Genomic DNA, 57,064 nt, shown 5'->3' with positions numbered 1-57,064 from the left:
CCTGTAGCACTCACACCCATCGTCATGAAGTGCTTTGAGCGGCTGGTCCTGGAACACCTAAAGACTCTCTACCATCCACATTGGACTCACACCAGTTTGCCTACCGTAGCAATAGGAGCACAGAGGACGCAGTTTCCATGGCACTGCACTCTGTGCTCACTCACCTGGACAATAAGAACACTTATGCACGTATGCTGTTTGTTGACTTCAGCTCAGCATTCAACACTGTCATCCCAACCAAGTTAATAGCCAAACTTGGAGACCTGGGCATCAATACCTCAATGTGTAACTGGATTTTGGACTTCCTGACCAACAGACCCCAGAATGTTCGATCAGGATTCACCTGCTCCACATCCATCACACTTAACACTGGTGTACCACAGGGCTGTGTGCTAAGCCCGTTTCTCTACTCCCTCTTCACCTCTGACTGCAAGCCTGTGTATGGATCTAATTCCATCGTCAAGTTTGCAGACGACACCACGGTGATTGGCCTCATCAGTAACAACGATGAGACTGCCTATAGGGAGGAGATCCAGCACCTGGCCACATGGTGCACTGAAAATAACCTGCTCCTCAACACCACCAAAACGAAGGAGCTCATCGTGGACTTCAGGAAGGAGTCAAGAGACACACACGACACCATCCACATCAATGGAATGGCTGTTGAGCGTGTCTCCAGTTTCAAGTTCCTGGGGATCCACATCTCGGCGGACATGTTGTGGAAAACCAACACCTCCAGCCTGGTCAAGAAGGCTCACCAGCGCCTCTTCTTTCTGAGGACACTGAGGAAGAATCAGCTCTCCTCAGCTATCCTGGTGAACTTCTATCGCTGCGCAATAGAAAGCATCCTGACCAACTGTGTCACAGTATGGTATGGGAGCTGCTCTGTTGCGGAGCGCAAGGCACTGCAACGGGTGGTGAAAACTGCCCAGCGCATCACAGGGACTCCACTACCTGCCATTGAACACATCCAGAGGAAACGCTGTCTGCATCGAGCTCGCAGCATCCTTAAGGACTCCTCTCACCCAGCCCACAGACTGTTTTCTCTCCTGCCCTCCGGCAGGCGTTTCAGGTGCCTCCGGACCAGGACCAGCAGACTAAAGAACAGTTTCTTCCCCAGAGCTGTCTCTTTACTGAACTCTAACCCCCGTTGATCCACTTCCTCATATATTATTAACTCTTCTCTCCTACCTCACATCTGCCTTATTTGCACTACTGAATGTAAATTTTATTACAGTAACAACTGTTTACTTTTGTATCTTGCACTACCATACCTAAATTGGACTATGCTCATTTGCACTGCCGACTGTTGTTACATTATCAATGCTTACATTAATATTTTGTACAGTTAATCACTTCCACTGCACTTTTACACCTTGTTTATAGTAACAGTCATCTGTATATATATTATATTGATAGTACATATCACCTGTAAATTCTGCCTATAGTAATAGCCATCTGTATATTTATTCACTATACACATTCACCTGTAAATTCTGTATATTTATTCACTATACATATTCACTTGTAATTTCTGTATATTTATTCACTATACATATTCACCTGTAAATTCTGTACATTTATTCACTATACACATTCACCTGTAAATTCTGTATATTTATTCACTATACATATTCACCTGCAAATTCTGTTTATATTAATAACCATCTTTCTATATATATTTATACATATACTCAGTACATATCCTTGTCCTGCACTTATTCAACCATTGTATATACTGCACTTGCTACTATTGCACTTCTGGTTAGACCTAAACTGCATTTCGTTGCCCTGTACCTGTACTTGTGTAATGACAATAAAGTTGAATCTAATCTAATCTAATCTAAATATACAGGTGCTGGTCATATAATTACAATATCGTCAAAAACTTGATTTATTTCACTAATTCCACTCAAAAAGAGAAACTTGTATATTACATTCATTCATTACACACAGACTGATATATTTCAAATGTTTATCTCTTTTAATTTTGATGATTAGAGCTTACAGCTCATGAAAGTCAAAAATCAGCATCTCAAAATATTACAATATTTATATTTGAGTTTCAATAAATTACCATCCCTACAGTATAAATTCCGGGTATCTCTTGTTCTTTGAAACCATAATAATGGAGAAGACTGCTGACTTGGCAATGATCCAGAAGATGAACATTGACACCCTCCACAAAGAGGGTAAGTCACAGAAGGTCATTACTGAAAGGTGTGGCTGTTTACAGAGTGCTGTATCAAAGCATATTAAATGCAAAGTTGACTGGAAGGAAGAATTTAGGTAGGAAAAGGTGCACAAGCAACAGGGATGACCGCAAGCTTGAGAATACAGTCAAGCAAAGCCGATTCAAACACTTGGGAGAGCTTCACAAGGAGTGAACTGAAGCTGGAGTCAGTGCATCAAGAGTCACCACGCTCAGACGTCTTCAGGAAAAGGGCTACCAAGCCACTTCTGAACCAGAGACAACATCAGAAGCATCTTACCTGGGCTGTGGAGAAAAAGAACTGGACTGTTGCTCAGTGGTCCAAAGTCCTCTTTTCAGATGAAAGTAAATTTTGCATTTCATTTGGAAATCAAGGTCCCAGAGTCTGAAGGAAGAGTGGAGAGGCACAGAATCCATGTTGCTTGAAGTCCAGTGTGAAGTTTCCACAGTCAGTGATGATTTGGGCTGCCATGTCATCTGCTGGTGTTGGTCCACTGTGTTTTCTGAAGTCCACAGTCAACGCAGCCATCTACCAGGAAATTTTAGAGCACTTCATGCTTCCTTCTGTTGACAGCTTTATGGAGATGCTGATTTCATTTTCCAGCAGGACTTGGCACCTGCCCACACTGCCAAAGCAACCAATATCTGGTTTAAGGACCATGCATCCCTGTTCTTAATTGGCCAGCAAACTCGCCTGACCTTAACCCCATAGAAAATCTGTGGGGTATTGTGAAGAGGAAGATGCGATATGCCAGACCCAACGATGCAGATGAGTTGGAGGCCACTATCAGAGCAACCTGGGCTCTCATAACACCTGAACAGTGCCACAGACTGATCGACTCCATGCCACGCCGCATTGCTGCAGTAATTCAGGCAAAAGGAGCCCCAACTAAGTATTGAGTGCTGTACATGCTCATACTTTTCATGTTCATACTTTTCAGTTGGCCAAGATTTCTAAAAATCCTTTCTTTGTATTGGTCTTAAGTAATACTCTAATTTTCTGAGATACTGAATTTGGGATTTTGCTTAGTTGTCAGTTATAATCATCAAAATTAAAAGAAATAAACATTTGAAATATATCAGTCTGTGTGTAATGAATGAATATAATATACAAGTTTCACTTTTTGAATGGAATTAGTGAAATAAATCAACTTTTTGATGATATTCTAATTATATGACCAGCACCTGTATATACGTATGAAGAGTTCATTTGCAAAAACAGATAACTCATTGTGCATTCCAATTAATCTCAATCAATCTGCAGTTGGGTTGGTTTGATTAGGTTAAAAAAAAAAGAACTAAAAAATACAGCTAACTAAAACAATGAAACACAATAAAAGCATAACATAATTTAAAAAAAAAAAGATTTTTGTATCTATGTATATATATATATATATATATATTGAAAATATTTACATGTATATACATTTATATATTTATATTCTTATAATTTATATTATACATAAATATATTTAATATATAAACATATTTTTCTTAAATATATACATGCATGTGTTTGTATTTATATATACCAAATAAATACACACAGTATACGCACATTGTTACATGTATGACCTGTTTTAGTTTAGTTTTCTATGTCTCCGTCTGCCTGCCTAGTTTGTTTCCATGGTTTTTGATTAATTAGTTCCGCACCTGTTTTCTGTTCCTCCCTGATTGCGTTCAGTGTATTATCATTCCTACTTTGTCTGCTATCGGTTTGGGTTTATGTTTGGTTGTGCCCTTCCCAGTCTGTGAAATATTAAAAATAACTCTTGATTGTACTCCTTTGTGCGTGTTACTTTACACACCAGACAACATTTACACACATATATTATGTAAACAAAAACTTATTTTGAATGCGATTAATCGTTTGACCACACTAATTCATTTATTTGTATGTTTGTTTATTTAATGGGTCACACTGTGCAGTGTGAGGACCAAACCAAATCTCCGTGTTCTCTTATGAGAACCAGGCTGAAAAACTAACGTGCACCTCTGTCTATAACACATGCACAAAGGAGCCACATGTTCGACATTTTCATTGAACACAAAGAAATGAAGTTTATTGAATGTTAATTTGATGCTGATTGCCACATTTAACACCAGAGATTAACTCACATCTACATCCAACTTCACTCGCATCTAGTAGTTTTTCTGATGTAAATTGTGTAAATTACTTTTTTTTTTCTGATGCAAAAATACAGATTGTAAATGACTATTTTTACTAAATTACTATAAATTACTACTAAATTAGTTTTCTTATGTACTGCAGTGTTGAATTGATTGCCACACCACTTTATTTATTTATAGTTGTTGAAAATACCTTATTTTTATGTATTATTTATTTGTGCATGCATATTTATTTATTGTTGAATAATATCAGAGTATTTCTATAATCTTTGATGACATGCAAATGTTTAGTTGATGATTTGTGTACAATTTATAAAGAAATGAGTCCTGCACCTTTTAATGGATTTACTATTAAAGAGACGTAGCTTTGTTTAACAAACCAGTTGTTCCAATATGATGTGTATTGTAAACCTTAAATAAAAGTTGAGAAGTGAATATTTTATGTTATTTGTAATGTTTTCAGCTTCTGTACTCTGCTAGTACTAGTCTTTAGTTGTTCACAGCAGTCACGATTCCTTCAGTGGCTTTACTGGAAAGTCGGCCATTGTTCATCCTTTTATATTTCTGTTCTGGATCAGACACTGTATTTTTCTGTTGCCACACAGGAAAGAAAATGTGCAATAAGCCGAGCATTTCATCATAAGCAGCCCAAAGCTGTCCTGTCGTGTCTTCATGACAGTGAAGTGTGAAATCACTAGTCTAGTGCATTGACCGCAGGTGGTTTTCACACTAGTGCGCCTGCACCTGAGCGTACACACACTCCTCCTGTGTTTTACTCGGCTGCTGTTGAACCTTTCTGTCGGTGAACGTCACTTCTCCATAATGAAGCTCCTGCTCCTTCTTCTCATTCCTGTTTGTCTGAGGACCCGTCGAGGCAGCTTCCGCATCTGCAGAAACAGAAGGACATAAACAGATGGGATTATAACTATATTATAAACATGATGATTTCTGTTGCATTAATCTTGATAGTAAATTAAGTATTGCATGTGTTTACAGATTTACAAAAAAGGTGAGAATCAGCGGTGACCTACGACCACGGTTTAAAATCCGCCTGAACTGGGGATAAACTGATTTACTATGATAAATATTTCTTATATAAGAGAAAAACTTATTGTGAATTATTCCATTGGTTTTTTTTTTTTTTTTTTTTTTGCCCCTGTGACAAAGATACGTATGTGTTTTTTCTTGCATATTTATTTAAACTTTATTTTTATTTGTATATTTTCATATGTATTTTACACTTTATTTAAACTGTATAAGCATATTTGCTTTTACTCTATGTATTTATATATTCATATTTATTTACATATTTATTTATACTTTTTATACATATATATTTATTCTATATGCAATTTTTATATGCTCATTTATACACTTTATTTATTTATACTCTATTTTATTTATTTTATACACATTAATTTATACTCTTTATTTAGTTATATTTTATTATTCTGTTCATTTATATGCATATTTCATTTATACTATTTACTTTTGTATGCATTATGTATTTCTTTATTTTATTTTCACTCTCACAAACACATCAAGATTCATCATGACTTTAATATTTTTATTTTAGTGACTCAGTGTCAGCACTGTGGTGACACATGGTGTTACGAAAGCAGATAAACGCTTCGGTTTCCTTTCTAGTCTTGCTGTTGGTACATTTTTTGCTGTGCTTGAGGCAGCACCAGGGCAGGGTGTTTTTACTAAAACCACAGATGCTTTTCTATCAGTTTTTCTCTCACTAATGTCTCATGTTTCTATACTTAAGACTGTGACGTACCGCTGTAGTCAGTAACCCAGGTGAAAAACAAGTGCACTTCCATAAAGTGCTCTATTTTCACGCACTAATTTTGTACTTAATATACTAAAAATGATCCTTTAGTACTTCTTAAGATAAACGTAAGATCATCTAAGCTAAATACATTTTTTTAAATGCAAAGATAGTATGTTAAAAGTGCATTTTAGTTCATATTCATGGTGTCTCAAAATAGCACAGTTGATCTTAAGTTTATCTTAAGAAGTACTAAAGGATCATTTTTAGTAAATTAAGTACAAAATTAGTGTGTGAAAATAGAGCACTTTAAGTACAGAAGAAGTGTATTTGTTTTTCACCTGGGAAGTTTAGGTAGGTTATAAAAGACCATAACCTCCCAAATGTGTCAAACTCCTATTTTTTTCAATAAAAGTTTATAGAAATCTTGACAGTCGCTGATTTTTTTTCTATAGCAGAGCATTTGCATCTCTGACATGATTCACTATCATCATTTAGGCAGGGCAAGATTTTCATTTTTACATCTGAATCATGATCTGTGCTATCAATCACTTAAAACCAACTAATTAATAGTATTATTAAATAGTAATATTAAATAAACATGTAAGATGATATAGTTGGTGTTTTCTGTGCATTATTGTAAATTCTGTCATTATTTACTCCATGGAAAAAAAACAACATACAGGTTTGGAAATACATAATGATAGTTTTTGGAATTATTCCTTCAGTAACCGAAGCAGTTTGTCTATTAACATAATATTATATTTACATATATTCATTTATAGGATGCTTTAATCCAATCTAATTTACAAATGAGGTCAAGCATAAGTGAATAAAGTGATGAAGGCAGTAATATAATACTGTAGGTTTATGAACTCAAGACTCACTTGTGGCTTTGAGCTGATTCCTCTTCTTGTAAACGTAATATGCAATGATGACCAGAACAATAAGAATTACAGCAAGACATCCCAAAACGATCAGAGCCACTGGAGGATCTGTGGAAGGAAAAACACAAGACAAAAGCTAAACAGAAAAACAGCGTCTAAATGTTCATTCATTACAACAGCTAAATGATAGAAACCATTTTTAAATGTGAAATATAAATATATAAAATTATATTTTATCAATATTCTGATGACAGAGTTTCTGTGTGAACATATGTAGCTGTTTCTGTGCTGTCTTTTTATCGTTCGTTATCATTCATTGGTTCTTTGTTTTTATAAGTCATTTGCATGAGAGTGAGATCTTTGGAGAACATGAGATTGTAATGAGTCTGATGAGAGAGTTTCTGTACCTTCAACAATCACTTGAAGATCTCTAGATGTTTCTCTGCCGTCTGAGTGATCGAGTGTTAATCTGTAAATCCCTGAATCTGCTCTGATCACACGGTTTATTATCAGAATCCCATTAATGACTGTCACGTTAGGTCTGTTATTATAAAGATCACATTCACTCATCCTCATCCTGCCATTCTTTACTCTACAAACTGGATCATGTTGTGTGTTGTTTATTCTCTTTTGTATCTTCAGGTCATATTCACTCGCGTCCCGCACCATCTGCAGATTGAGTTTGTGTCCCAGAGCTGCGTAACAGGGATCAGACTGATCAAACCTGCAGAACCGATCCAGACCTGAAGAACAAAACACACACACACACACTGAAATCTACCAAAATCAACTCTAAAACATTTTTATCTGTAAAATTATCTTTTTTTTTTTTCTTTTCTTTTACAATTTTTAAGAATCCCAAAATTATAACATACAAAAAGACCATTTCAGCATGAACTGAAATCCGAAAAATGGATTATAGACAAGTATTTTCATATATTTTCACAAAAGTAATTCTACTATCACAGACTTTTTCATTAAATGTTCGCTCCTGCTGGAATGACCTGCCCAACTCAATCCCAGCAGCTGAGTCCTTAACCATCTTCAAGAATCGGCTAAAAACACATCTCTTCCATCTTTATTTGACCCTCTAACTCTAGCAATCTCTATTCTAATTCTATTTTATCTATCTGTCTTCTTTGTATCTATCTGACCCTCTAACACTAGCTTTTCTTAAAAAAAATTTTTTTTTCTATTCTACTTGTTTTCTTTCATAAATAAATAATAAATAAAAAACCTTGCTACGTGTACTGTATTAAGCTAACTGAGACTTGTTATAGCACTTGCATACCATTGCTCTTTTGTTGATTTCGATTGCTTCCATTGTCCTCATTTGTAAGTCGCTTTGGATAAGTGTCTGCTAAATGACTAAAATGTAAATGTACAATCGAAAAAACGGTTCAGATGACCTGATGCCACTGAAACATCTGAACTCCGCTCATCAACCTCAGTTAAGATGATCAATCCATTAGTCTGATTTACACACTTTCACATATTTATATCCCGATAAAAAATTATGAGACAGAAAATGCTAGGTTCAGCCAAATTCACATACACTTATGCACTATTCTGTATTCTATTTTGTAGCATAAATAGTGTTAGTAGTGTGTTTACACTGAAAATACAAAAGGAAAAAGTGAACTTTAAACAACTCAATGATGCAACATCGACACAGTTGAGCTGAACTGAATCAACATTGTACTGAATCGATTTGAATAATGTCACTATTCTCTTTTAAACTCACTTTACAGTTGAATTTGAATTCGTTGAAGTTGCTTTTAAAGGTGAATTGACTTGGGAACTACCAGAAAAATGTAATGTTACAACACAAAGGGTTTCTTTGGTTTCTTTAATGCACTTAACCTCTCCACAACCTTAAACCAAAGCACTACATACATACTGTACATTCATAACATTTCACTTCTTTCTGTTTTTCATCTAGCTTGTTTCCTATCTAGCCTATTAAACCTCACAGTGTATACTCTGAACACGGTTGACTCTGTGACTATTTGCTAGCTATGATCCTCATTTGTAAGTTGCTTTGAATAACAGCATCTGCTAAATGAATACATGTAAATGTAATTTTATATCTCATATGGAAAGTCTGAGCCAAGGGTAAAATACAATCACAAGTTGACTCACATGCAGCAGTTTGCAGCAGCAGCATCAGTCCAAAGATGAGCATCATTTCTCTAAAGTCCAGTTTCCAGAAGAGCTCGATCCCAGCAGAAGAGAGTCAGATCGAGTCTCACTGACAGACAACAGCTCTACTGACACATCAGGAAATTACACGACTTTAACAGAGAAAGAAGAAAGAGGAAGTTTCCTCATAGAAGGGGAAGACAGGCACTGCCGGTCAGCAGTTCACACTTTTCAGTGATAGAGACTAACAAAACAATAAACACACGACTCTTAGAATTAGTTTAGTATAATACAAGAATATAATTTTTTATGTTGAGAGACAGTTTTTAGTCTAAATCAAATTAACTTTCCTTATCTGTTAAATCATTTGGACATTAGCAGGTTTTAATTACAGAAAAGACAAACTATTTCCATCACTGATAAAGTAGAAAAGCAGAAGCACACACCCAGACATACGTCTGCAAGATGTCTGTTAAACATCTCTTGATCTGGAAAGCATCTGCTGTCTACAAACGTCTGACAGACGTCTTTCAGATGTCAGTTTTACCTACAGCCCAGATAGCACACGTACGTCTGCGAGATGTCTGTTAAAGATCTCTTGATCTGGAAAGCATCTGCAGTCTACAAACGTCTGACAGACGTCTTTCAGATGTCAGTTTTACATACATTCTAAATCATAAACATCTTAAAGACATCTAATAGACGTCTATTTGACATCTAAAAGGAGACGTCCAATAGACGTATTGCAGATGAGCAAACACCCTAAAAAATACGTCTTGCAGATGTAAATGCAGACATCAAATAGACGTCTCCGAGATGTACGTGTGCTATCAGGGAGTACATTCTAAATCATAAACATCTTAAAGACATCTAACAGACGTCTATTTGACATCTAAAAGGAGACGTCCAATAGACGTATTGCAGATGAGCAAACACCCTAAAAAATACGTCTTGCAGATGTAAATGCAGACATCAAATAGACGTCTCCGAGATGTACGTGTGCTAACAGATTGATTAAAAACATGCATGCTGCCAGCGTTCAGTGTAAAACCACAGAACCCAAATTACAAAACTTAAAATAAAACAGATGAAGCAACAGACCAAAATGATTTCATCAGGTGCCTTACGTACAAAAATATGCGTACAAATAAAATTGGCATCACATTTTTTCCCACCCGCACCAGGCATAAACAATCTATCTCAATTGCAGTTAGGTTACATCGAAAGTGTTCTAGATATAAACAAGTATGAGATATAATATAAAAATATCTTCTTGTGAATATCATATTTTCAGTCGCTGAAACTGAAGCTGTGGTTTTCAGACTGGAAGTGGGCAGCGGAGAGTGTGAGAATGGTGGTGCGTTCATGCCATGAAAGAGAAGCCATTTACTTAACGACTTTATTGATTGGCATGAATTGCATACATCTCTTACACCATGTGGCCAAGTGTTTCCTGCACTGCTCACATATAGTGGAAAAACAAACTTACGGTACAGCACGACCTGCATACGTAGGCCAATTTGTGAACAAATGTGAGTGGGTTCTTTAAATTAATTCACCAACTTGCCGATTTGAATAAGTCTGGCAAATCCTTCAGTGAATCGAAATCAGAATCGCATTGTTTTTATAAGGCAGAAATAATGAAAGAATGCAGTTCTAAATTAAGCCTCTGCTGCTATTGAATCAATATGGCTAAAATTACATGTTAATATTCATCATTGAAAGTAACTTTACACCCAGCTAACAGGGAAAGTTCTCATAACATTGTGGCAAGGTTCTCTCAAAGTTATAAACAAACATTCTTTCAGTAACGTTAATAGAACATTGTTCAAAGCTATCTGGGCTTTAAGGAGATAGTTCAGCCAAAAATAGAAATTCTGCCATCATTTACTCACCTGGTAGCCATTGACTTTCATAGCATGGCAAAAAAACTAAAAGTCAATGGCTACCAGCAATTTGGTTACCAAAATTCATGACAATATTCTTTGATGTTTAGAAGAAAATGCATTCTTTCATGTGAACTAGCCCTTTAATAATGTTCTCAAAATGTTATTTATAGCCTACATCATGGACCGTTTTCTGAAACATTTTAGTTGGACGTTCACCTTATATATTCAAACATTACCACTTACTAGGCCTACACTGTAAAAAAAAAAAAAAAAAGTTGAGCCAACTTAAAACTTTAAGGCAACCAGCTTCAGCAGATTTTTGAGTTTGCTCAACTTATTTTTGTGGGAGATTATCAAATTTTTGTTGTATAAACAAAACCCAAATTTAACCCAAATTTTAAGGTGGTTGCCTTACAAATTTAAGTTGTATTTTTTTTTTTTTTTTTACAGTGTACTTGTTCCAGAACATTCAGAGAAAATGTAAAATGTAATCATAATGTTATCAAAAAGAAGAAAAAAGAAACATTCCTCTAACGTTTTCTCTAACGTTCAAGACATTTTTAAAGTGTTTAAAACACTGGACATTCAGAGAACACTTGGAAATAATGTTTTCATAACTTTATGGGGACATTGGCAAAACATATTTGATTGCTGAAATTTGTATTGTTTCTAAACACCTGAAACTTCTTGTTGCGTCTTCTGAATTCTTTTTCAATGCTGTTTACACTCAGTCACAGATCTCAATACGTTGTTTAAGTATTTTTAAGTATTTAATAAGTTTGGGACCGTGTTTATTAATGTTTTCAGATTATCTGTATGGAGTCGATGGTTAGACTGAGCAGTAAATAGAAACTGATGTCCGCACCGTCGGGCTGGAAGAGAGACTTTTATTTTGAAATTATCATCAGCTTCCAGGCGGAAGTTCACCTCTCGATGATCGTCCCGGTGTTTTTCAGTCTGTGCTTTAGTCTCTGAACATCTGAAGGGTTTATTTTTATTTTACAGCCGTTAACGGGAGCAGATGTCGGCTCAGGGCGACTGTGAGTTCCTGGTGAAGCGCGCGCGGGAGCTCGTGCCGCAGGACCCGTATGCAGCTAAAGCCTGGCTGATCACCGCGCGCACCCTCTACCCCACAGACTTCAACATACAGGTGACAAAACAACAACATTATACACTATTCTGTCATCCAACAATAAACATAATGATTTTAAACCCACTGCACATCCTTCAGGACTCTGATACAGTGGGCTTCATTCTTTTAGATGCCACTGACTCCCAAATATGACCATTCAAAATTAAAAATACACCTATAATTCGTCATTAAATTCCCACCATTTAATTATGTCCATGCTCCTGCAAGGGACCTCTATCCTAACATTTAAAAGACTATAGATTTAGTGCATAATTTATTGTATGCTTTGATGTGTAAAGACTCAAATTGTACTGTGATTATAAATCATTATAAAATTATGTAAAATATTATTTGGAGAATATTTGTTTTCTTTGACGTTAGATTGTTACTGTACTATTAGATGTGTTCAATTTGTATTATTTTTTATTTTTAGTGTTTAACTATTTTTTCAGGTTTATATGTATTTATTTTTATCAAATTTAATCAGTCATATTTGTATTATTTATTTATTTATTTTTTTCTAAACATTTTTATTATTTTAATTTAAACCCTTGTATTTTTTCTAAACATTTTCTTAATTTTATTCTATTATTTATTTATTTAGATTTTTATTGTCACTTACTTTATTTCAATGACTTTAATTTATTCATATTTTTATTATTTCTTTGTTTTTTTTTTTCTAAACATCTAATTATTTAATTACATTTTTATTTATTTATTTATTTAACTCGGATTTACTTAATCATATTTTTTTATTTATTTTTTTTTTTTTTTGTCTAAACATTTCCTCAGACAACTTCCACAGACAGTGCATGAACTGATAAAATGTTTATGCAATGCATGTTATTTTAGAAGAAAGGCCTCCACTTTGTCTAATATTCTATTATTATATGTCTTGTATTTGTATTAATGCAGTGGAAGCTTCATGTAATCAGGGAAATTCCTAGTGTTTACAAGCAACTCTTTCTGATTCTGATAAATGTGCATATTAATCGGTGTGCATATGCATGGTGTCTGCATCATGCACAGGTCTGTGGTCATTAGTTCTGTGCATATGTGTGTGTTGGTTTAGTGTGTTGTGTTTGTGTGTGCAGTATGAGATGTACAGTATCGAGCGTAACGCTGAGAGGACGGCCTCCGCCGGCAGACTCCTGTATGACATGTGAGTCACAGTGCATTCACTCTGGATGCGTTCGCTGCACATGACGGCCGTCGTTTAATGTTCTGTATCACTGTTTCTTGATGCACAGATTCGTGAATTTCCCCGAGCAGCCGGTGGTCTGGCGTGAGATCGCAGTGATCACTGCTGCGTTACGAAACGACAGCCAGGAAAAACACGCTCAGTTTCTCAAAGGTGTGTGACCTACGTCAGCTGTGTGTGTGTGCCAGTGTTATATAGTATTAGTTCAGAATATTAGAGTTTTTAGTAATATTTTGAAATAGCTTTATTTTTATATTTTCATTTAAAATTTTTGTTAAATCTGACAGGCAGTGTTAAGTATTATTTTAAAATGTTTTATTTTATTAATTAATTTATTGTTTTATTTTTATGTACATTTTTAGTAATTGTTTAATGTGTTTTTGCAATTTTTATTAGTTTTAGGATTTTTTATTTTTTATTTATTTATATGTCAGTTTTGGGTTCAGTTCAGTTTTAGTTTTTATTTATTTTGAACTTTTTTACGTTATTTGCCAAGGCAACATTTCTAATGGTCATTGTTTTTTTTTTCATTTTCCAATAATTATATTTTATTTTATTTACTTAAATAAAATTACTTTTAATTACTTAACTTAAACTTATTTTAGCTTGTTTTATAATTTTACCTTTATTTTCATATTCTTATATTTAATTTAATTTAATTTGAGCTTTATTTATTTTACAAATATGGTTTAATAGTTTTATTTTTAGGTTTCTTATATTTTGTTTTATTTCATTTCTGCTATATTTTAGCTAACAAAAAGTTTTAGTTCAGTTTTAGTTTTTATTAATTTCCAGCTTATTTTACTGCTTCAACTTAGTTTTTCATCATCTAATTAATATTTATATAAATAGTTTTTCATTTTAGCTTTATTTTGATTAACAAAAATGTTTAAATAGTTTATTTTTAGTTAACAATAATAACACTGATGTGTGTTTATCAGCTGCTGTACTGTAGTTGAATCACATGTATGTGACAGTTGTATTTTGTGTGTGTGTGTGTGTGTGTGTGTGTGTGTGTGTGTGTGTGCACAGGTGTTTTTGAGACTCTTCCAGGTCCGGTTCAGTGTAAGATGCTCCTGAAGGCCACAGAACAGTGTTTTAACACGCTGGAGAAAGCAGAGATGCTGCTGCTGCTGCTCAAGAGATTCCCGGAGTCTGTGGTTCAGCATGGAGTAAGTCGAATCATCTCTCACACACACTGTTTATTTTATTTTATTTTATTTTATTTTATTTTTTTATTTTATTTTATTTTATTTTATTTTATTTTATTTTATTTTATTTTATTTTATTTTATTTTATTTTATTTTATTTTATTTTATTTTATTTTATTTTATTTTATTTTATTTTATTTTATTTTTCAAAGGCACCCTGAAATGAAAATAATACAAATTTTCAAAAATATCATGTATAAAATAATGCATTTTAAAATGATTCTTTATCACCTCAGCATTCGATTTGATTCTGATTCAGTGAGTCACTGTGTGATTCCAAAAAGATGCATTTCAGTTTTTCAGCATGTTGAAGTTTCTTTTGCATGTTATGATTATTTTATTATTCTTTTAAAATCCTTTTTATATAAAACACTTTGAATTAGCATTCTATGAAATGCATATGAAATATTTCATGTACTGTATGTATTGTATGAAATCTACATCAATAAACTTGAGCCTTGCCTTGAGGACTGTCACATATGTTTACACAATGCAAGTGCACACTAATAATAAGAATTTTACTTTTATTTATGGGTCATTGCATAATCTTTGAGAAATGATGATTTTTTTCAACCCAGCTTGACCTCTGACCCTTGACCTCTCTCTCAGGTCAGTTTAGGAGAGTCGTTATTGGAGGCGGAGACAGTAGAGAATCTGGACACGCCTGTCAACTGCTTCAGGAAGCTTTTCGGTACAAATTCATCCTCTCTTTATTGTTTTATTTTTGTTTTATATGCTTTCTCCCTGAGCAAAGTGTGAGAATCCTGTATTTGTTGTTCATCTGATTGTCTGTTTTCGTCTCTTTCAGTGTGTGACGTCCTGCCGCTGATCCTGAATAATCCAGAGATGCGTCTTCCTGTCAGTCTGATGTATAAATACATGCACAAAGCAGCAGAGTTTTACATATGTTACATCACACGGGAGCCGTCATCAGACGGACAGATACAGGGTAAAAGCTTATTTGTTGTTTTTGCTTTTTTGCAATTAAATTGTGGATGAATTTTGGCACAAGTATGTCATTTAGGTATTTCATGCATACCGAAAATGTGCATATTGTGCCCACTACACATGTTTTGTACAAATATACATTTATATATATAGCGTTTTTAAACAAGACTATGAACTTGTTTCTGCCACTGGATAAAAAAATAAAAAAGGTAATTGTGACTTTTTTCTTGTAAATCTAAACGTCAGAATTGTGAGATTAAAAAGTTGCAACTACATTTTTTATATTTTATTTTTTGAGGGAAACAAAATAAAACAACTGCAACTAATTGAGGCTGTTTCTCTCACAATTCTGACTTTTTCTCACAGTTCTGAGATGACAAAAAAGTCAGATTTGTGAGAGAAAAAGTCACAATTGCCTGTTTTTATTTTTTATTCTGTGGCGAAAACAAAAGATTGAAATGCAAGATGTAAACTCAGAATTGCAAGAAAAATGTCAGACTTTATATCTCACAATTTTGAATTTAATTAAAGGCTGAATTGTGTGATAAAAAAAAAATACATTATATAATTTATATTACATTTATAATATTTTATATTGTTTATGTTTTTTCATCCAGTGGTGGAAGAAACTTTCATACAATACAGATTGTTTCAAAGCAGCTTTACAAAAGTAAACAGGAAAATAACAGTGTTAATGTTCCAAAATTGATCACTTATGAAACTAATTGAGTTTGAGCTGTGAAGCAGCTCTGCAGCAGACTGTGGTTGTTCTGATGGTAATGGTGAGTGATTCCTCAGGCTCTCAGGAAGTGGGCGGGCTCAAGTCTCCAGGCCGGGGGCGGAGTCAGCGGTATGTGATTGACGGGCTGTCGGAGAAGTCGTCGGTGGTGACGGAGCCCTGGGATAGGCTGCTGGAGATGGTGGGCGTGGTCGGCTCGCTCTGTAATTGGCAGGGAGAAAAAGCAAGCCGGTGAGCATCTGAGAAACAGTGTCTTAAAGGGATAGTTCGCCCAAAAATGAAAATTCTGTTATTAATTACTCACTCTCATGTCGTTCCTCACCCGTAAGACCTTCGTTCATCTTCGGAGCACAAATTAAGATCTTTTTGATGAAATCCGAGAGCTCTCTAACCCTCCCATATAGACAGCAAGGATCCTAACACGATCAAGGCTCAGAAACGTAGTAAGGACATCGTTAAAATAATCCATGTGACATCAGGGGCTCAACCATAATTCTGCGAAGCTACAAGAATACTTTTTGTGAGCAAAGAAAACAAAAATAATGCGTCCTCATACTCTCTCCATAATAGTGGCGTGCCACAGCAATGGGGTGAGGAGGAGAAGAGTTGTTGAATAAAGTCATTATTTTTGTTTTCTTTGGGCACAAAAAGTATTCTCATAGCTTTGTAAAATTACGGTTGAACCACTGATGTCACATGGATTATTTTAACGATGTCCTTACTACGTTTCTGGACCTGGGAAGATTGCAGTTGCATTGCTGTCTATGGAGGGTCAGAGAGCTCTCGCATTTCATCAAAAATATCTTAATTTGTGTTCTGAAGATGAGCGAAGCTCTTACGGGTTTGAAACGACATGAAGGTGAGTAATTAATGACAGAATTTTCATTTTTGGGCAAACTATCCCTTTAATTACTGATGCGTACGATCAGCTCTCACTCTGTGTGTGTGTGTGTGTGTGTGTGTTGTAGGTCGTACTCGGAGCTCCTGCAGCGTGTTTCAGAGTTGTGTCGGTACATGTCTGCCACGGACGGTGAGGGTTTTGCCCGCTGCTGCGCTCAGATCGTCACCTGCTGCACGCTGGTCCTGTTTCACAGCGCATTTCACTACGTCTCTGCTGTGCAGCCGTCACTCTTCCAGGGTCAGTTCACACATCTGTGTGTGTGTGTGTGTGTTTGTGCCTAGTTAACTACATTTGTACACAGAAGTGAAATAATTGACAAAATCTCCCAAGACATCCTTTTGGTGACATCCTCATTTGAAAAATGAATATAAAAATAAAACAAAAAAGTGTTTTATTTTTGTATTATAAAAATGAAAAAAGTTGTTAGTGTTACAGTATTTATAACCAGCTGTATTTAAACACTATTAAAGTCTATGCAATAAACAAATCTAGACACAAAGTGATTGACAGGCATCTATTTTTTGTTACATTTTGTTGCAATGTCATAATTTAATATTCATTTATTTTAATTTTAATTTAAAATAAATTAAATTGATTTTTATTTATTTAAAGGAGGAAAAGTAACATCTACTTTTCAGCTAATTATGTACATTTTTGCTATTTGTTATTTTATATTACTATTTAGTGATTGAATGAGACATTTATATAGCGCTTTGTGTAATTTTAGTACTTCATTATTTAATATTCATTTATATAAATTAAATTGATTTTTATTTATTTAAAGGTGGAAAAGTATGTGTTAAATAATGTGTAATCTTATAAAGGGCATCTAGTTTTCAGCTAATTATGTACATTTTCCCCTAATTTTATACAGTTCTTTTGCCTTACTGTGGTAGCAGACACATATATGATATTTTAGTAATATCTGTCAAAATATAGACATTTTCCATGTGTTCTTTTACAAAACAATTGCATGCAGCACCGTTAAGGGCACATTCAACATTATATTAAAAATCCGCTAGACAGCGTGCAAAAGAAAGGGACAAAACAAATACCTTGAAATACAGTTTTTATCTTCAAAATGGCATGTTAATAAGGACTATAACCATGACACTAGGGCCTAAAATTAATTAAATGGAATTATGAAAATGCAACGTGCCAATTATCTTCCCAAAGTTTGTAATGAGAATTTGTTTATTAAAAACAAAAGAGAAACATTTAAAAAAAAAAAGTTTACCTGCAGTTTTCTGCCAAAGTAAAAGTTCTACTAAAAGTTCTAAAAGTTTTAAAAAAGCAAAGAAAAAAAACAAAAAAACATGAATATATGTATTGTAATTGTACTGTTGTTGTATAAATAATAATAAGATTATTATTATTATTATTATTATGAAATACTGTATTGTTACTATCACTATATATTATAGTGATATATCTTTATTGATTAATTGAAGTTGTGTGTGTGTGTTGTCAGGTCACACGTCTCTGAGCTCGTGTCCGTTGGTTCTGCTGGAGGATCTGTCCAGTGTTTACACTGATGTAGAAGTGGAGCGAAAACACACACACAAGAAACGCAAGCTGGCCGACGGACGGGAGAAAACCATGGTCAGGCTCATATGTCATTCTTATTATCAGCATATGCAAATGCATGTGGTGAACCTGACTGTGTGTGTGTGTGTGTGTGTAGAGCTCTGATGATGAGGACGTGTTGGCTAAAGGCAGAGGGCGACACATTGTGTTGAATAAAGCAGAGATGCTGGGTTGGGCCGAGACTTTAGAGCACTTCCGTACGGCCAGAGAGAGCTGGGACCTGCTGCACTCGCACCAGAGCCTGGAGACGGGTCTGTCTCTGTCTGTAGAGTCCACAGGTTATGATTAGTTTTAAAGTGTAAATGTTGAACTCCTGTGTTACTGTTTTATTACAGAGTTCGCTAAGATCTGCTCAGCGTGGAAAACTGAGATGTGGATGTGGTTTCGCATTTTCCTTACAGATATGATCATTTATCAGGTACGATTTTAGTTTAATTTAATGATTTTATTTTTTTTTTTTACTTGATTGATGGATAATATAGGTCATATACGAAGTCATACCTGTAAATATACCTGTTTCTAGTTTAAGATTTTCACCAGACTGAAAGAAATAGCTGCTCGCGAACCACAGTGACGTCTGATCCGTGAGCAAGTCGGTGCTGTTCGGTCAAACTGACTCACGAATCAATCTAAATGGTTCTTCAGTGAATCAGACGGAGTCTGAATAGTTATTTTTTTCCTGTAAAGACCTCTTCACACGACAAACAAAAGCAAATATATTGACCAGTTATCATCCCTGACCAGAACAGTCAGTTTTAGAATATAATAATTTATCACAGTATAATTATATCAGTGGTGCCATAGCATTACAATTATAGTTTTTATTAATATTTTGAATATACTTTTATTTTCATATTGGATATTTGTATTCATTTCAATTTAATAAAAAAAAAAAATACAAATTTTGTAATTCTGTAATGTGCTTTTGTTATTTTTATTAATATTTGTTATTTTATATTACTATTTAAATTAAATTATCTTTATTTCAGTTTTAGTTTTTGTTTATTTCCTGTTAGTAATTTTATTACTTCAACCTAAACTTCAGTTAGCTGTAAGGCAACATTTCTAATTTACTTATTAGTTTTTCATCTAATATTTATTTGTATTTCATGTCAGCTTTATTTCATTTAACAAGAACGATTTTTAATACTTTTAGTTAACAACAATTCCATGAAATCAAGTTAAAATATATATCAGAATATAATTTTAATATGTCAGTCTCCATAGAGGTGGTATTTTAGTATTATTTGTATGAATTCTATACTTTTATTAAAATTTAAATTTGCTTTTTTTGGTACTTTTGTTATAAGATTTTGACATTTTATTATTTTTTATTACTTTTTAGATTAAATTATTTTTTGTTTGTTTTATATTTATAAATATATTTAAATAAAAAAATAATATATATTTTTTTAGTTTTGGTTTATTTCCAGTTAATCATTTTAGAGATTTTACTTAAACTAAAGTTTGCCAACAAACTGAAATAGGTTTAAGTTTTTCATCTAATATTCATTTTTATTTTATTCCAGCTTTATTTCAAATTGACAAAAATGTTTTCGATGGTTTTATTTGCGGCAGATATTGCAGCCGTGTTCAATCTTTACCCGTCTGTGTGTTGTTCAGGGTCAGTACCGGAAGGCTCTGTCCAGTCTGGGTCTGATGTCGTCGCTCCAGCTCCAGCAGAACCAGAACCAGAACCAGAACTCGCTCTCCAGCTCCTCGAGTCTGGAGACGCAGCGGGCGATCATCCAGCAGGCCTCCTGTCATTACGCACTGGGAGAGTACAGGGTAACACGCACACACACACACACACACTGCATTAGACCTGCTGTGTTTAGCGCATCTCATGGCGTTCACGCTGTGGTTTGTCAGATGGCGTGTGAGAAGCTTCTGGAGGTGGTCTCTGGTCTGATGCCCCAGAATCATGAAGCTGTGAAGAGCAGTGAGGAGCAGCGCAAACCCCGCAGCAAAATTAGGAAAGGTGTGTGTATAGCACATACATAAACTAACCCTTGTTGATTTCTTTTATTTCTTTCTTTTTTTTTTTGGCTGTGTAAATGCTTAGAAAATACCTTAATTAGATGTTACACTGTGGACCTTAAAAAAAAAAAAAACATTACAACGTCAATATTTATTCTCAGTGCTATTAAAGCATATGATCATGCATTCTTTGTTCATTCTGTTGGCAAGGCTTCAAAATGTTTGCTATTTTTAACATTTTTACTATTTTCCACCCAATGTTGTTGCTAATCATGGACTTATTCAAGATTCAAGACAGATTTTTAAAAAGTCTGCGTAGCATTTATTATAATAAGTTAACCAACTGACAATTAAACGGTAAAAATCCAGAAAATGAATGCATTTTTGGTGGTTATGATCAGAACTGATGTTCATAAAAATCTGTCATATATATATATATATATATTATTTATTTAAAAAATATTATTATTATAATGTATATTATTTTTATTTCCATTGTTTGTAACTTAATAATTATTAATAAGTTATATTTGTTTCACAGTAGTGACACTTTTGTGTACCAAAATTAAAAATTGTAACCGTAAGGTCCCATTTATAAACATTTGATGACATGAACCAACAACGAGCAATATATTTTTAGAGCATATATTAGTCTTTGTTAATGTTAGTTAATAAAAAATGCAGTTCTTCATTGTTCATGTTAGTTCAGAGTGACTTAACTAATGTTATCAGATACAACTTTTGATTTTAAAAATGTATTAATAAATGTTAAAATTAACATTTAAGTAATATTAACAACTGATGTCGAAGTGTTGTTCATTGTTTGTTTATATTTACTAGTCAATCAAATGTTTTTTTTTTTATTATTATTTCAGCTAGTTGCCAATATAGTATTTCTCATTTTAATTGTTTAACTTGATGTACTAAAGTAACTAAAATTAAAAAAAAAAAAAATGAATGGCTGTATATTATCATTTTTGTTTGTTTTTTAAATAGCTTTGTTTTTTGTTTTTGGGGCTGAAAAACAACTTTTGAATGTCTAAAAACTTTTGAATGTCACTTTCAAAAGTTCAAAACTTTATAATTTTAACTTTTAAATTTTAAATGTCACTCTAATCTAATTAATATTCATGAGCTAGGTTTTTACCATAATAGGAATATCTCTCTCCTCTGTTGCTAGGTAACGATCTGAGGCTCCTCCCCTGCACCAGTAAATCCATCCTTCCGTTCTGTCTTCAGCTCATGCTGGCCTGTTTTAAGGTACCAGATCTGAACCTCTCACCCGCTCAAAGCTCACAGCTCAGATTCGGTTTTTAACTCGTTTCCACTCTTTCTAAGCTGAGGGCCTTCACAGACAACAGAGACGACCTGGCTCTGGGTCATGTGGTCGTTCTCCTGCAGTATGATTGGCCGCAGGGTGAGAATCTCTTCCTGAAGGCGGTGGATAAGATCTGCCAGCAGGGTAGCTTCCAATACGAGAACTTCTTCAACTACGTCACCAGTATCCTTCAGAAGAGAGATCGACCAGTTCTCCAGTGTTATGATTAATCTAAAACCTTTACTTCAAGCCTTTATGTATAAAGCATAATAAAAGTAGTTTTAATGCATTAATTATGCCTTATAATGCACTTCTAATGCATTGTACAATCAAGAATAATTGTAACCACAGTTAATACATTATAACACTTATCAATTCATTGTTACACTATGCATTTTAAATTTGGTTATAATTATGACAATACTTCATGTATTACAATGCATATTAGGAATCATTATAATGTATTATAGCCTCTAATAACCCTTTATAATGCATTATACATAAAGGCTTTAAGTAAAGCGTTACCAAACCTTTTTTTTAAACAATTATTCTAATTCTTGTCTAATGCATACAGATTTTATGATCTCATATTAATTTTTAAAGTCCTAGAAAACCTGACATATGAAATAATAGTCAGTAAAATCTATTTTATGAGTTCATTGAACGTTTACACAAAATGTTTTGTCATATTTCGTCCATCAGGCTTTTATGGCTCATATAATCTAAAAAATGCCTCAATTTTATTAAGAAATCCTAAACCGAGCAAAACTATGCAATTTGGGGCAGACATTGATGTTTATATGGACATAAATTGGATTAAATATGATGCAGTAGCTTTATAGAGTTAATTTTTCACACTGCAGGATCCTTTAAAATGTTTAACATGGTGAAAACCTTTTGATCAGACACTAATTCCAATCATAATTCAAATGGATGTATTTTTATATGAATATCTGTCCTTGACCAGCTTTCTCTCTGAGACATTGACATGTTAGAAGAGTTTGCTTACCTTCGCACGACAGAAGGAGGGCGGGTCCAGCTGGAGCTGCTGCCCAATCAGGGGATGCTCATCAAGTAAGTCCCGCCCACATCACACACATCAGCCAATGGAACTGGAGATGATGAGAAGTGATCACCGAAGGTCTCTCCCTCCTTCCTGTTTCCTTTCTCCTTTTGTTTTGGACATAGGCTGCGGTTAAGACTAACAGCGTGACAGGAAGAAGGCGGTTTGCTTAGCGTGTTTTCTTTACCCTGCTTTAGTGCTGATGTCCTCTAGCTGCTTTTTGAAGCCTTTTTGATTAGTTGTATGGTCTTAGTCTGACATTGTGTAGGGTTTTAAACGGGTTGCAACTTGCAAGTTTAGGTCTGTTTAGGGTTGAGAATCGAGAACATAGTTTTAAAAATATTGGATGAATGACAGAGCTAGATCATAATGAACCAGTAAACGTAAAGGTTCTTTATTGGCATTGATGGTTCCATTTAAGAACCTTTATCATCCATGGAAACACTAAAGGTTCTTTATAGTGTAAAAAGTTACTTGAGATTATGAAAATGTTCTTTACACTAAGAAAAAAATGGGTTTCAAATAATTTCGTGTCAACTCAGCCAGAGGTCCACAGCCAAAACATTTTTTTATTTTATTTTTTTTATTTATTTTTTTTTTTAAGCGGAAGAAGTACTTAAATTAGTTTGTTCTTCAGACATTCTTCTTAAAATACAATAAGTATCAGCTGTTTGCAAAGTGACCCACATTTGGTTTTCGACCACTGAAAATGGGTAAAATTCAGCAATTTGGACATAGTCAAACTGAGATCCCCATATCTTTTGGATTGAACTATACAGGGCCTTAAAAATAAAGATTATTAAAGAAAAGTTTATTAAGAACCAAAATCTGAAAGGATTTTAAGATATTTGTAATACTCCTTGAGTTACAGACATGCAAACGTTCGAAAAAAGTATATTTATGCCACTCAGACAGGTATATTTTATGGTACATTTAGATCCCCATATATCTGGGATTGAACTATATAGGGCCTTAAAAATGAAGATACTAAAATAAAAGTTTAAGAACCAAAATCTAAAAGGATATTAAGATATCTTTAATACCCCTCGAGTTAAAGGCCTGCAAACCTTAGAGCACAAAAAGTGCTTTTTCCCATTTTTTAAAAGTCACCACTGGCATATAATACAACACAGATTGCTAAAGTCAACAGATTTTACTAATAGACCTGCTAATCTCTGTATAACAATAAAATGATGATGCTTCAATCTTTCTAAAGACATTTTTAACCCCCCTGTAATTTGGCTCTGAATCTCATTTTGACACTCCTCTATGAAATATTGGATTACTCAGTAAATATACATTCGTTAAATTTAATATTTTGGCTTTTAGCACTATTTATGTTTGTATTTCTCCAGAAAAAATTTAAGATGGGCAGGTTTCTGAAATTTGGTTGATTTGACCCGAAATGACCCTTCTTCTGTGGCATCACTGCAAAAACTTCCTTTAGAAACATTTATTTATAATATAAATTATCTAAAAAAAAATATTGCATTCATATCTGAATTGATATAAAGCAAGAGCTGTTACTTTATATTACATTGTAAATCAGTAGAAAATGACTGTTTTGTCACAATAGTATTTTAGATGAAAAATAGAGTGGAAAAAATGTTATTTTAAGCTTTTTAATGGTAGTTTTAGGATGTGCCGCTAGCTCCTTATGGGTTGTTTGTAGGGTTGTGGGAGGAAATCAGCTGTGATCATGCTGTCGTAGTGCTGGCGGTGCGTTTATGAGTGTTTGCTGTCCGTAGGAACCCCAGCCCCGCCCTGGGGGTGGAGTTAAACACCCTGCTGCTTCCAGGGGCTCAGAAGGCTGACAGGTACCCCGCCCCCTTCACCAAAACCCCGCCCCCAACCCTCCCAGACTCCTCCCAGCCTGATCATGTGTTCACATTCTCCTCCTATTATTTCTCTTCATTCCGCTCAAGCATTTTCATTTTGCAAGATCGTTCCCGTTCTCATACGGCTCCTTTTCCGTTGTGTTTTACGCAAGTTGTTGTGAAGTCTTCAAAGAATGTTTTTTGTTCGTTTTATATTACATTGTGTCTGTAGTTTTCATTGAATTGCAGCGTTTTGCATTCATGAGTGAATCTCACAGGTGATGTCAAGAAATGTCTGAGTTGTATCGCACCTGGGAATCAAAATAAAAAAATAGAAAATTATATTTTGCATAGATAAAATTTGCTCTTTTTTTTTTTTTGCAAAAATCACATTTACAGTAATGATAATGTGGAAAATGTCTCATTCTCTTTGTATGTAAAAAATAAGGTATTTTAAATAGTGACGAGCAAGTGTAAGTATACACAATGTATCTACTCCTCTAATTGTACTAATGTCTGCTTGTTTTAAATTGAAAAAATGTTTTTTAGAGATTTTAATGTGCTTAAAAATTGTACTATGCCCAAAACAAAACAAACAAAGTACCATCATCCAAAATAGGCTGTTTTCTTGAATACAAAAAAATATTTATTTATTTATTTATAATTACAAATTTTATTTTACTTTTATTTACACTTATTTAGTTTATTTGTTTACAATTATTAATATTTATTTGTATTTTATTTTTAGCTATTTATTTAGTTTATTTATAATTATGAATCTTTATTTATTTTACTTTATTTTTATTTATTCATTTAATTTTTGAATTTGGGATGCAATATGAGCCAGACGTTTCTTTGTGAGCTTCACCCTTATGTGTATTTTTCTGCCACAGTATTCGTGTGTGTGTGTGTGTGTGTGTGTGTGTGTTTAGTGTTTGATTGGAAGAGCGTTGCTTTTATATCAGTGTGAATGTGGAGAAACTACTGTTTCGAAATGGTTTTGTTTCTTGTTTGGGTTCTGCATAAAGTTCACGTTCACATTGGTTCAGTACTCGGTTCTTTCTGTATTTGGTGGCCCGTATTGGCTCAATGTGTTCTCACACGCCGTGTGTCTGTTTTCATAGACATCACACTGTGACTCGAGGAATCACCAAAGGCGTGAAGGAGGATTTTCGGCTGGCGATGGAGCGTCAGGTGTCACGGTGCGGAGAAAACCTGCTCACGGTGCTTCACCGCTTCTGCATTAATGAAAAGATCATCCTCGTCCAGTCATTACCCTGAGCGACCTCTGACCTTTAACCTATGTATCAGTCCAGTTTTGTCACTTTTCAGACATTTTTGAAACGTGATCAATTTTTTGCATCATATATGAAGCTTCGGACATGTTTAGAGTCACGATGCACTGGTCATCAAGCAGATCTCATTTAGGTCATGGTTTTATTTTAGGTATTAATTGACAAACTTTCAAAAATATTCAGCATTTTATTATTTGTCTGTAAAATGCAGAATTCACTGTTAAAGCAAATGCAATATGTTCACATTGTATTGTTGTAAAATACTTAATGAACTAGACTGTTATTGTGTAAGATAATGTTGTGCCGGCAGCTCATAATAAATAAAACATTGGTGAATACTGAGTTTAATTTTCATGCTGTACTTTTGTTTATGTACCAGTCTTTGTAATTAATAACTTTAAATCAGCAGCTCTCAACCTTTTTGACTCAAAGTCCACATTAAATTTCTGAATGTTCTTCAGGTTTCCCAATCTTTTAAAGTAATGAATCTACATGCTTTTTCAGTCATTTGTGATAGAGCTTGGAAAATATTTTTAGAATATAATCAGAAAAATTTATATTTATTACAAAAATGCCCAAGATTTTGTTAATTTACATGATTTTCTTGTACGGAGTGATGCAACAGACTAAAGTGAATAAATATATAAGATATATAATATGTAATATATAATAAAATGAATATTTGCTTCATGGGATGTTGCAATAAATAAATGTGCAAAGAAATGTAAGCATGAACAGGCATGATAATTTAATCTAGTTTATGTTTTAAACAATTATAAAATGAAAAAAAAAAACATTTATGCTTCCATTTTATTGTAGTTTCATTTAATTATTGCATCATTCCATGAAGTATTTAATAATTCCATTTTATATATATATATATATATATTCATTTATTTAATTTAGTATGTGAAATCTCTCCATAGTCCAGCAAGAAATTGTTCATGGTTAAACAAAAGCAGGTTTGGAGTTTTTAGCAATGATAGATTTTAAATACCTGATATAGTTTTATCATAACATTGACTCACCATGAAATAGCCATATAAAGCTGGCATTGTGTTAAAAAAAAAGAATAAACTCCATTTTCCAGGTCCAAAAGCCACCTCTTATATCCGAGTTGGGGTAAATTAAAATTATAAGTATCTTAATTTTAGGCATGTTTTGTCTTATTTCAAATCATTTTAAGCCATCTTGAGGCCCCTGTGGAAGTTTGCTAAAGTCATCTGGTTGAGAACCACTGCTTTAAATAAATATCTGCTCAACAATCTCTAAGAAATGATTAGAGAAAATTCCTCTCTTCACTATTCTCTCTCTGACGGACTGGGAAGGTCGGCCTGCAGAGCTGCTCTGAGATTTGCCCAGAAGAGTTTCTGCTTGGCTCCCTCCGGTGGCCACTCCAGATATGTGCGTCTGGACATCATAGACTTGAGCTGGTAGTACTTGGAGGGAATGAGATACATCGGCAGAGGTTCCAGCAGAATGAGAATAATGCTGTCCATCCCTCGCGTCACCCGCTGGTGATTGGCGAAGTAGAGTTCGTAGTGGCACCATTCGCTCTGGACGAAATGAGAGGAGAGCACAAAGACGCACCTTCGGCTCTGCTCGATGCATCGGAGAATGTTCTGGACGATCGTCTTTCCCGGGATGAAGTCGCGCTCGTGGTGACACACTCGCAAGCTATAGTCGCCTTCGAGCTTGGGAAGAAATTGAGATTTGACCCAGTCGGCGTTCTTTTGGCTGTACGATACGAATGCATGGAAGCACAACCCTTCCAAGTCTTCTGATTTCCTGTGGGAAGTTATTGCGTTGTGCTTGGCTCGCGTCCATTTCCAGATCATCTTGAGGTACCATGGCACGTCCAGACGATTGCAAAGAAGGCTAACGGCGACTATTAAAGTGATTGTCGGGATCAGAATAGTAATAGCTAGGATCCAAGCGTTGCAGGAGATCTCAGGAAGGTAGAAGTCTTCTAGTAAGGAGTTGCTCCAGGATTCTGGGTAACTGCATCGGTATCCTTCCGGCCAGTGGCCAAGAGTCAAACCAAGAGTTTCTCCTCTCGGACGTGTCGCTCGGTCTTTGATGAGAGCAGAGAATTCACGCAAAGCACATGTACAGATGAAAGGGTTGCGACTCAAGTCCAGATCTTGAAGATGCGGACAAGTCTTAAGGGCTTCAGGTAAAGGCGAATGAACGGAGTTGGATCTTATAGAGAGCTTCTGCAGGTTTGGGAACGCTTGGCAGGTGGGAAGGTCTAGAAGACGGTTGTCCATAAGGTCAAGGACCGTCAAGTCATCCAAAACCTGAAGATCTGAAGGTACTGAGGTCACTCGGTTATTCCGAAGGTTTAGGATCCGTATGGAATCGGGCAAACACTTGAAGACGCTCTGATCGAACCCATTCGAAGACAAATCCAGTTGGACAACTTTGGGAGGCCAAACACACTTGCCTTGTTCCTCCGAATAGGTAAGTGTGTTCTGACTGAGGTCGATGTATTGAAGCGAATCCATGAGATGGATTCTTGAGGTCAGCGGTCTAAGGAGTTTCAAATTGTTCCCCTTCAGAACCAACTTTACTAGGTTTGTCAATGTACTGCATTCAGTATCCGGATCAATCGAGAAGACGTTTTCCGTAAGAGCACAATCAGACAAGTCCAACACCTCGATCTGGCTAACAGTCAAAGGACAGGTCATGAAGATGATTGGCGTTTGGGTTAAACTGATGTTTCTTGCAGGCATATTTATGAAGAAGTCATAGAGCTCTTTCTGATTGAAGATGAATTCGGTTACGGATGCTCGAGTCGTAGAGAAGGAATCCAATATGCGGCTTGTGGGCAACGGTATGCCGTCATCCATTTTCGTCATTGTAAGGTCTGAGAAAGAAAGCTGTCGGATTGTAGACTGCAATATTGTCTTTACACAGCTTGTTAGAACTTCCCAGGTGGTTTTCACTTTGGATATTTCCAAGCTAACGGTGCGTAGGATTCCTCTGCGGCGTATCTGCTGGATGACCTTCATCCCGCTGTCCACCAAAGTGAATTCAACTTCTTTAAATGCAGCAAAAACATCAACAGCGATTGCAATGTCAAGGTCGCTTTTGGACAAGGCGATGATGGCTTTCTCGGAGCGTACTTCTGTAAGACTGTTCTCCTCATACGTCTGTAGGCCGTTTGCATTAATAAAGAGTGTCTTGAGAGTAATATTGGCGATGTAAGTGAAGTCTTGGTTGCTGATTGATTTGGCGCTCAGACCCAACCATTGCAGGTGTTTCAAGGTGGAAAATTGTCTTCCTAGTGCCATGATGGAAAACAAGTTGGATGACAAGTCTAAGAGCTGCAGACGTCCCGTTTTAAACAGGAATGGTTGGTCCGAGAGGTTCTGGAGTCTATTGTGCGATAGATCCAAGATCTCCAAAGCTGGTGTGGCGTTAAACGTATTCATGTCTATGTTCTCCAGTATATTCCAGGACAGATTGAGAAAGTGGAGTCGTGGTGTTGTGATAAAGTCTTTGGCTGTCAGTGCCTGGATGCGATTCAGCGACAGATCCAAGTCCTCTGTTGACGGTTTGAGGCCGGGGGGAACCGAGGACAGGTTCTGAGATGAGTAATTCACTATGATCCGCTTAATGGCCAGAATGAGACACGGGTGGAAACACGTGACATAAACAGACAGCAGCCACCAGCCTGACGGCTTCATCTTTCTGAAGGAGAAAAACACTTGATTTCATTTCCTATTTTAAGTCAACCGCATTTTTAGCTCATCACTTTTTTCACTTTTACTCAAGTCTCTAGCATTAGTTTGCATTGTGGTTGCATAGGAGTATTTTAAATTTGCTAAAATAAAATGAAATAAATTAATAAATGCAAATGAAGGCATTTATTCATTTAGACTATGTTTACTGTAAATCAAAAGACATTACAGAGTGAAAGTTATTAAATATCATGGTATAATATGGTGAATATGGTAATGTTGGCATTTACTTTTACTGTACATCAGTTGTACAGTCGTGGCCAAAAGTTTTGAGAATGTCATAAATATTAATTTCTTGATATTAATATAGAGGTCTTGCAGAGGTCTTGAAAAAGAAAGGTCAACACTGCAAATATTGAGTCTTTGCATAAACTTAATGTAATTGTCTATAAAAGCCATTGACACTTATGAAATGCTTGTAATTATAGTAACATCTGACAAAAAGATCTAAAAACACTGAAGCAGCAGACTTTGTGAAAATGAATATTAGTGTCATTCTCAAAACTTTTGGCCACGGCTGTATATTTAAAACTCCTGTTTATTTAGCATTTAAATTATCTTTATCTGCATTGTTTTTAACTGATCAAATTTATTTTGGTTCAGCATACTCTACAACCAAATGCTCCTATTGGCATCAGATTGGATAGATAGATAGATAGATAGATAGATAGATAGATAGATAGATAGATAGATAGATAGATAGATAGATAGATAGATAGATAGATAGATAGATATCATTATTTCTCTTACCCGTCTGCTGCAGATGAGGTTGTCTTATGAGACTGTAGATCACATTTAAATTATGTTACTCAACTTCTGCTTTTTCTGATGTTTCACTTCCCCAAACTACAGTCATTTACTGATAGTGACCAAGTTATTTACTCTCAGAGATGGAGCCTCATATGGAAGTAATACTTTTACTTTGTTGCAAGCTTCTTAAAGTTTCTCAATCAGAGAAACCATTCATGTCGCAATACACGGATGCTACATTTTTTATTTTGTTTTGAATATGTATTGCATAGCCTAACTCTAACACATCTGATTTATAATATTTACATATATTAATATGTGACCCTGGAGCACAAAACCAGTCATAAGTAGCACAAGTATATTTGTAGCAATAGCCAACAATACATTGTATGGGTCAAAATTATAGATCCAAAAATCATTAGGATATTAAGTAAAGATCATGTTCCATGAAGATATTTTGTAAATGTCCTACCGCAAATATATAAAAACTTAATTTTTGATTAGTAATATGCATTGCTAAGAACTTAATTTGGACGACTTTAAAGACGATTTTCTCAATATTTAGATTTTTTTGCACCCTCAGATTCCAGATTTTCAAATAGTTGTATCTCAGCCAAATATTGTTCTATCCTAACAAACCATACATCAATGGAAAGCTTATTTATTCAGCTTTCAGATGATGCATAAATCTCAATTTCAGAAAATTGTCCCTTATGACTGGTTTTGTGGTCCAGGGTCACATATGTCAAAATAGGATGTTTAACAAAAATCATTGTTTAAAAATTGAGCAGCTTTGTTTGACTGGTTTTGGCAGAATATGCAGTACCATATTTGACCAGCAGATGATTTAGTTGCTCTTTCCGCTGATTTAACGATCCTTTAGAGTTACGGAAACACTGGTAGATTACAGATAACATGCTTAGCACTTTATCTTTCCTGAGAGATATCCATCTTTGAACAAACTTTAGCGTGCAGTCTGTATTTTTCCGGAGGACTGATAATGTTGCTGTGAGGAGCCGAAATATGAAGCGCTTTATTTGCCTCAGACGCAGTTAATGCTGTTAACCATTAGGCCTACACTATCCAGGGCTCTCTCAAATGTGTGTGACTAAGCAACCATAATGTTTTATTTGAGCTTTAGGTGCTTTATCAAAGTATCTTGAGTATTTTAAAGCACCAGGCGGCGTGCTCCTGACGCGAAGGATGAAGGTAATTATGTGTAATTATGGCCACTAGTTTTGAGCAAATTAAGGCTGCATTTCAATATGAAAATGTAACATAGCCTATGACAGTATATTGCCCTATATCAAGAGTGTTATTGCCATACATGTTACTTACAAGGCGATATATAGCATCATTTTCACCTACACTTATGGATGAAGGTATAACTGATAAAATAGGCTATATAAAATCCCCCTATTAAAATGTGTATGTACATACAGTATGTTAATAATATATATCTAATAATATTTTTTTGTATTTTATTGCAACCATATGTCAGAAATATTTAATTTATATATGCAACTTCATTAAAACATATAGGTATGTATATATATATATGCACACACACACACACACACACACACACACATCTGTGTTTATAAATGCTTTTGTCATTAAACAATTATATAATATCAACATGTATTGTCAGGTTTTAAAAATGTATTACACATACAGTTGTGCTCAAAATTATTAATACACATGGTAAATATGATCAAAGGCGGCTGTGAAAATAATTCTGTATCATTCATCCTTTTGATCTTTTATTTTTTAAATTTACAAAAATCTAACCTTTCATTTGAGAAGAAGAATTTAAAATGGGAGAGAAATCTCATTATGAAATAAATGTTTTTCTCTAATGCACATTGGCCACAATTAATCATACCCTTTTATTTAATACTTTTTGCAACCTCCTTTTGCCAAGATAACAGCTCTGAATCCTCACCTATAATGCCTGATGAGGTTAGAGACACCTGACGAGAGATCAGAGACCATTCCTTCATCCAGAATCACTCCAGACCCTTTAGATTCACAGCTCCATGTTGCTGCTGCTTCTCTTCAGTGCACCCCACTCATGGCAGAAGCTTGGTTTTGTTCTCAGTGACCCATTTTTGTGTTGGTTTTGATGTTTGTTTGTGGATCATTGTCCTGTTGGAAGACCGAACCACGCCTTTGGCCTTTGTGTTCCTCATATTTATAATCCTGTGAAACAGGAAACCAAGAGTGGACAACTTCATGTTCCTAGTCACCCTGGAGTGATAAAAAATACAAATATGAATGGGAATATACTTCATATTAGATATTTTAATCATAAGAATTTCTAGAGGTACCAATAATTGTGGCCATTGTGTACTAGAGAAAAATATTTATTTCCTAATGTGATTTCCTAAAATTTTTTTTTTTTTTTACTTCAATTAATGGTTAGACTTTTAAAAAAAAAGTTAAATGAAAGATCAAATGGATAAACAATGCAGACTTATTTTCACAGCCTTCTTTGATTCATACCAAGGGTGTGAATAATTTTGAGCACAACTGTACATACACATACAAATGAATATTTTACTTCAATTAAAATTGTTTAGGACGATTAAAAAGTTAAACTATTAATAAGATCATAATCACAGTAAAACAATGCTCATCATTACCATGGATATGGTTTATAAAATTTAAAAAAAATAATAATAAACTATAGAATTTATAATAAATAAAAAATATTTTTTGAAAACATTATGAAAACAACCTCTATGAAAGTGATTTATACTCCACAATATTTAATATAAGTAATAACCGCAACATTGTATGTATAACACAAAATTCTGAGTCAAATCTGATATTTGCACTTTTATGGTTATTAGAGTAATATGAAGGTAAAATGACGTCAAAAAGATTTGCACATAAGAAGTGTACATAAGATAGCAAGCGTAAATTAATTTTGCATTCGCAAGAAAAGATTTGTAAAAGTGCAAATTGCATTTCAAGCGTAAGAAAAAAAGATTTGTAGCCTTTTACTGTTTTTTTGTGAGTGTAATTTGTGTATTGTGAAACTGCAACTTCATGCTAAGGCAAAATAAATATGATCTGTATTCTTCTGACTTTCATTTTTCCGCGCTTACACTTCTGGCACTGTTGTTTCGCCCAAATACAGCCAAAAGTATTGCAAGCCTGTGCACAGCATTTTGCAAGTGAAAACAACCGTATCAAGAACTGCAAAACGGATTGACCGCCTAAAACCAATATATGTGTGTAGAAAAAAAAATCGTTGCAACTGTCTAAATGACTTCTTGAGCAAAATGTTCCCCAAATAACCCGCTATGTACGTCTGCGTCTCTGCGCTTGCAGTTTTGGCACGATTCTCTCACTGATTTCAGATTTGCAAGTGCTTGTGGAAGGCGGGACCTTCTTCTTGCAGCCAATCAAATGAGGCTTTCGCTGACTCTCGATTTACTCTTATCTGATTGGTTAGACGTGAGAACACATCTTTATCTTAATTTGACTCAGCGTCATTCTTATTGTGGGGATGGTGTTTTTAATGCACAGATACATATAAAAAAATCTATTAATAATACAATAAAATAAAATAATAAAACAAAAAAAAGCATGATCCTTTATAAGCTGTGTAGGCTACCATTAGACTGACTACCATGTGCTCATTCTGAATTTCGAGCTAATATTAGGAAACGACATTTCTGTGTATTCACTCTATTTATCCTAATCATCCTCCTCCTCTTCAGCAGACCATATGATATTAGTTTGTAATCTTGATGCTACTGAAAGTATCTGCACTACTATGCATAATTTCACCATGTCTCCTGATCAGGGTTGATGGCAGATTTTTGTTTTTCCTTTAACATGTATTTAAAGGAGATTTTACTGTACTAAATATTTACCCCTAAATTATGCATTTACCATCTGTAATGCCATGTGAAACCACTAGATGGATGTATAACCATATAAAAATATCAACATTACTGTGTATTTCATGGTTTCTGGAAATATTTGATTCAGACATAGTTACTTTGCATTTAGTTTTTCATTTAGATGCATATATTTAGACATTATTAAAGACTATATTTTGTTAAAGTGGTTTGAAGTGTCCGTGTTTGCATTACAGTCAAATCTGGAGACAAAGCGCTATTGAACATTTTGATTGCAAAGTTTAACATCATTTCAGTGGTGTAAGCAGATTATCTAAAATCTTAAATTTCAATGCAATGTCGAACCAATCCAATAATGTTCACTCTAGCTTGAAGATCAGTATATGAGCACATGGTAGTCAGCCTAATGGTACACAGCTTCTAAGGATCATGCTTTTTGTTTTATTATTTTATTTTATTGTATTTATTTATTTTTAATATATATATATGTGTGCATTAAAAATACCATCCCCGCAATAAGAATGACGCTGAGTCAAATTAAGATAAAGATGTGTTCTCACGTCTGGAGTGTTTATTGAACCAATCAGATAAGAGTAAATCGAGAGTCAGCGAAAGCCTCATTTGATTGGCTGCAAGAAGAAGGCCCCGCCTTCCACAAGCGCTTGCAAATCTGAAATCAGTGAGAGAATCGTGCCAAAACTGCAAGCGCAGAGACGCAGACGTACATAGTGGGTTATTTGAGGAACATTTTGCTCTATGCATACAAGAAGTCATTTAGACAGTTGCAACGATTTTTTTTTTCTACACACATATATTGGTTTTACGCAGTCAATCCGTTTTGCAGTTCTTGATACGGTTGTTTTCGCTTGCAAAACGCTGTGCACAGGCTTGCAATACTTTTGTTGGAAGGATACAGATCATATTTATTTTGCCTTAGCATGAAGTTGCAGTTTCACAATACATGAATTACACTTACAAAAAAACAGTAAAAGGCTGCAAATCTTTTTTTCTTACGTTTGAAACGCGATTTACACTTATACAAGTCTTTTCTTGCGCATGCAAAATTAATTTATGCTTGCTATCTTATGTACACTCATGCAAATCTTTTTGACGTCATTTTACCTTCATAGAGTAAGTTTAGCAGTATGACAAACAGGGAACGTTCTCAGAATGTTCTGACAAGATTTGTTCAAGTTATGAACAAATGTTCTTCCAGTAACATTAATAGAATATTCATTCAAAGTTATCTGATCTTTAACAGCGTTCTCAAAACTTTACCACAAAAACACGATTTATACGTTTATGGAGAGTTCTGAAACAGTTGGATGTTCATCTGGTTTAGACTTTAGAGAACATTCAAAATTAACATTCCCATAATGTTTGCAAAACAAAACGTTCCCTTTAATGCTGCCTTTAATGTTCACATAACCAAGAAAAAAAACAAGTTTTTTGAACATTTAAAAAGCTGGATGAATTGAACGTTTAGAAAACATTCAGAAATTGTGTAATGTTAGGAAAATATTTTCAGATCAAAGTTTAGTTAGCTGTGTGTGCGTCGAGATGTTTGGTATAAGTTCACTCACTAAAGCTGTTGTATTTCAGATAGGATGCTGTATTTGAAGGGATCTGAAGACAGAACATCAGGTTTTCTGTGTTTGTGTCTCTTGTGTTGTGTTACACGTGTTGTTTTCCAGTAATCGAGCTGATTTTTGTCCAGCATCCACTTTGAACAGTCATCTGATCTAATCAACGCTCCCCAACTGTGTCTCCAAACACAATCACATGCACCGCTGAGGCTATAAAACTACAATCACATGTCCTACAACTCTAATCCACTCCAATTGAGTTTGATCTTCAACCCTGAATGTAAAGCAAAGGTTTATTGTTGTTTTGATTGCAGTTGTTTGCTGGTCTTCCGGCCTGATGTTGGAGGCTCGTGACGTGAAACAGCGGCGTAATGTCTTTAGAGGGATATTGAAGCTGTTCTTCAGGAGTGACAAGATGAAAGAGAGGTCAGATGATGTTCTTCAGTGATGAACTATTTGCTAAGAATAACACTCAAATCTCTGCAACACGTGCATTTTCATATCTAGGTGTTTCTTTAAACATATACACTTTTATGTCACTTATTTTATCATGATTTGTATTAAAACTACCAGATTTCCACCTTTTTCTTTGTAATATGAAGGTTACATTAAAAGAGTTTTGCATTCATTCATTACATCATTTATTTTCAAATGCCTTGAATGTAGGCTTATAGATTTTTTTTAACAATCCCAGACCTAAACTTTGAATCTTAAATATTTAAAAAATCCTAAAAATATGAATTATTGCATTATATTATTTTTATTTTATTGTATTATTTTATATTATTATAATTACTTATTTTAACTATGAGTGAAATATACAAGCTATTTGAATATTACATGTGTGAAAATGATTTGTCATTATTGTCAAAATTATGTCTCAGCTCCAGTGTTGGGTGTAATTAGTTACTAAGTAATTAGTTATTGTAATTTAATTACTTTTCCATTGAAAAAGTAAAGTAAGGGATTACTTTTATTTTTTCTGTAATTTAATCACAGTTACTTCTTATGTAATTGAACTTAATACTGTGTATAGACTCTAGAACATTTATACACAATACAATAGATTTAACATCAAAATGTAAAGTCTAACCTTAAAATGCATGCTTTTATGCACCCTTCTCACTTTAAATACTTTGGTGAGTTGATAAGAATATTGGTAATAATTTAGTGTCCAGTTCTCACTATTAACTTAGCATGCATATTACTGGGATATTGGCTTTATAATACTTTACTAAATATTGATAAGCAGTAATTAGGAGTATATTGAGGTAAAGGTCATAGTTAATACTTAGGTAATAGTGAGAATTTGACCCTAATATAAAGTGTGACCAGAATAATTGATGTAGTTATCTATTATTTATTTGAAAGAATTAAAAGAACCGTTTCATGTCTATCCTTGTATCATTTACTTGTCGAGGTTGATATAGGATTTAGAAAGTAATTAGTAATAAGTGATTAAATACTTTTTAGAGAGAGTAATTTGTACAGTAATCTAATTAAACTGTTGAAGATGTAATTAGTAACTAGTAATTAATTACTTTTTATAGTAACTTACCCAAAACTGCTCAGCTGTGATGTCATTTCCTATTTTCCCTTTAATTTACTTTTTTACTGTACTCTCTCTAGACAACCGTGTTGATAAAGAGCTTGAGATGAAATATGAGACGTGATGTGAGGAGAAAACTGAAAAATAAAGGTAAATATCTCTTTATTTATTGTTTGTTATTATTTATTTTTTGTGCACAATTTATAGGCTGTATTTTTTTCAAGTTATGCAAAACATGCAAATATTGTGTGCACTTACGATGCATAACAAAAAGTAATAGATATGAAATTAATAAGTTTTAAATAAAACAGATTATTGGAGTATATTACTACTTTTCTACTTAATATTTTCAGATGTAATTCAATGTGTTACTTGCCATTTCTTTTTTAAATATTTGTGAAATTTAGTAACAATTTCTAAAACAGTTTTTATCTGATATTGAAATGAAAAATCTTATATCATGTTTGTTATATTGATGAGAGTTGGGTGTCAGTTGTTGTTTTTCACTACTATTGTATGTTACTGCTATTTGTCTCATTGATCTTGCCATGGAAAAAGCCACAGATGCTGGTATGGCAATAAAAACATTTATTTATTTCATATTTAATTAATTTATTTGGTGCAAAGTAACAGTGTAGCAAGAAGACCAGTGAGTCTTTAAAATGTTGTTTCCACTAGTCAAGTGAAGTCAAGTCATCATTATTTATATAGTGCTTTTTACAATGCAAATTGTGTCAAAGCAGCTTTACACTATTAAACGGGGAAATAGTGTGTCGAAATAGTGTGTCTTTCTCCTCTGGCCAGACAAAACCTTGGGGTTTAGTACTGAGCCTTGGGGTACTCCATACTGCACTTTTGAAAATGTTAATGATAATTCTGAAAATACTATTTTATTTTATTTTATTTTACTTTTAATTTGCTTATTTGTTGTTTGTTTGTTTCTGTTCATTTATTTCTTTATTATTATTATTATTATTATTATAAAAATGATATTTTGCATCCTATAGAAAACCAAGCCTATTTTGAGGACTTTTTAAAAATTAAATATAATATTTATTTATTATTAAATATATTTAATCATAATACAAGTATTTAGACTGATGAATATTGTATATTAGATATTGGATATTGTGAATACCGATATAAATTAAACCGAGTATGAAAGGTGTGATCTGAGATAGTTTACAGTGCCCACAGAGACATCAGCGTGTGTTTCAGAAAAAGCCAAATTAAATTTGCTCCTTTGATCTGGCAGATAAAACATCTTTCATTCTCTCTGCTTCTTTCTTCTTCTTCTTTCTCTCCATCCATCATCACTCTCTCTCTCTTTCTCTCTCTCGTTCTCAGACGCTGTAAGTCATGAGAGGATCAGAGTTCATGTTAATCATTGATCAGAGCTTCATTTTCCTGCACTCTCAGATCTTCAGTGTTTATGTGCGTCGCTCTCTCTTTCTCCTTCTCTCTCTCTCGCTATGAGCTTCTCGTTTGCTTTTATTAATAATGTTTTGGTTTTCCAGTGGAGGACGATGAGTGGATTTGTGCTCCTGTAGGTGGGTCACGATGTTTGCTGTCTCGTCTGTGTGCGTCTCTTTAGTGCTGATTTTATGGGGAACGTCTGAGAATGTCCAGGGAAAAGAATCTAAGCTGTGGCTTCAGCCGCTAAATGAGACGTTCCTGCAGAGCGGAGTGTTTCCCGGCGGGTTTCTGTGGGGCGTTGGGTCCGCGGCGTTCCCGACTGAAGGATCCTGGGATGCGGATGGTAAGGGCGAGTCGGTTTGGGATCGCTTTACTCGTCATACGGATCCGTCCAGCGACAGCTACATCCAATGGGAGGAGGATCTGAAGTCAGTTCAGTATCTAGGTGTGAACTTCTATGCTTTTTCTTTATCCTGGACACGGATTTTCCCGGATGGAAACGCAGCAGCGAATCCCAACCCGGCCGGAGTAAAGCATTACCGGCGTTTGATTGGGAAGTTAAAGGAACTTCATGTGGAGCCGGTCGTGACTCTGTTTCACTGGGATTTTCCGCAGGTCTTGCAGGAGCGGTTTGGAGGATGGCTCAACCGAAGCATGGCGGACGTTTTCACCGATTACGCCACGTTTTGTTTCCGAACGTTCGGTGCCGAGGTTCGCTACTGGATTACGATGCATAACCCGTTTCTCCTGGCCATCCAGGGCTATGGGACCGGCGCTCACGCTCCCGGAGTGACCGGAGACCCTGCTGACCCCTTCATCGCCGCACACAACCTCCTCAGGGTGAGTCTGGGGTCAGAAGTCAAAGGTCGGGCTCGTTTTTCAGCTCAGCTGTGAAGAGAGTAAATGCAGAAATAATGCAGCGGCGTGACTGTGATCATCACTGGGAAATTTATTAAGGGATTCATGAGCTTCCAATAACCACAAATGTGAGATAAATTAAAATACAGTTACAAAAGTGTAAATAGTTTTGTTAAAAATTTCACCTTTTACACAAAAATCAACAGATTGTTTTAAGATAAAGCATATGTTAAATTTACATTATTTCCATGACAATTATGCACATTTTACATCATTTCCAAAATAAAAATCGTAATTGTTATTATTGTAAACAGATTTTTTTAAGGAAGGTTTTTAAAAAATGTTTTAATAGTGATTCTAGTTATACTTATAAATGCGTTTTAATTACAGTGTAATGCAATTATTTCATAAATTTTTTTGTAAATACAAAGAATTGTATTTTTATTTGTTATATGATTTGATATCTATTTACATTTATTTAATTAATATTTAATTTTTATTACTATTTATTTAAATCCTACAGAGGCCATGCATTATTTTTGTCTTTTTCTTGTAATTATGACATATTAGTAATATAATATAATATATTATAAAAACAAGTCAACAATATCAGTTATTCATGTTTTATCTGAAAAAGTTTTAGAAACAAATATCAGTAATGCGTCTATAAAAATTTGAAATGAAAAATATAATTTATGTGTGTGTGTGTGTACATATAAAATATAATTGAGCATGGCACAATTAATATGTATGGGGCGATTCTGCTCATATCTGACCAATAGAAATACATTTTACTCCACAAGACCATGAATTATTAAGAATTTTATTATTTTATTATTATTTATTTTATTTATTTTTTTTTTGCATAAAGAAGAGAAAGCCTATTTTTAAAGCCATTAGGTTTTATATATTTTAATTTACATTGACTTTATTTTAATGACAATATGCACATTTTACTTCCTTTCTAAATTACTGATGTTTTATTTGTTTCTATTTGTTATTTTTAAAGTAATTTTAATGACATTATAAAGTTTAATTTTTGTTTTACTGTAATATGAATATTTAATAAATTATATTTAGAATTAACAGAAAACAACAGCAATGCTTCCAGACAAATTACAACATATATAAGTTTATTTCTTCAAAATGAAAGTACAAAATGTGATAAACAGCCTAATAAAGGCATGCATTGTTCTGCATTACGTCTGTATCTACATACAGGTGCATCTCAATAAATTAGAATGTCATGGAAAAGTTCATTTATTTCAGTAATTGAACTAAAATTGTGAAACTTGTGGATTAAATAAATTCAATGCACACAGACTGAAGTAGTTTAAGTCTTTGGTTCTTTTAATTGTGATGATTTTGGCTCACATTTAACAAAAACCCACCAATTCACTCTCAACAAATTAGAATACTTCATAAGACCAGTGTTGGGCACGTTACTTTAAAAAAGTACTTAGTTATAGTTACTAGTTACTTCTCACAAATAGTAGCTGAGTTAGTAACTGAGTTACGTCATTATAAAAGTAACTAATTACCAGGGAAAGTAACTATTGCGTTACTTTTAAAAAAATATTCAAATGACAAATAACTTTGGATGCCCCGAATATTAAATATGTTAATTTAATGAAATGGACACTAAAAAGAATAAATTATTATTATAAAACATTGTACATTAATCTACACTATGTATCTACTGACACTTAGTATCAGTCAGTCAAGCATTATAATATAATATAATGATAATTTAATATTATATGATGATAGAACTTTAGTAATTAGAATAACCAAGTTTGAATGCATATTTGTCATCAATATAAAACGCACTAAGGATTAATGAGCTGCTGGGTTCATGAATATTAATCCGTTGTCTGCTTTCGCTCGAATTGATTTGCTGAAATCAAAACAGGGAAGATAATAGGTGAGAGCCAGCCAATGAGATTGTTGTTTGCGCATTAGTTCCGCCCACTACCAGAGAAACCGGCAGTTCTTAAAAGCTGAAGAATTCCAAAGGAACTCTGTTATTTTGACAGGAAAATACAACAAAGAATATCGTTTACATATAGCGCGTCAATTCTGCATGTTATGTAAGACTCTCTTGCTCTGTATCTTTATTTGCGTGCGTGTCTGTGAGAGAAAGCGACGGCGAGTCGTGCGCTTCACACTAGAGTTTACGGTACGTCAAATACAGTTACACTGCGCATCCATTCAGATGAACTGAAAAATAAAATTCTAATAATATAATATAGTAACGCCACATTTCATTGTCAATAACAGTAACGGTGTTGTAACGGGGGAAACAGTAATTCGTTTGATTACTCGTTACTGAAAAAAATAACGCCGTTAGTAACGCCGTTTATTTATAACGCCATTATTCCCATCACTGCATAAAACCAATAAAAAAACATTTTTAGTGCATTGTTGGCCTTCTGGAAAGTATGTTAATTTACTGTATATGTACTCAATACTTGGTAGGGGCTCCTTTTGCTTTAATTACTGCCTCAATTCGGCGTGGCATGGAGGTGATCAGTTTGTGGCACTGCTGAGGTGGTATGGAAGCCCAGGTTTCTTTGACAGTGGCCTTCAGCTCATCTGCATTTTTTGGTCTCTTGTTTCTCATCTTCCTCTTGACAATATCCCATAGATTCTCTCTGGGGTTCAGGTCTGGTGAGTTTGCTGGCCAGTCAAGCACACCAACACCGTGGTCATTTAACCAACTTTTGGTGCTTTTGGCAGTGTGGGCAGGTGCCAAATCCTGCTGGAAAATGAAATCAGCATCTTTAAAAAGCTGGTCAGCAGAAGGAAGCATGAAGTGCTACAAAATTTCTTGGTAAACGGGTGCAGTGACTTTGGTTTTCAAAAAACATAATGGACCAACACCAGCAGATGACATTGCACCCCAAATCATCACAGACTGTGGAAACTTAACACTGGACTTCAAGCAACTTGGGCTATGAGCTTCTCCACCCTTCCTCCAGACTCTAGGACCTTGGTTTCCAAATGAAATACAGAACTTGCTCTCATCTGAAAAGAGGGCTTTGGACCACTGGGCAACAGTCCAGTTCTTCTTCTCCTTAGCCCAGGTAAGACACCTCTGACGTTGTCTGTGGTTCAGGAGTGCCTTAACAAGAGGAATACGACAACTGTAGCCAAATTCCTCGACACGTCTGTGTGTGGTGGCTCTTGATGCCTTGACCCCAGCCTCAGTCCATTCCTTGTGAAGTTCACCCAAATTCTTGAATGGATTTTGCTTGACAATCCTCATAAGGCTGCGGTTCTCTCGGTTGGTTGTGCATCTTCTTCTTCCACACTTTTTCCTTCCACTCAACTTTCTGTTAACATGCTCGGATACAGCACTCTGTGAACAGCCAGCTTCTTTGGTAATGAATGTTTGTGGCTTACCCTCCTTGTGAAGGGTGTCAATGATTGTCTTCTGGACAACTGTCAGATCAGCAGTCTTCCCCATGATTGTGTAGCCTAGTGAACCAAACTGAGAGACCATTTTGAAGACTCAAGAAACCTTTGCAGGTGTTTTGAGTTGATTAGCTGATTGGCATGTCACCATATTCTAATTTGTTGAGATGTGAATTGGTGGGTTTTTGTTAAATGTGAGCCAAAATCATCACAATTAAAAGAACCAAAGACTTAAACTACTTCAGTCTGTGTACACTGAATTTATTTAATATGAGTTTCACAATTTGAGTTGAATTACTGAAATAAATGAACTTTTACACGACATTCTAATTTATTGAGATGCACCTGTATAATGACAATATACAGGGTGATTCTGCATAAATCTGACCAATACAAATATGTTTTGCTCCACAAAATCATCTCTGCTTCTGCCTCCGAAAGCCAAACGCAGCATCAGTGGTGATTTCTGGTTTGCTCTGGTGTCTCCGCAGGCTCATGCGAAAGCGTGGCACGTTTACGATAAACACTTCCGCCGCCATCAGCACGGTAACGTCTCCATCACGCTCGGCTCTCATTGGGTGGAGCCTCCTTCTGGCCATGCCACACCCACCAATCTAGAGCTCTGTCAGAAGGCCATGGAGGCTGTGATTGGCTGGTTCGCCGAGCCCATCTACGGAAGTGGAGATTACCCCGAGTCACTGAAGGCTTCGCACCGCGGTGTAATCCCAGAGTTCAGTGCTCAGGAGCAGCTCTGGATCAAGGGCACTGCAGACTTCTTCTCTCTGGCCTTCGAGCACGAGACACTGAAGGTGGGCCAAGGCCTGGCACAGTTTGGGCAGACGGTGAAGCTGGACCTGAGGAGTGTTCTGGTCTGGGTCCAGCAGACCTACGGAGATCCACAGCTGCTGCTGGCAGAGAGCAGCTGGTTCTCTGACGCTTCGGTCGGAGTCGAGGACACTAAGGCCATTTATATGATGAAGTGGTTCATCATGCAAGTCATGCAAGGTGAGTGTGTCTTTTAAACCTGTTTACACCTGCTGTTATATGCATCTCATGTGAAAATGTAAAATTTTATATTGTATTTGCACAAAAACAGCATTTATTTATTTATTCATTAATAAATAATATTTAACAATAAAAAGTAATATATATGAATATATTTTATAATAAATACACAATATTTATTTATATATTTATACATGCATTTTAGCAAATACATGTATTTTATCACAAATCAACAATATAAATGTATTATTTTTAATAAATACATATAAAATATTCATTTGTTACTTTGTTTCTAAATAAATATATTTCAGTTCATATATAGTATTTATTAATACATTCTTCATAAAAATATTTTTAGCTAAACAATATTAATAAATAAACAATATTTATTTATTTATACATTTATTTTAGTAAATACATTTAATTTATTTATACATTTATTTTGGTGAATACAATTTATTTATTCATTTATTTCTATATAAATGTATTTTCAATTAATCAGTATTTATTCATTAATACATTTATTTTTAATAAATACATTTATAATTTTTATAGATGTATTTTAAATAAATATAACATTTTAAATTTAATAAATTCATTAATTAAAAATATTAATTTTGTCTAAATAAAGTATGAATAAATAATATTTTAATATTTCTTACAAATACATCCATTTATTTATTTATTTGTACATTTAGTTTAATACATACATTAAGTTTCTATTTCTAAATACTTATTTTTAATTATGTAAAAATATTTATTTATTTAACTGTATCTATTTGTTGATAATATTATTATAATTTATAATATTAATATTATTTATTTATTTTTAATGGATAATGAACTTATTTTTAATTAATACATGTATTTGTGATAAAAATTGAGTAATGTTTTTATTAAAAATATTTATTTAGAAATTCTTCACAGCACTATTTCTAGATCACTAATTATTACTAATGTTTTTGTGTTGTATGTGCACCTGACAGCCTAGAGTGACTGAATGGCAATGAAATGTCTGCCAAATGCATAAATGAATCACAATACTAATGATAAAATATAGATGCATTTCTCTAAATTGTGTATAATCAGCACTGTAAGATTGTGAAAGTGATAAACTCTGAATGAATTGAATGACATATGAAAGATAGTTTGGCAGTAATGTCTATGCATCTGTGTTCTCTCAGCTGTTTCTGTAGACGGAGTGCGTGTGTTTGGATACACGGCCTGGACTCTGCTGGATGGGTTCGAGTGGAATCACGGTTACAGCATACGGAGAGGATTATTCTACATAGACTTCAGCGAACCTGAGCGCCGCAGACTCCCGAAAACCAGCGCTCACTTCTACAGACGACTGGTCAGAGACAACGGCTTCCCCCCTGAAAACATGCCGCACATCGAGGGCCGATTCCCCTGTGACTTCCAGTTCGGTGTGTCCGAGTCAGTGTTACAGGTGAGGGAAGAGAAAAACACTTCATCTGTTAGTGAAGACTGTGCTTTCTTGTAAAAAAAAATGATAGTTCATAATGGTTATTCGTAATAATTTATAATTTGTCTTATAGCTATGTAAATAAGAATAATTATGAATAAAAAAAATAAGAAATAAAATTAATTAACTAATTAATATTGCATTAAGAAATGTATATGTATATGTGTATCAATTTTGATCTCAATATAAATTCAATTTCATTTAATATATCCTATATTTAGGGTATATAGTATATAAGAGTATGTTTTATCTTATTATATCTTATTATATATATATATATATATATATATATATATATATGTATATGTATATGTGTGTGTGTGTGTGTGTGTGTATTATCAAATGTGATCCCATTCTTAATTTAATTAATTTTGTTATTTATATATATATATATAGAGAGAGAGAGAGAGAGAATATTTTATAGCTACTTACATAGGTTCAACATTGATTGAATAAAAAATGAAATATTTTAATATATAATTTAAAATATATGAATTATATCTAGAACTTTTTATTTTTATTTTTACATTTTTAATCAAATGTGTTCCTATTATGTTTTTAAAGCGTATGTATGTATGTGTATATATAAATAAAAAAAATATATATAAAAATTTATAATAATTTTATTTTATGGCTATGTAAACATAAAAAAAAAAAATGATAATACAATATCTTAAAAAGGTTCTCCTAAGATATCAGGCTGTAAATTGATTTGGCTACACTTAATCTCATACTGTAGTTTTTGGTGCATTTGAAATCTCTTACTTATACGGTTTGTGAGCGTTTCTTGTTAATTTCTCTTCATGTTCTCCAGGTGCATCTGCGTCCGTTCTCTCCACAATTCATCGATCCGCAGCTATACCGCTGGAACCTGTCGGGTGACGGCGCTCTCTCGCCCGTGGCGGGCGTCCTGCTCCACACGCGGCCGGCACAGTGCACCGACTTCCTGTTCATCCAGCGGCACCTCTTCCTGCTGGGGGTCACGGGGTCAGCGCACTACCGCTTCGCCCTGGACTGGACGCAGCTCTCGCCCGGCGGTGACCCGGAGAAGGTCCGCTTCTACCGCTGTGTGCTGATGGAGCTCCAGCGCAGAGGGATCCGGCCGGTTGTGACGCTCTATCATCCCAGCTACCGCTCGCCCTCGCTGGGTTTGCCCGAAGCTCTGCATGCTAACGGCGGATGGAGGAACGCTAGCACTGTGGAGGCGTTCATCAGCTACGCTGCATTCTGCTTTCATGAATTTGGAGCCTTGGTGTCGAAGTGGATCACCGTTAACGAGCCGAACCGGTTAATGGAAGCGTACACAGAAGACCGGAAAACTGTTGTGCGTCACTTGCTATTAGCGCATGCGAAAGCGTGGCATATTTACGACGAACGGTTTCGACGGAAACAGGGCGGGGCTGTTAGTTTGGCTCTCCATGCTGATTGGGTGGAACCGGCCAATCCGTTTTTAGAATCTCACAAATCCGCCCAGCAACAGTTTTTGGATTTCGAAGTGGGGCGTTTTCTTGACCCTCTGATTGGAGGAGGGAATGAGGGGCATGGCAGCGCTCTGATTGGCTTCTCTGATGATGAGAGGGCGGAGCTTAAAGGGGCGCTGGATTTCGTGGCTCTCAATCACTTCACAACGCGTTTGGTGTTGCCATGGGAAAACGCAAAGCCGCACGGAAAACGCAAAGAGCACGGCTGTGCGCTGATGACGGACATCACCTGGCCTGTGTCGCACCTGAGTCAGGCGCTCGTGCCCTGGGGCCTCCGCAGGATGCTGGGATGGGTGAGGGATCGCTATGGCGACCGCCTCCCCATCATCGTTACGGCGACAGGAGTGGTCGATCAAGCGGTTCATGATGACCAGCTGAGACAGAGATATATCACGAGCTACCTGCAGGAGGCGCTGAAAGGTGAGTGGAGTCTGGATATATATTTATTAGGGCTGTGTATCACCAGCAAAGTCACGATACGAAACGTATCCTGATTACTGGACTGCACTGAATTTCACCTCAGTAGAATTTAGTAAAACAGCTGTTTATTAAACACTGCATACTATAGGGCCGTTGCTAACTATTGGCAGAGCAGGCAGTTGACCTCTGCTTTATGAAGGGACTCCATAATTGTATCACAATACAATATAGGTAATGGCATATATTTCATGTTTACATTGTGCACTCCCCACCGGATACATTCTGATTGCTTCCATCTTGTTTTTAAGCCCATAAATAATAATGTACTCTTTCTAATAAATTTTTATTGTAATGTACTCATATATATATTAAAAATCATCTTAACATTGCTGGTAGGTTATCATTGCACAAATGAACACACTCTCTACGTTAAAAAAAAATAAATAAAAATTATGCACTAAACTAATGCACTGTTATCACTGAATCGAACTTTTTAGCGCTGCCTCGCAATTTTATCCAAAAAATAGCTTAATCGCTCAAGAGCTACATTATCTTTCTCAACATGGAGCTGTGTTTTATTTCTCTGAGAATTGGCTGTGTGTGTGTCTGAGAGTTATGTGCTGAGTTGAGGGATCGTCTCCCCGAATTTGAAAAAGCAACACACGCCGAGCATCTTCCCTTGTAATGACTAGTAATAAGAAGTGTTTCTAAACCCGCTGTCCAACAAAAGAGAGCATTATAACTTGTTTTTACTTCACAACATCAGTCGAGTGTTTGAAATAACTTCCTTTTGTGATCTGATGTGGCTTCTTATCACAGAATGAGGCAGAAAATATATTCTATAACGTTACTGTAATAAAGGCTATATCGATTAGAAATGCCTTACAGATATACTTAATCATTATGAAAATACCCGAGATGGCTTGAAGAACACAGATAAACCATATATTGTCGCAGGTGAGTGTTTATTGTCCTTACATTTCATCGTTCAAAGCATTTAACGTTGTCTCTTCTTTTTATTCAGTTACAACGATAGCGATGCCTTTATCCATATTAGGGATTTCCTGGAACGTCATCAGAGTTACTTCTATGATGCATATGTAGATTTTCTGCACGAGGCTGGCGTCCAGTATGAATGAAATACACATTACATATGTTTATAGCGCTCAATAATGGACAATCCATCCTATTTTGGGTAAAAATAGGAAAAATAATACCTCTCCCAAAAGAAATGTAAAGCAGACATATAAAAATCCACGCTTTTTCCAGTGTACAGAACTTTACAGAAGTTTTTTTTTATGTTAATTTGTTGCAAAAAAAAAAAAAACACTCTGTTGTGCCAAGCTATCAGAACCGAACCGAAAACTGTGGTTAAAAACCGAGGTAGGTATTGAACCATGGATTAACTGTATTGTTGCATCCCTAATTTTCTGAGAATAGAGTATTGAAGTGTAGATCGCTAAACTGCAAGCTAACCGGTGTTTTCAGAAAGCAAGCGCATTTATCCACAGTGGAGAGAGTGCGTGTTCACATGGTTGCCAGGTTGACAAAGATAAGTAACACATTTAGCAGATATTTCTGTATTGCTCAAGTGCAAAGGGATTACGTCTCTTTATATCAGGCAACCCAGTTGTGTTCCTCTGCGGCCAGATTAAACCTTGTTGTAGCCTATAAATTATACTCTATTCATTATTTTTTTAGAAACCTCTCACTTTTCTGCTCCATTTTAAACGGTGTTCTTGTATACAAACTAAGCACGTGCCACAATATCAATACAGGGCCAGCTGTACCTATCGATACTCGTATCGTCAAATCTCTGTGACGATACATCATCATATCGATGTATCGAACACAGAACTACTATTTATGGTTTAAGAATTTCGGAATAATTTCATTTTTATCATTTTTTTTAATACCATTGAAAGTTATTTTATTATTTTATCGTTTTAACTTTTAGTTATTGTAAAAATAATTCCATTCCTCAAACCAAACCAGCCAGCTCTGAGATGAATCAGAACAGTGCAACATTTGATTTGAAGCAAAACATTGGCTGCTTGTTCCCTCAAATCTGAGATATTCTGGTCTTCATGATAATATTTGGGTGTATTCAACTACATAATCGTTAAAATGTGTGCAATATACAGTAAACATTGATACTAGGCTCATCTAAGAGCACTAATGAGTCGTGATTATGAAACATGTCCTCAATATATCTAATATCAACATGAGACATTAGACAGCCGTGTTGGAGAATGCTAGCGCTGCAGTGTGAGTGTTATCTAGCATTATCTATTTTACACTTCCTCTGAGGTTTAACATCAGGGTCAAAGGTCGCACTGCTGTGATTCTGTCTCAGAGCTGTTAATGAGCGACCTTTGAGACGTTATGAGCACACAGGGACACACGGCCGTCATGTGGATACTGTATGATCCTTGAGCCCAGTGTGTCTGCTTTTACAGTGTTTGTGCAGATGTGAGTCACCGTTGCTTCACGCTTTACTGTGTGTGTGATCTAACAGATTACGTGATGAAGATGTGGACAGCATGACCTGTTTTTACCTGCATGCATATTTGGAAAACAGTGCTGTGTGTGCTAAAACTAAGGTTCATGAAACACTGGCTAATAATAATAAATCAATTATTTTAAAATAAAAACAATCAAAATAAAATGAAATGCGTATTGAAAAAAGCTTTAATGTTTTATTTATTAAATATTTTGTTCGTCATGTGACTGTTAAATACATCAGATTATTGAAATTATTGAAATATTAACTAAATCATAACATTTTAAATTAAAATGAATAAATATTATAAAATATCAAAATAAATCATTTGAAAATATCAAAATGAAACATTTACTAAAAATGCTCAAATATTTCATTTGTTTACCTGCATGTCATGTGACCATTGACCAAATTAAGAGAACCGTGAACATGCAAATGTTAAATTATTGAAATATTTACTGAATCATTATTATACCATGTGACCATTGACCAACATCAGAGTATCATGAAAATGCAAATGTTAAATTATTGAAATATTAACTACATCATAAAAATGTAAAATTAAAATGCATAAATAATTTTAAAACACGTACAAAAACAAACACAAAAAGTTTACCTGAACCATGAACATGTGAATCTTGTTATTGAAATATTATCTATATCATAAAAATATCAAATCAAAATGCATAAATAATTTTTAAATATATATAAAAAGCTACAAAATGTTGTTTACCTGAACCGTGACCATGCAAATGTTAACTAAATCCTGAAAATGTCAAATTAACATGAATACATCATTTTAAAATATCAAAATAAAACACTTGCTAGAAAGATACAATATTTTATTTATTTACCTGCATGTCATGTGACCACTGACCAACATGAATATGCAAATATGTGCAAATTATTGAAATAACAACTAAATCATAAAAATATATATATATATTTTTTTTTTTTTTTTATAAACACTAAAAAAGATTAAATGTTTGCTATTGTTGAAATATTGTTTATATTTAAATTTCAAATATTAACAAATTTGAATTTATTTTAGGTCAAAAGGGGTTCAGTTGATAAAAAGAAATTGTGAATCCCTATGCTAAATGATTTTCAGTTATATCAAAGTGATCACGATGCAGATTTTGCTTGGTAATTAAAAGTTCCTCGAGATTGTGTTATTAGACTAAATTCATGCTCGGTCTTTGTTTTGTGAGTACATGAGTATGGAAAGAGATATGAAATAGCATCTATAAATTTAAATGCATTTAAATTGTATTTAACTGAAATAAACAAATGTTCACTTTACTAGTAATATAATCTCTAGTGTAGTGATGATTGAGTTTAACTCTGCTGATCTCTTTCTCTGTTCTCCGAGCAGCTCGTGAGTTGGACGGCGTCAATCTGAGAGGGTTTTATATCTGGATGCTTCAGGACCATCATGATCTTCAGTTCGGTCTCTTCAGCTCCGCCGCTCATCACTCTCGACCCAAAGCGTCCGTCAGCCTGTACCGCGACATCATCACCCACCGCGGCTTTCCGTCTGCCACTGACCTGCGACCTTTGACCTGCCGGGACGCAGACAACGGGACGAGCTGCGAACTCTGCACACGCATCGCAAAGAACAAACCGCTGCTGTTCTTCAGCATCTGCTTGTCCATCAGCGCCTCCATGCTCTGCGCACTCGTCATCATCTCTGTGGTGAGGAAGAGGAGGAGAACGCCGATTAACGTCGGGCCGCAGAGACTCAGAGTCCAGCAGAGGTTCCCCATGATGAAGGTGGCACACAGAACAGGGCTCATGTGCAATTAAACCTTAAAATTAATGGAATAGTTCAGGCAAACATGAAAATACACTCATCATCAGGCCATCCGAGATGTGGATTAGTTTGTTTCTTCATCAGATTTGGAGAAATGTGTCACTGCATCACTGTCTCGGCAATGGATGCTCTGCAGTGAATGGGTGCCGTCAGAATGAGAGTCCAAACAAAAATCACAATAATCCACAGCACTCCAGGCCAACAGTTAACATCTTAAGAAGACAAAAGCTGCTTGTTTGTAAGAAACAAATCCATCATTAAGTCCATAATCATAGCAACAGTAAATTTTCAGCAAATTTTTTAATTTTGGGTGAACTATTCCTTTAAGCATTTAAACACTTTCGTGTATTGGCACAAAATTTGGTGGAAATGATCATCAGTGTGTTCTAAACGTGCCTGAAAAGTTTGAAAACAGCGCCACCTAGTGTTCAGAAGATACAGTCTAGTCCATGTCTATTAGAAAAACAAATCATTAAGGCATTTTAATTTTAAACCGTTGCTTCCACCCAAAATATGAGTCCACAGTCCATAATAACGCTTCCTCCAGTGAAAAAGTGCATCTCCTGTTGTCTCTCACATCAAAATCCAGACACATATTTGTTTAGAGCTGTTTTGGCTTGTAAACGCTGCTTGAACTGTGCAGATTTCTCTCCTGATTCAGACCATTGCTGAGCAAGTAAATCTGTTGAAAAAAAACCTCATCCTAATCTTGGATGGCCTGAGGGTGAGGACATTAAAGGAAATGTTCATTTTTGGATGAACTGTTGCTTCAAACACAGGAAAATATGCATAAACAAAGTGGAATATCATCCCAAATACTGCACATAATTAAACAACAAATATATCCAGATCGACTATGATTGTGCCACAAAATGCAGCAGTTTCGTGTTCAGTGTGGACTGATGTCTGTCACTGCATCTGGTTCAGAGTTAAAACACTTAGAAGTAAACCAGCAAACACAATGCACTTTAAAATGCACACATTTAACTACAGCCAACCTGAAAAGTTACGTGATAAAACTGCTTACAACCCAAACCCTAACTAACCCTGAAGCTTTCACACCATACGTGCAGAAAAAGTGCTTTCACAAGAAAAGTGCTTTTTTCCATCCAAAACAATAGTCCCACCTCAAAATATGACACGATACAGCTCAAATAATGCTTTAACAAAAATGCAAGCGTCACATTTCTGCTTTAAACTCTCCAGCATGATTCCTTCATTTAGTTCCTCTGCAAATATTTGACTCAAGATCTTGTCTTTCAGGAAGGTTTGTGTATATTTTGTGTCATATTTCTGGAGGAACTGTATCTGACCTTGCAGAATCATCCATCAGGAGGCGCTGCTGCATCTGAATCCACATTTGTTGGTATTGGTTCAAAAGATTAATGCCCGACTTTTACTTTTTGATGGATTTTGACTGAATTTTTAAAGTGAAGGAAAATGGAAACAATTTAATAATGAATGTGTGCTGTATATTCTGTAATACTGTAAATAATAATAACATTAAATAATATTGTTCAAAACTGCTTAAGATCAAGCTGTATCAAACCAGTCATATGGAAATGTACTATAACATATATTGTTTTATCTCAAGAGCAATATGGCCAGTGTGTTTACAGTATATTATCTGTAAGGCGATATATGTAATTTTCACACACGTACATTCTCTGGGTAGATGGAAATGTTTTTGTAACCTTTGTGTAAGTGAGTGATACCCAAAAGTCGCACTTGATTCCAACTCCGTAGAATTTATACCCATGGAAATAATTTAACACAGCAACACAAGTTCAATAGCCAATAAATGAAGAAAGAACAAAGACGTGACCTTCAAGTTCAACACTTTTATTAACAATCAGTAATGTAAACTCTGAATATACAATCAACTTCAATATATATACTGTATATATATATATATATATATATATATATATATAGCTTTAGGTCAAATATTAAAATCAAAATCCAGCATTCTTAAAATAATATAGGATTAACCAAGCCTGCAGGAAGAAGGGGAAGCAATAATTTAACAAATTAATAATTTAAATCAAGATAATATTTAGCCTACTTGAAATAGAAAATGAAGAGAAGTCTTGTTTTCTGAGAAAGTGAACAAATTAAGTGAATTTATTCTTGAAACAAGAACAAATATGTGTCAGTGAGCTATGACAACCATTTGAATTACACTGAATTTTTCTGAGCCTGTTGGCAGATTTTTTAATCATAAACTCACTTTATTTTATTAGTTTCTCAGAAAACAAGACTTATCTTATGCTGTTTTGCTTTTCAGTTGATCTTGATTTAAACTTTATACATTTGCACTGGAGAACAATACAAAATGCATCTTTATCCATTAATAGCCAATTAAAAATATTGATGTAGTCTGATAAAATAAAATATGCTAACAATGGAAATGTTTGAATGATTGCAACTCAAAACATGGACATTTTCTTATTTTAATTATTACTATTATTGTCCTGTTTATCTGGGTTAGTCACAATGATATTTAAATGTGTTTTTCAAGAGAGACCTGCTGATTAAAAAAAGGTATCAGAACCAGACAGCATAAAAATACTTTAAAGGTGCCATAGAATGGAAAACTGTATTTACCTTGGCATAGTTGGAAAATAAGAGTTATGTACATGACATACAGTGAGCCTCAAACACCATTGTTTCCTTCTTATGTAAATCTCGTGAATAAAAAAGACCACTGTAAAATAGGCGAATCAGAACATAACACCGACTGTGACGTTACTGTCGGGATCACTAATAGTTACGCCCCCTTATATTTGCATATACCCGCCCATGTTCTAGGCAGCCGCCAGCTGAACCATCAGAAGTTCTGCAGGTATTGTGAAGAAGCAAGTGAAGACAACAGCGAAAATGGCAGATCATGGAAATAAATGTTATATTCCAGGCTGTGCAGTGGATGTGAAGTGCAGGGATGGGTTGGTGTCTGTATTCAGAAAGGCACGGAAAGCAAATAACGCCTTCTAATAAAATAACGCGAGCCACTAAAGGGACATGGTTAGCTTGTTAGCAGTAGTCTGTTGCATTACAGTACATAAGAGTTCACTTACCACATAAACAGAGTAAGGAGAGATGACTGAGGATGATGGCGAATGATCCTGAGCACCACTGACAAGCATCTGATCTTGTAAAATGTGTGGTAAGTACTGCCGCTCCATAGTATAAACAGAGTATGTGCGATCGCGATTACTATTGTGCATTTGAAAGCAGTTTCAGTGCCCCGCATATTAATAGCGGCTCCCTGATGCCCGCATTCTATATACAGTATAATTACCCGATGATATAACTGCGAGAGAAAGTATTGAAATATATATTTTCCCTGTGTTTCCTTCCTGTGAGCTACTGAAATGAGCTGCACTGTGAAACAGCCAATCAGAGCAGAGCTCAGCATTATTATTCAGAATGAAATGGTTTGTTATTGGCTTATTTGGAAGGGTCCAAATAAGCCAATAACAGACCATTTCATTCTAGGGAGAAATCCTAGGGTTGTAAATGCACATGTAAAACTGTTTCTGGAGAATTTTTGCCCTTACCTAAGCCACATACCTTCTATGTAGATATCAGAGAACAATCTAAAATATTGTACCAATATGGCACCTTTAAAATAAATATGTACAATTACAATAAATAAAAGCATGTAGAATTTGGGTAGAAAAGAGCAAAACAATAATTTTTAACAATTTACAGTCAAGCGATTTGAATAATGGTCTTAACTATAGTTTTAACTTTGATATGAATAATTAGATTTTTAGAAGTTGTAAATTAAACAAAGTTCATTGGAGTACGTTTTGCTTTGAAATGTAATGTTTAATTCAATGCGTTACTTGCCGTCTGTAATTATTTGTGAAATTTACCAGCAATTTCTGAGTGAAAATTGTTTCTACATTAACATCAACATCAAGTGAAAGATTTTTTAAATGTTTGCAGGTCAAAAAATCATCAGGACTTGGTTGTAACAAACCCCTTAGGCTAAAAAAAAAAAAATACAAATCATCACTGAAGGCTTACTTAACTGGAGTCAGTTGCAGTCGGTTGTTGAAGATGATAAAGCAAATTTCCAAAAAAGTGAAATGAACAAAAACCTCTCCTTTTATGGCATCAAACCCATGACTGTCTTATAAAGATATGAAGGTTTTTATTTTTTTTTTTTTTTTTTTAATTATTATTATTTTTAAAAACCAGATAAAGATTCAGATCAGATCTTATTTTTTATTTTTTATTTTAGTTATTTATTTTGATCATGGACTTTTTGGAGTGGTGCAGGTCTACTGTGATGTGGTGTCCGGTGAACAAAACGACCGATGACACTGGACGGTACGCATTTTAATGTGTTTTATCTTGCAAAAAGATATTTTATTATCAGATGCACCCCAGTTTCAATTTTCAATTTTAATTTATTTAACAGGGACGGTGCTCATTAATCAACAGCAAAATACTGTAAAATCGTCGTTTGAGAGTTATGAAAAGGGTTTTGGTAATAAAGAAGGCGAATACTGGCTGGGTGAGTGTTTTTGTGATGTTTTGGGCTAAAAGGCAAACAGAGAAAGAATTAAAAATCAATAACACGTAAAACTTGGACATCTCATCAGGAATGCAGTATAAATGCAGATTATTATTTTTTTATTGAAGTTATTAAACCAGTTTCATGTTTTTAATAGGTGTAGAGTACATTCATCAGTTAAAGTGTGGGCCTTACTATAAACTCAGAGTAAATTTGGAGGACTTTCAAGGGCAAAAGGTTTATGCTCTGTACAAGTCCTTCATGTGGACGGTGAGACTGATGGGTACAAACTGCATGTGAGCAGCTTTGTAAATGGAGGAGCAGGTGAAACAAACTGCTGTCATCTCATTTTCCAATTTTCGTGAGACTGTAATGAATAACAATTTAGGCAAATAAAATTCTAGG

General features: G+C 34.8%; 4 protein-coding genes across 14 annotated transcripts; 2 read left to right on the top strand and 2 right to left on the bottom strand.

The window, feature by feature from the left end:
- Nucleotides 1-4,486: 4,486 nt before the first annotated feature.
- On the bottom strand, nt 4,487-9,259 carry si:zfos-741a10.3 (uncharacterized protein LOC796591 homolog). The gene is made up of 4 exons (XM_058797726.1): nt 9,146-9,259; nt 7,411-7,746; nt 7,004-7,111; nt 4,487-5,229 (listed from the first exon to the last, which is right to left on the bottom strand). The coding sequence occupies exons 1-4, from the start codon at nt 9,189-9,191 to the stop codon at nt 5,072-5,074; spliced, it is 648 nt and encodes a 215-aa protein (XP_058653709.1). The 5' UTR covers nt 9,192-9,259; the 3' UTR covers nt 4,487-5,071.
- A 2,666-nt stretch (nt 9,260-11,925) lies between these two features.
- Nucleotides 11,926-26,569, top strand: ints10 (integrator complex subunit 10). 2 transcript variants are annotated; one of them, XM_058797714.1, is made up of 18 exons: nt 11,926-12,184; nt 13,261-13,328; nt 13,417-13,520; nt 14,400-14,539; nt 15,188-15,269; nt 15,387-15,527; nt 16,325-16,496; nt 17,234-17,403; nt 18,638-18,768; nt 18,851-19,004; nt 19,089-19,171; nt 20,377-20,541; nt 20,626-20,734; nt 21,914-21,993; nt 22,072-22,234; nt 23,032-23,125; nt 24,863-24,931; nt 26,056-26,569. In XM_058797714.1, the coding sequence occupies exons 1-18, from the start codon at nt 12,056-12,058 to the stop codon at nt 26,210-26,212; spliced, it is 2,211 nt and encodes a 736-aa protein (XP_058653697.1). In that variant the 5' UTR covers nt 11,926-12,055; the 3' UTR covers nt 26,213-26,569. The 2 variants fall into 2 exon arrangements, with proteins under 2 accessions (XP_058653697.1, XP_058653698.1); XM_058797715.1 differs by lacking the exon at nt 24,863-24,931.
- Nucleotides 24,945-30,740, bottom strand: tlr1 (toll-like receptor 1). Of its 2 annotated transcripts, XR_009274137.1 has the most exons (3): nt 30,723-30,740; nt 27,255-29,922; nt 24,945-25,242 (listed from the first exon to the last, which is right to left on the bottom strand). XR_009274137.1 is itself a non-coding variant. In XM_058797713.1 (2 exons), exon 2 carries the CDS (start codon nt 29,916-29,918, stop codon nt 27,528-27,530), a length of 2,391 nt encoding a protein of 796 aa, XP_058653696.1. In that variant the 5' UTR covers nt 29,919-29,922; nt 30,723-30,740; the 3' UTR covers nt 26,713-27,527. The 2 variants fall into 2 exon arrangements, 1 of the variants encoding a protein (XP_058653696.1); XM_058797713.1 differs by lacking the exon at nt 24,945-25,242 and having other exon boundaries at nt 26,713-29,922.
- Nucleotides 30,741-31,593: 853 nt separating this feature from the next.
- On the top strand, nt 31,594-53,939 carry klb (klotho beta). 9 transcript variants are annotated; one of them, XM_058797708.1, is made up of 10 exons: nt 31,594-31,931; nt 36,200-36,413; nt 36,498-36,609; nt 37,813-37,882; nt 39,327-39,491; nt 39,764-39,988; nt 43,915-44,428; nt 45,613-45,878; nt 46,729-47,815; nt 51,694-53,939. In XM_058797708.1, exons 5-10 carry the CDS (start codon nt 39,396-39,398, stop codon nt 52,122-52,124), a joined length of 2,619 nt encoding a protein of 872 aa, XP_058653691.1. In that variant the 5' UTR covers nt 31,594-31,931; nt 36,200-36,413; nt 36,498-36,609; nt 37,813-37,882; nt 39,327-39,395; the 3' UTR covers nt 52,125-53,939. The 9 variants fall into 9 exon arrangements, with proteins under 9 accessions (XP_058653691.1, XP_058653690.1, XP_058653689.1 ...); XM_058797707.1 differs by adding an exon at nt 39,080-39,166 and having other exon boundaries at nt 39,250-39,988; XM_058797706.1 differs by having other exon boundaries at nt 36,292-36,413; nt 39,327-39,988.
- Nucleotides 53,940-57,064: the final 3,125 nt, after the last annotated feature.

The sequence above is a fragment of the Onychostoma macrolepis genome, chromosome 14 (genome assembly GCF_012432095.1).
Source record: "Onychostoma macrolepis isolate SWU-2019 chromosome 14, ASM1243209v1, whole genome shotgun sequence".
NCBI lineage: Eukaryota > Metazoa > Chordata > Actinopteri > Cypriniformes > Cyprinidae > Onychostoma > Onychostoma macrolepis.
The sequence above is the reverse complement of the archived record's forward strand: the minus strand, read 5'-3'. Positions and strand labels throughout refer to the sequence as shown.

Bases quoted from the DNA above. Each gene is read 5' to 3' on its own strand.
- si:zfos-741a10.3 (XM_058797726.1), bottom strand. From the start codon at position 9,191: ATGATGCTCATCTTTGGACTGATGCTGCTGCTGCAAACTGCTGCAT. The intron at 7,747-9,145 runs GTGAGTCAACTT...TTTGTTCTTCAG, and splicing joins GCTGCTGCAAACTGCTGCAT to GTCTGGATCGGTTCTGCAGG. The intron at 5,230-7,003 runs GTGAGTCTTGAG...CTGTTTCTGCAG, and splicing joins GAATCAGCTCAAAGCCACAA to ATGCGGAAGCTGCCTCGACG.
- klb (XM_058797704.1), top strand. From the start codon at position 37,846: ATGAGACGTGATGTGAGGAGAAAACTGAAAAATAAAG. The intron at 37,883-39,326 runs GTAAATATCTCT...GCGTCTCTTTAG, and splicing joins GAGAAAACTGAAAAATAAAG to TGCTGATTTTATGGGGAACG. The intron at 45,879-46,728 runs GTGAGGGAAGAG...CATGTTCTCCAG, and splicing joins TGTCCGAGTCAGTGTTACAG to GTGCATCTGCGTCCGTTCTC.
- ints10 (XM_058797714.1), top strand. From the start codon at position 12,056: ATGTCGGCTCAGGGCGACTGTGAGTTCCTGGTGAAGCGCGCGCGGGAG. The intron at 12,185-13,260 runs GTGACAAAACAA...TTGTGTGTGCAG, and splicing joins CCACAGACTTCAACATACAG to TATGAGATGTACAGTATCGA. The intron at 19,005-19,088 runs GTCTGTCTCTGT...GTTTTATTACAG, and splicing joins GCACCAGAGCCTGGAGACGG to AGTTCGCTAAGATCTGCTCA.
- tlr1 (XM_058797713.1), bottom strand. From the start codon at position 29,918: ATGAAGCCGTCAGGCTGGTGGCTGCTGTCTGTTTATGTCACGTGTTTC.